Source organism: Erithacus rubecula, assembly GCF_903797595.1.
Source record: "Erithacus rubecula genome assembly, chromosome: 18".
In the NCBI taxonomy this organism is placed as follows: domain Eukaryota; kingdom Metazoa; phylum Chordata; class Aves; order Passeriformes; family Muscicapidae; genus Erithacus; species Erithacus rubecula.
Genome location: NC_136670.1, coordinates 14,190,122 through 14,260,306, shown reverse-complemented (window position 1 = coordinate 14,260,306; position 70,185 = coordinate 14,190,122). Strand labels below are relative to the sequence as shown.

General features: G+C 55.7%; 2 protein-coding genes across 2 annotated transcripts in view; both read right to left on the bottom strand.

The window, feature by feature from the left end:
• KCNB1 (potassium voltage-gated channel subfamily B member 1) overlaps nucleotides 1-14,274 on the bottom strand; it is an 82,670-nt gene extending 68,396 nt beyond the window's left edge. The window contains exons 1-2 of the mRNA XM_079321745.1: nucleotides 13,802-14,274; nucleotides 11,795-12,445 (exon numbers count right to left, since the gene is read on the bottom strand). Of these exons, the coding sequence (XP_079177871.1) occupies nucleotides 11,795-12,361 (567 nt within the window). The 5' untranslated portion in view covers nucleotides 12,362-12,445; nucleotides 13,802-14,274. The remainder of the gene's footprint in view (nucleotides 1-11,794; nucleotides 12,446-13,801) is intronic.
• Nucleotides 14,275-30,083: 15,809 nt separating this feature from the next.
• On the bottom strand, nucleotides 30,084-62,941 carry B4GALT5 (beta-1,4-galactosyltransferase 5). The gene is made up of 10 exons (XM_079321749.1): nucleotides 62,669-62,941; nucleotides 40,010-40,144; nucleotides 37,716-37,829; nucleotides 36,865-36,989; nucleotides 36,405-36,521; nucleotides 35,560-35,747; nucleotides 35,341-35,463; nucleotides 34,746-34,847; nucleotides 31,676-33,373; nucleotides 30,084-31,219 (listed from the first exon to the last, which is right to left on the bottom strand). The coding sequence occupies exons 1-9, from the start codon at nucleotides 62,793-62,795 to the stop codon at nucleotides 33,226-33,228; spliced, it is 1,179 nt and encodes a 392-aa protein (XP_079177875.1). The 5' UTR covers nucleotides 62,796-62,941; the 3' UTR covers nucleotides 30,084-31,219; nucleotides 31,676-33,225.
• Between the last annotated feature and the right edge of the window lie 7,244 nt (nucleotides 62,942-70,185).

Below are 70,185 nucleotides of genomic sequence, written 5' to 3'. Positions count from 1 at the left end.
GATGGTGGTCAGAGGTGCAAGAGACTAAAAGTCCCCTGTTGCAGGGAAGTGAGAGCAGAGCCATGGCCCAGGTGTGCTGACACCAGCCCTGGCACTGCCATGGGCACAGACTGTCCCCTCCTGCCCTGGGGCCAGAGCCAGAGCAGTGCCTGGGGCTGGGCTCCTCCACCAGCTCTGCAAGCAGGAGCAGCCTGGGGTGCTCTGGGACAGACAGCCTGTGTCACAGGGGCTCCAGGGCACTCCCTGCAAAAGATCATTTCTGGAGCAGGAAGGAGGAGCCTTCTGCCAGTGTATGGCTCATTCCACTGGCAAATGCTAAGGAAAACTATTCCAACAGGTGGGTGATAATATAGGGAACAAGGGATAAGAGCAAAGAGATGAACTGCTTAAGGACCTGGTGAAAAGGAAAAAAACAATAAATTTAGGAAGAGATGTAGTTTCCTCAGGATAATGAATCTCTAACAGAAAGGTTCTGATTTGCTGACCATTCCCACACACAGCTCCCACAATTTTCCTGCTTTTACACACAGATCAAGCCATTGCCTGGCAAGTGTCAGGACACATTGATGCATCCCAGGCTCCTGCTCTGCACGTGGGACCACAGCAGCTGTGGAACAGCCCTCCTTCCCTGGCACTGGCACTGCCATGCTCAGGTCACCTGGATCATGAAGCACATTTTCCAGAAGACAGTGCAAACTGTATTTCACAACCACTTCACAGAAACCCTTAAGAGCATCTTTAAGAATAACTATTAAGTCAAGTGGGTTTTGCTCATGGCCATTCATTCATAGCCTGAAACTTCAGCAAATGTGTTCATTAGCTTAATGAACATGCAAAAATAATGGAATTGCCCCTGCCCCAGTGTTCAGCAAGCAGGAAAGAGAGGCCAAAGCCCCTTCTGTGAGAGCTGGTGCACTTGCCTAGCATGATGAGAACCTGTTACCTGAGCAGGCATGTGCTGGAGCTGTGGCCAGGGCTGCAGATGGTAAATGAGACATTCCCTGGGATTGCAGGAGGTCTAGAGTTACACCTGCAGAACAGCACTGTGTGTAAACACAGGCACAGGCAGCACAGCGTGCCAATTAGCAAAATGCATTCTGACACCTGATGTGCTCCAAAATGAGCCCATCCTCTGTTAGGGGGCAATGTGTCCTGATCAGGACAGAGGTGTCCTGCTGTGCTGAGCCCCTGAAAGGAGCCTGGAGGGGCAGAGCAGCCACAGAGAGCTGGGTCTGAGAGCTGGGTCTGGCAGAGCTGGGTCTGGCAGAGCTGGGTCTGAGAGCTGGGTCTGAGAGCTGGGTCTGAGAACTGGGTCTGAGAGAGCTGGGTCTGAGAGCTGGGTCTGGCAGAGCTGGGTCTGAGAGCTGGGTCTGAGAGCTGGGTCTGGCAGAGCTGGGTCTGGCAGAGCTGGGTCTGAGAGCTGGGTCTGGCAGAGCTGGGTCTGAGAGCTGGGTCTGAGAGCTGGGTCTGAGAGCTGGGTCTGAGGGCTGGGTCTGGCAGAGCTGGGTCTGAGAGCTGGGTCTGAGAGCTGGGTCTGGCAGAGCTGGGTCTGAGAGCTGGGTCTGAGAGCTGGGTCTGAGAGCTGGGTCTGGCAGAGCTGGGCTGCCATGAGAAATGCACCAGGCTCCTGGTGCCCAAAATCTCCCTGGATAATCACTTGGGCCAAGGCAGGCTCTGAGCTGGAGCTCACTGTAATTGCCACACTGCTCCTCATCTGCTTCACATTTCCTTTCCAGGATCAAAGCAGCAGGAGCAGGATCCATGGGGGGACCTGAGAGGGTCCCTGGGTGTGAGCTGAGGGTCAGAGCCCTCTGTGGGACCTGCTGGCCCCTCCTGCCCAGGGAATGCCCTGAGTGTGTCCAGCCCCTGCCAGAGCCTGAGCTGGGAAATGCTGGGTCACACCAAGGCAGGACAGACCCTGCTCAGCCTGCCCTGCTTTCCTCTGCCTCAGTCTGGGAGATCTCCTCATTTCCTGCCACATTTCAGAGCAGATTGATTGCAGCAGTTATGCACCAGGCAGGCGTGAGGATTGCTTAATTAATGTTTGTGAAGCACTTTTAGATCCTCACATGAAAGCAGCTAAGAAACACAACGTATCATTATTATGTATTATTAATAAACTTCTGGCACATTGATAGGAGGGAAGACAACGCTTCTTATTTTTTTTTATCCTTTCATTTTCTAAAAAGATTCAACTTCTATGCTATGAAGGACAGATTTACCAAAAAATTCACGAGTAAGTAAACAAGCAGTGAAAGCTCCTTCTTCCAGCAGAAGGCAGACAGCAAACACTGTCTGAGCAAGAGAGCTCCACTGCTTGTCAATCCCACACTGGAGGGATCCAGTTTTTGAGTTTTTGAGAGCAGCAGATGTGGAGAAGCACGGGGATGATGCAGATGTTGCTAACGGTGGAAGGGTGAAATGCAGCAGTCCCAAGGAGTTTGTTGAATGTGTGGTCACTGTGGTTGGGGAGTGTGCAGGGAGGAGATGGACATTTCCAAACAAACTGGAGAATCACATCTGTGTGAAGCTGTGCCAGACACAAAGCCAGCTCCCAGGAACAGGAAGGAGCCCAGAGTCAGTGGATCCCTGGGCAGTTCCACAGAAGGACCAGCTCCCATCCCAGCTGCTGCTGGGCACAGGGTCCAGGGAGAGGCTGGGGGATCCCAGCCCTGCCCCTGCCCCATCACAGACCCCAGCAGCCCCTGCCCCCAGAAACCCAGGACAATGCCCTGCTCCAGCTGGAGGACAGGGATGGACAGAACCACAGCACTGCAGAGGCAGGGAGGGAGCAGACAGAGAGACACGAGGGTCCCCAGGGGTCCCAGCTGAGCCCCTGTGCCCCTGCACGTTTCCATCCAGTATATCCTATATATATACACATATAAATATGTATATACACATCTCCCACAGCCATTGGAGACTGCTCAGCCACCCAAGCAAAGCTCAGCTGCACATGGAGAAGGTCCCTTGCCATGGGAAGGGAGGTTCCTGCAGTTCCCACCCCTACAAAAGATTTAAAGTGATGATGCTGCAACAGACCTCTTTGCTCACACCTCCAATTTATTCTTTTAGCAAAATGAGGGGTTTTTAGGAGATATCCACAAGGAATCTTGAGGCTGAACGTTTGGTAAGCATGGTCTTGCTTTAGAAGCATTTTGCCTATCAGTACCAATGAGAGAGCATTTCTGGTGTTTATGCTGCTTATGTACTCCAAATGAGATTTACAGCTCCATTTTGCTCAAAAATTAACAAGAGCAAATGGACTTAAATAAAACAAAACTAATCTGTGCTTTTGGCCAGAGACTCTGCACAAATCCTAGTCCAAACAGAATTAAGTTCAACTCATAATAACAGGAACTGATTATGTACAGCAGAAAAAAAGAACTTTCAAATAAATTGTTCCTTCAATTTGCTTGGACTGTTCACCAGCTCTTGTCAGGGATGGAGGGTTTTTATCAGATTAGACAGACACCTGATGGATGGTGTCAATATTAGTTGAATTCCAACAAGAGCTTGGCTTTGGCTTTGCTGTTCAGAGCCAAGAGCCCGAGTGCTGAGCCAAGGCCACCCTCCCCCAGGGCAGTGCCAGCAGCTGAGGAGGGTCACAAACCACCCCAGCCCCTGCCCAGGAGCCACTGCCAGAACAATGCAGAGCTCAGCTCAGAGCCACAGAGCACAAGGGGACTGGGAGGCACCTGTGGATAGAGAAGGGAAACACAAGAATTGCAAACCCATCTCCAAGGGCAGGCTGGCAGCAGCTCCAGCTACCCCAGCCAGGGCTGAGCTCTGCAGCTGGGCTGAGGAGACTCTGCTGGGTCACTCTCATTCATTGCACTGGCTGTGCTTAGAGTGGAGCTGCTTGCACAGATCAGCTCTTAATTGAAAACAAATACCTTCCTTAGAGAGGGTAAGTGTGATAAAAAGGAATCCTGATGTGGATGGGCAAGTTTAATGTCTGTTCATACATATCCATGCATAGTGCAGCTATGTATTCTGATTTATTTGGGCATTTCACTGCACAGCTTTTTCTGTGTGTTAGTTTGACATCTGCACTCCCTTGCTGCTCAGAACACATCAGCAGCATCCCCTCCACAGCCCAGTACAGACCCTCTGCTTTTACACCCAGCAGAGATAAACCTGCACCTCTTCTGTAACCACTCATCCCTCAAACCTGCAAAGGCTTCCAGCACTTCACTGAGGCTCATTTCAGTAGGAATTTCAGCCCCAGAGGGCTGCCAGCCCCTTTCCCCTGTCATGTGGGCAGTGCCAGGGACCAAAGGAAGCTCTTACAGACCATGAAAATGCTCTGGAAACTTGGGAGAGAGGGAATCCAGGGTCCCAGCCCTGCCCAGTCCTCCTCACTGACCTTGGCAATGGTCACCTCCCCACTTTAAGATGGGGATAATACACATATCACAGGTTTGTCCTGGCCTTGACTAATCCATCTTTTCAAAGCACTTTGAGAGCTTTGCTTGATGAGCACAGACACTGTAATGCTCATCTGTTCCCAATACATTCAGGGGAGTTTCACCCTCCACAGAAGCAGGGCTGGGGCTGTTGGTGTTCTTGGGGACCTAAAAACAAATCTGCTGGAATTTAGTGCTTGGGGAGGGGCACAGCTAGGCACCAGGGCACAGTGCTTACCTCAGCCCTCCAGCCCTGCAATAAAGGGTGGAATTTCTCATCAGAAATCCCAATGGGAATGGCAGGGGGGAGCACCAGCTCTGGGCTGGGGCAGGGCAGCCTGAGGAGGGAGAGCCAAGGCAGAGCAGGCGGGTGGGCAGTGAGGGTGGGCAGGAGCCCTGGCTGTGCCAGCCCCACAGCCCCAGAGCCCCTGGCCCCAGAGCAGCCCCTGGGAGCTGGTCCAGAGCCAGCACACACCTCTCACCACATCTGATCCCCAAACCACTGCACAGATGTCCAGCTGCTGGAGAGGAGGCTCACTGAATGCCTTGCTCAAACACAGCGGCCCCATTGTGCTCCTGCTGCTGCCAGAACTCTCCACAGAGTAAATCTCAGTGACTGTGTTTACTGTAAGAACTAAGTGATCAGCTGTGAACTTTCTTTGACATAAATATTTTGCCATTAGCAGTGACAAATAGCAACGCTCGTGTGGTAAAAGTAACGTTGGGTTATTCCTCTCCACGGGGCATTGACATCATGAGAAACCAGAAGGAAATTGTGACTGGAGAAATGGGCAAAGGGAAGAATGTGACAGCAAGGATATTTATCCACTGTGTAGAAGAGTTAAGGGAAGAATGGATTTTTCCACAGAGCTCTGGAGTGTCTCTGCAGAGCCACTCTGGGCACGTGGTGGGGAGCACAGGGGGGCACACGAGCAGTGTGTGACACAGGTACCTCCAGAGCTGCACCTGGAGCACAGTGCACACCCAGCACAGCCTGACAGCTGGCTCCAGCACCTTACTCTGAACCCCATTATTCCTAAACCTCTGCAGTCACAGCTGGACAGAACAGGAATTTTCCATTGTTGCAAGATTTTCTGCTTTTTGACTGGTGATGTTGGCACCTCAAAGCCTGTCTGCTCTCAGGCTGAACAGGATGGGAGAACACCCAGCAGCAAGGGGAATTAATTTCTCAGAGATCTTTTCCAAAGGCACAAATGAGAGCTGGTGCTTTAAAAATAGCATGGACTCTCCTTCTACAGCACAGATCCTGCAAGGAATGCAGCCCAAGCATTGTCACTTCCCTCCAGAGGCAGGCAGGATGCTCAGGCAGCAGCACAAACTCACCCCAGGCTCTCCTAGCAGGAAGTCCCAGAGAAGTTCAAAGTCCAGGAGTGTGCCAACATGCACATGTCCATGCACTCTCCATGGGCTGGGTGTGATACAGCACGAGAAACACACGGCCCAACATTTCACTTTCCTTTTATAGAATTCTCCAGAGGCTGCAGAGCTGCAGGCTGGGATGGGAAAGGGCTGAACCCAAACCCTCCTCAGCAAGGGGGATGGGACACAGCTCTGGGGGGAGCATCACCCTTGGAAGGGGGGATCAGCAGCAGCTCAGTGCCAGCAGCTGCAGCAGGGATGCAGGATGCTCTGCCCTGGGCCAGGCTGGGTCACAGGGACACACCAGTCCCTGCAGAGCCAGGACAGAGCCACAGGACACAGCACCAAGCTGCAGGGTCACCAGGCTGTGGCTGGGCTTTCCCCCAGCTGGAAGTTTGTGGAGGCTGCAATGGTGAGTTCTGGGGGCTGGCAGCACAGAAATACCCTGTGGGATGGTCCACTAGTGAGGCAAGGACACTGCAAGGGACTAAATGTAGGAATCAGGGCTCCCCAGACAGAAGATTTAAGTCCACAAGCTCCAGAAAGCAGCTGCAGATGAAAAGAGACTGGTCCAGAACAGAAATCCTGTGTGTCCACAGGACAGGGCTGTGCTAGGAGCCCAGAGATAAGCCACAGACCAAAGTGGCAAATCCCTGAACCCAGGGGAGAGGCTTTGGAATCAGGCTCTGCTTTGGAGGCTCTCTGAAGATATGAGTTCATTTTGGATGAAGGGAAAAAGTCTCCTATATATAGCAAAAAAGCCAAGGCAGTAGCTCTAACCCACTAAAAAAAAGTTCCAGATGGAGGCAAAATATGGACAATCTGCCTTTAATAGTCAAAGCCAACATCTGGCCCTGATGGGACCCTTGGAGACAGACAGGACATGGCTGGGATGTGGCCCCTGAGATTCAGGAGAGGGGTTTCCTCTGCCAAATGCTAAATTCAGGCAGGTTTGGAGATGAATGAAAACTGCACACCATAAGGGAGGGCCAGGAATAGAAAGCCCATGTGGGGGAAGAATGCTCTAGATGTAGCAAACGCTTCTCCAAGAGGCTTTCATCGTTCTTATTTTGTCACTACTATCAACAATAATAAGAAAAGAGCTTACAGAGCATCCTCCCCAGTCCCTCAGCAATGCATCCAGAGATTAGCAGCAGAGAGCAGTGGGCAGCAGAGAAAAGCTGTTCAAGGAATGTAGAGGCATGCATAATGAGATTACTGAATTGGAGTTGCATGTTTTCAAGGATAAATGTGATATTATTGCAGTGCAAAGGCATAGCAGGAGCAGAGGAGAGGATGAGGAATGGCCTGTCAGAAGGGAGGGATCACTGCAGCTGAGCTCCAACAGGACAGGGACAAGTGGGAAGTGGAGGCAGCGAGGAGGAAGGAAGTGCACATCCTACTTGACATGCAGATATGCAGAGAAGCTTTTTGCAAAGTGGGTGATGTCATCGTGTTTTTCTCAGCCTTCAGGACAGCAAGAGAAAAATAGATGAAAGCAGCACATGCAGAGGAGTCTGTAAGACGAGCAGACTCCCCCCCACATCCCATGCAACACTAATTGCTCAAATATTGATCGGGGAAATCGTTCCTAAGGACTAAAGGAGCAAAATAAATACTTTCCTCTTGAGCAGCAGAAAGGGTAATGTTCCTGCAGAGCTGCTGGGAGGGTCCAGGTGATCAGAGAGCTTCCAGAACCACAGACATCAATCTGATGTTGAGTTGGTCCCACTGGTTATTTGTTTATACTGAGCAGTCCTTTATTTTTCAGGATTCCATGTGAAGCCCAGCTGGAATTACAGCTGGAATCCTCCCAAGGTGAGAATCAGGGATCCTCACCAGCCTTGGTCAGTGGAAAGCAGCAGCTTCAAGGGGACTTTGGCAAGCCAGGCCTGGTGGCTGGGCTGAGGGAGACAGGAACCAGCTGCCCAAGCTCAGCCTTGGCAAGGGAAGGAGCAATTAGGATTAACAGCCCAAATGCTGGAGCAGTGCTAACATTACTGCCCTGGCATGGACACCACAGCCCGAGGAAAAGCAGCAGCTCTGCCTGGCTTGGAGAGCTGCTGCTCTTCCCTGACTAGGGGAAAACTGCCATGCAACAAAGTGTGAGAGCTACTCCAGAAAATATCTGCACCTCGTCAGCTTCCAGAGTAAACCATGACAGAAGTGAGCACCAGAGTCCTCTGTGGTTAAAAATGGATGTTGTGAGTACACCAAAGTACATGGAGAATACTATTTAAAATACAAAACCAAGAATCAACCACCCAGCTATTAAGACAGACTGGAAGAATGATAAAAATAAGCATATACATGCAAAAGCAGTGATTGCAGGAAGAGGAGAAAGCATCCACAAAGCCTTCAGGGAATGTTTCTCAGGGATATGCAGGCAATGTCCACAGGGAATGGGAGAATCAGATCCTTTAAAATGCATCCTAGGGTTAGAGGGAGATGAGTTTTACTTAATAACTGCCTGGGTTTGGTTTTTATTTTCATTTGACAGAGGGGAAGTCCCTGCAGTGCTGCACTTTCACACAGAGGTTCCCCTCTGGGCAGGTGAGTGCACAGAGCACCCAGCCCTGGGGCTGAACTGGAACCAGTCTGGCACTGGGGCTGGACTGGCACCAGTCTGGGCACTGGGGCTGAATTGGAACCAGTCTGGGCACTGGGGCTGGACTGGAACCAGTCTGGCACTGGGGCTGAACTGGAACCAGTCTGGGCACTGGGGCTGAACTGGAACCAGTCTGGCACTGGGGCTGGACTGGAACCAGTCTGGGCACTGGGGCTAGACTGGAACCAGTCTGGCACTGGGGCTGAATTGGAACCACTCTGGGCACTGGGGCTGAATTGGAACCAGTCTGGCACTGGGGCTGAATTGGAACCAGTCTGGGCACTGGGGCTGAATTGGAACCACTCTGGGCACTGGGGCTGAATTGGAACCAGTCTGGCACTGGGGCTGAATTGGAACCAGTCTGGCACTGGGGCTGGACTGGAACCAGTCTGGCACTGGGGCTGAATTGGAACCAGTCTGGGCACTGGGGCTGGACTGGAACCAGTCTGGCACTGGGGCTGAATTGGAACCAGTCTGGGCACTGGGGCTGGACTGGAACCAGTCTGGCACTGGGGCTGGACTGGCACCAGTCTGGCACTGGGGCTGAACTGGAACCAGTCTGGGCACTGGGGCTGAACTGGAACCAGTCTGGGCACTGGGGCTGGACTGGCACCAGTCTGGGCACTGGGGCTGAACTGGAACCAGTCTGGCCCTGGGGCTGGAGCAGGGCTGTGGCTCTGACCCCTCCCAGGGGGACAGGGCTGGGGCAGCTGGGGCAGCAGCTCTGCCCCTCTGCTGCTGCAGCCCAGCACCTCCCTGCAGACCTGGGGCTCCCAGGGGCTGGGAACTGTAAAATCCTCCAGTGTTCTCTCCAGTCACATACAGGGCAAACTTAAACAAGAGCCTGCCTGCCATGGGGTGGTTGGGTTAAAGCCAGAGTAATCACAAGATACAGGTAGATCTCCAGTGGATAAGAAAGCAGCAAAAATGAAGGTCTGGGGGATTCTTCTTCTCTTTTCTGAATGCTATTTTACACCCTGGGGTATGCCACATATTGTACCATGTAAATAAACAATAAAAAATGAAATCCATAAAAAAACAACAAAAAACATCCAAGAATTAGAAAACAGGCAAACCCAAATCCCTGTAAACCAAACAGTAGAAAAGAACTCTCTCTGTTTAGTTGGTCCCAGTATGACTCTGGAGTGGGCTGGGATGGAGGGCTCAGGTGAGGGGCTGTGCAGAAAATGTTAAAATGCAGCCAGAGACCCTGGTTTGGCTTGGGGGGAGAGCCTGCACCTGTGGCCATTTCCTGGATTTCTTAAAGAGAACATGAAGGTATCTGGTATTTGTGGGATGGAAAACCCTTTGCACTGAGTAGAGCAAGTCTGAAGAGAAGAAATAAACAAGAGCAGTTGAGGTTTCCCCAAGAGCGTTTAGGACCTTGTGTGATACTAAAGCTCACAAGAGTTTACTTTGTTTCCTTGCACAGAACAGCCAGACCCGGCAGAGCAGAGCAGGAGAGGTGGCAGGGGCTCCAGGAGGGGTGGCAGGGGCTCCAGGATGGGTGGCAGGGGCTCCAGGATGGGTGGCAGGGGCTCCCGGGGGTCTGCAGGGGCTCCAGGAGGGGTGGTAGGGGCTTCAGGAGGGGTGGCAGGGGCTCCCTGGGGTCTGCAGGGGCTCCCTGGGGTCTGCAGGGTGGGACAGTGGCCAGGGCCCAGCTCAGCACAGCTGGGCACAGCTGCATGGGCAGAGGGGCTCTGCCAGCCCCTGTCCCCAGGTCCCTCCATCCCCAGCTGAGCAGCCCAGCCCGTTCAAGGGCTGGTCCTTGGGAAGGTGACCAAAGCAGAGGACAGCCCCTGCACGGGGGAAAGGCAGCAGCAGGGAGCAAATCGGATCAGAAGAGGCTTAGCAGGGCTCTGGCCCTGCCTGCTAAGCTAATTGTTCACCAGGCCTCTTTGCCCTGCTGACACATGAAATGAGTGGGAATCTGCACTTGGGAGCTGCTGGAATAGTTGAGATTTGAGAACACACAGCATCACTTCCATTGCAGTAATGAAGGCACAGAATGGCAGCTCTAAGTGCTGAGGGCAATGATGCATTACCATTCCCTCCCAATTAATCCAGAGCCTGCAATGCCGGCTGCACTTACTCCCAGAATTTTCTCAGAAAATGAAGCTAGAGTATTTCACTTATAAATCACAAAAGACACTTATTTGGCAAGAATGACCCTTGCTCATATACAATAAATCATGAACATCAACAGTCTCTAATGGATTTTGGGTCAGTGCCACAGACAGCAAAGCCTGGGGCCTGTGTTTCAGGATTCCAGGACTGTGCCAAAGGAGCCTTATAAATTATTAATGTGTTCATCACAGTGTCATCTGTGCCACTGGAGAGATAGAGGCACTCTGGGGCTCTGTTTGACATTAAAAAAGTGATGATGTGCTCAGCAGCAGACCATGGCTCCCCTTCCTGCACCGGGCTCAGCCAGTCCACACCTCACAAAATCCCTTCCCCAAAGTTTCATGCAAGCTCTTGGTTCACGATGTGCAGCATTTTGGGTATACAGAAAATTCAAGTTTTGGTCCCTACTGCTCAGTCTCTCATGCTTTTCAGTTATTCATCCCACAGTTTTCAACCTCTCCCCCTTCACTTTTGTCCCCATGGTTACTGAATCACTGTGTTCACAGAGATTTTCCTCACTAAAGAAAATGTGACTAACATGAGGCAGCTAAATTATCAGAGCCAACTCTGACATTGGCTTCTCCCAACATGGATCTTATCTTCAAAATGCCTTCAAGTAGATCTGTCCGCTGGAGCCAGCTACAAAGCAAGCAGCACTTCAGCAATTGACAGAGACAGAGCTGCACCACTTGCACAGGCAAGACTTTAAAAAGGCTGGAATCAGGTAAAGGATGAAATCCAAACACCAGCTTTAGCAACCATGCAGCCTAGAAGTGCATGATACAAATAACTAGGAGATACATTTCATCACAAAAAAAAAAAATTAAATTAAGCCCTGGAATGGAAGGCATAATTTCATCAATGCACCTGAGCCTAAGAGTTCAAGTAGCCAAGAAAAAGCCAGTTTGGTCAAGCAGCAGAAGGCTAATTCTAGGCCCAAAGAAATCTCTGTTACAAACTGCACCAACACAGGCCAGTGGGTACCAAGCCCAAAATGCCCAACCACGGCAGTCTGTGCACAGAGCCACTGCTCAGAGCAGCTTCTCCCACATCGAGCAGCCCTGGCGACCCTCAAACCAGATCCCTTCCAAACTACCAAAAACACCCAAAAACCACTGAAATTCAGATGTGTGTGAGAGGCCTTGCTCTCCTCCACTCACAGCATCCATCCAGCCACAGGTGCCCAGCCAGCAAAGCCAGGGCAGCAGGACAGCAGCTCAGGGAGCACCCCCAGCCCGAGCCAGCACGGAATGAGATGTGCAACTCTTACCTTGGCCGCTACGGAGGAGTTGGGCTTCTCCAGCAGGTCCCACAGCTTTTTCCTTTTTTCAGCACAGCAGGTGTTATCGAATTCCTCCCCTTCCCTTTCCCTCAGGGTCTCTGCCTCTCTTTTCAGCTCCTCATTCATCTGCTCTTTCTTCTGGTGGTAGCGGGCCTGGCAGCAGGACTCCAGGTAGATCTCGTCCACCCCCCAGTAGTCCAGCTCCTGGCTGAAGGACAAGGCGCACATCTCCTCCATCATGTGCAGCTTGCCGGTGCGGTAGAAGTTCAAGATCGAGGTGAATGCCCCCGGGTGCCTGTCGAAGAAGTACTCGTTCTCCTCCAGGTTGTAGTCGTCGCAGATCTCCATGAGGGAGTCGTGCGTGTTGCAGTCTCTGAGCTTACCCAGCCTGGTCCGCGGCAACCTGTCCAAGGTCCGCCAGAGAACCTCGTGGGCCAACCCCCCCACGTTGAGCTTGACCCTCCGGGAGCAGGCCTTGCTCCTGACGATCTCGGTGGGGTCCGGAGGCAGAGAGGTAGTAGAGCGAGATCCATGCTTATTCATCCCCAGAGGCATCGCTGGTCCCGCTCGGGCTGGACGCGGCAAGGTGCGGGGCAGGGCCGGCTCTGCTCACCTCTCCTTCCCCTCCATGCCCCGGAGCTGCAAGAGAGGCGCGCGTGGGTCCCCGCCCGGTGCGGGGGGAGGCGGTGCCGCCGTGTCCGCTGTCCGCCCGCCGGTGCTGAACTGAACCGGGGCTGAGCCGGGCCCGGCCCCGAGCGCCCCGAGCCCGGTGCTGAACTGAACCGGGGCTGAGCCGGGCCCGGCCCCGAGCGCCCCGAGCCCGGTGCTGAACCGCGCCCGGCACCGAGAGCACCGAGCCCGGTGCTGAACTGAACCGGGGCTGAGCCGCGCCCGGCCCCGAGCGCCCCGAGCCCGGTGCTGAACCGCGCCCGGCCCCGAGCGCCCCGAGCCCGGTGCTGAACTGAACCGGGGCTGAGCCGGGCCCGGCCCCGAGCGCCCCGAGCCCGGTGCTGAACCGCGCCCGGCACCGAGAGCACCGAGCCCGGTGCTGAACTGAACCGCGCCCGGCACCGAGCGCCCCGAGCCCGGTGCTGAACCGCGCCCGGCCCCGAGCGCACCGAGCCCGGTGCTGAACTGAACCGCGCCCGGCACCGAGAGCACCGAGCCCGGCGCTGAACCGAGCCCGGACCCGAGCCCGGCGCTGAACCGAGCCCGGCCTCGAGCGCACCGAACCCGACGCTGAACCGAGCCCGGCACTGAACCGAGCCCGGCCCCGAGCGCACCGAGCCCGGTGCTGAACCGAGCCCGGCCCGAGCCCGGCCCGCTCCACGTGCGCCCGCCCGGCCGCTGCCGCCGAGCTCCCCCGGGCGGCTGCCGGGGGTCCCCCCGCCCCGGCGGCCCCCGCCCCTGCCCGGCAGGGCTGCGGAGCTGGGCACGGTCCCCGGAGCCGCTCCGGTGCGGGGTCGGGCGCGGGGCTGTCCCCGGGATGCGCCCCGAGAGGCGCCGGCCGGGGATGCGCTGGCCCCGGGCTCCCATCCCGGACCCCGCGTGTCCCCAGCCCCAGCGACCCCCGGGGTGTCCCCCGCCATGCCCGGCCGTGCAGGCTGCAGGGACACCCGGAGGCTTTCAGTAACTCCAGCCTTCGAGATTTCCCGAGGAAAGAGCCGGGGCTGGGAAAAGCGAGGATTTACAGCCGCTCTAACGACGCGCTCTGCCTCTCTGGGCTGCCCAGGGACGCCCCCAAACCCCCCGCGCCGGCCTCTGCATAACGGGGAAAGCAGCGAGAACGGGAATAAGAAAAAGCCCCGAGCCTGCCGTGGGGAGCCCGGCGGCTCCTGAGAGCCCCGAGCCCTGTTGCTTACACAAGATGGCACGGAGAGAAACCCGCCAGAGGCAGGAGCGGCTCCGCGCGTCAGCTCCGGGCTCGGCCCGACCCGGCTCCCCCAGCCCCAAAATCGCAGCCCGAGAGGCTCCCGCGGCCCGGCCCTCGCCTACCTGCTGCTGCGGGCTCCCGTTGCGGCGGTGCGGGTGCGGGATGCGCGGGGTGTGCGGGGTGCGCGGGGCCGGGGGCGGCTACATCCTGCGGCGGGGCGGGCGGCGGGGGCGGCCCCGCTCGCATCCCCCCCGGCGGCTCACGGCGGAGGGATGGCGGCGGCGCTCCGGCTGTCCGCGGAGCCCAGGGGGAGGGGAAGGGAAACGAGGTAAATCGGATCCTTCGGCAGGAAGCTTTCCAAGGCCTTCCCTCGGCTGCGGCTCCTCGCTCCTACCCACCGCCAGCGCCGAGCCGCGTCTGCGCCCGCCCCCCGCGCTGTCTCGGGCAGGCACAAAGGAAAGCGCCGGTGCTGCCGGTGCTCCCGGTGCCCCCGGTGCTGCCCCGGCTCGGGGATCAACAAGTGCAGCCCGCGGCTCCGGCGGAGCCGTGCGCGGCTGTCCCGGCGCGGGGCGGAGGGGTCGGAACCGGAGCCGGGGCTGGGGCCGGGCAGCTCCACCGTGAGCTGGAGCTCAGCATTGCAGCGAGCCCGGCCCGGCCCTCTCCGAGCCCAGCCCGGCACGGCCCGGCACGGCCCGCTCCGAGCCCAGCCCGAGCCCAGCCTGCTCCGAGCCCAGCCCAGCCCGGCACGGCACGGCCCGGCCCGCTCCGAGCCCAGCCCGAGCCCAGCCTGCTCCGAGCCCAGCCCGGCACGGCACGACCCGCTCCGCTCCGCTCCCAGCCCAGCCCAGCCCAGCCCGGCCCCGCCGCCTCCGGGCGATGCCAGCCGGGCACAGCGAAGCTCCGCGAGTTTCTCATCGCCCCCTGTGAGGGCAGACCGAGCCCTCGCCCCCACCCCGGCTGCCCCTCGGAGAAGGAGCAGATTTGCAGAAACAGACGGGAGGAATAGCAGCGGATCTCTGCTGCCGATTAGGACTATAAATGTAACATAAAGCAACATTTACTAACCTGGAAACACAGCAGAAACAGAGAAAATGTCGACTTTCCAGGCAAGAGCACAGCAGTGGAAGGATTCCTCTGCCAGGCTGTCCCTGGTGTCTCTTTGCTTCGCTCCCAGCAGGGGAATGGCCCTCAGCAGCAGCCCGGGGCTCCCTTGGTGCCAGTCAGTGTCACCTGTTTGGGCTGCTGTACCCGGGGTACACTGCCGTGCCCTCTTCTCGCCTCGATTGCTCCTGGACTGGAGTGGCAGTTCCTGAAATTGGAGCCTGGTGTCTGATTTTATGTGATTAACGAGGAAAAATTACCCCAGTGCTGCTTTTCCCCATTTTCTATGGACTCTGGTTCGTGCCTGGCTCCTGATGCCCGGTGCTTTCAGTGTCACTGCCAGACTATTATACATATATATTTGGTGTTTGGGTGCCTACATCTTCCTGAGAGTTGCCTTCTGAAATCCTGAACAATGTTTTTGCCCAGTACTTCACACAACTGTATATCAGCTGTATATTTAGGATTTTTTTACAAGGAGTTGGTCACTACCTTCCTTTTGGAGGAAATTAAGATATAGAAAAGCAAGATCACCCAGCAACTGGTGGAAGGAAGAATTGGGAATAAAACTTGTTGACCAACTTAATCCCAGCCCAGTGCCCCTCCAGTGAAGCAGCTCCTCCTACCCCATGAATATTTCCCTTACAAGACAGACATTTCTGCAATATTCAGAGCACTTGAGCTCTCCTGTTGCTGTGTCATCATTCCACCTCCAGACCCTGCTGTACTCCCCGTACAAGAGAGGCAAAACCCCCGATCAGGGCTGGGAAGCTCCATCTGTTAATGATTACAAAATGCTGTGGCTCTTCCAGCTGGCAGGTGCCACGGGAGGGCCAGGGCTTGTCAGCGCTGTCCTGGGCACAGCCCTCGTGCTGCCAGCAGCGACAATGACAAGCTCCTAACGCAGGGAGATGCAGCAGATTCACCAGTTAAATCCCTGGGCAAGAGCACCTTGGCTTTATTAGCCCCAGTGCCCTTCCTTGTCAGCCAGGTGCCCTGTGGCTGGAGGGGCAGCCCTGGAGGGGCAGGAGCAGGGGCAGCACAGGCTCCCCCCGGCCGGGGGCTCCCTGCACACAGCCCCTCTGGCCACTGCTGGGAATGGCTGGGGGAGCTGGGAGAGGGAGCCCTGCCCAGGGCAGGCTCTGCCTGGGGGGATCCACGAGTCTGCGGAGAGGAGAGGATGTTTCCACCCCCAGGACATCTGTTCCCTGCAGCATCTCTTGTCCCACACGGGGAGTGTGTCAGCAAGGGGCAGTGCAGGCTGAAGATGCAGGAGTGTGCATCCTGCTCGCTCTCCTCCAAGGTTATTTCACCCACTCTTGGTTTGGATACACATTTCAGTTGATATTTTTGTACTCTGAGCTTTGCAATTTAATTTATGGTTTGTTATTTCCCCAGCCTATGGAGCCAGCCAAATGTTTGGATGCAGTTTGTGGAAACTTTGTTTCTCTCCAGGTATTACAGCGGTTATTGACAAGGAAACACCTTAAACCCAAGTACCAGAGGAAATATACAAGGCACAGCAAAGATACTTTCTTGCGTTCAGGGGGTGAACTATTCTGGATTTCAGCGAGGGGTGGGACAGGTCTGTGAGTGTTTGTTGAGCTACAACATGAGAGGGAAATAGACTGAGCCTGAATGTGGGAACAAACATCCCCGTGCTGATCTGCAGCGACTCCTCTGCCTGAGCGAGGAGGAGAACCACATCTCCCCCAACACCTGCGCTGTGCCTGGCGTCTCCTGTCCCCCTGGGAAAAGAGCAGGAAGGCTGGCTCCCATCATTTTACAGGAAAACAAGGGCTGTGGGGAGAGGAAAGCTCCTGGCCCGTCTGCAAGCCAGGGCTGAGCCCCATACAGGGGCATGGGGGGCTGAGGGGCTCCCAGAGAGGGAGCAGCAGCTCGGGTGGCTTGGGCTGGGTCCCCACTGCTGAGTTTCCCATTCTGAAATGGGCTCTGAGATGCAACAATAAACCTCATTGTTCTGCAGCCCCAGGGCCTGCTGCTTGTCCTGGGAGTGGGAAAGGCAATCGTACACAATAAACTGCCTCGGTGCAGAGTGTTTCCTATTATGTCCCTTGAAGACTTCCCTCAGTTTCCAAGGATTTTCTTTCCAGACTGGAAACACTTTAGGTACAATGGAGATTTTCTTTTATAGCCCAAAATTCTTTCCCTTAAATGGGAAAAAAAATTATCAGGTTCCTTGGCAGAGATCCATAACAAGTGTTGAGAAGTGCAAAAAGAACTGAGATAGACAGTGCTGGTGCTACTGAGAGCCCAGGAGCATGGAAAGACAGGAATACCAGGGGGAAACACTGGGAGCAGACAGCAAAACACCATCCAAAAATGAACCTCAAAGAAAGAGTTGAAGTTTTCAGCTTGTCTAAACTTTTTGGATGCATTTCAAAGTCCCAGGAGTGCCCCAAACCCCCTAATTCCAGTCTGGCTTCTCTCCCTGCTGCTGCCTGGAGGAGAGGCTGGCAGAGCTGTACCTGTGCTCACCTGGCAGAGCTGTACCTGTGTCCCCCGGCAGAGCTGTACCTGTGCTCACCTGGCAGAGCTGTAACCCTGGCAGAGCTGTACCTGTGCTTACCTGGCAGAGCTGTACCTGTGTCCCCTGGCAGAGCTGTACCTGTGCTCACCTGGCAGAGCTGTACCTGTGCTCACCTGGCAGAGCTGAAACCTCTCTCAGGACGTGCATCTCCTCTGCTCAGTCAGTGCTCACTGACCCTCTGAGCCCTGGCTCCCTCCTGCCCAGCTCCTCTCCAACAAGCACAGGCTGAGGGCTCAGCTGAGAGGCAAAGCAAGCACTGGGCTCAGCCACAGCCAGAACCTGCTTCGTGGTCTAACGCTGGAACAATGCCACCAATTGAGTGTCCTGGAGCAGAGTTTCCTGATAATGAGAACAAGAATTGCTCTGCTCTTGCATATGTGGATCCTAAAAGTGGATATGCAGTCAGAGAGCAATCCCACATGGCTCCTGGAAGAAAGTTCCATAACATTCCCCTTCAGACTGAGGGATGGGGATGAATGAGCAGCAAAATGTACTTTGAACTGAAGAGATGTGCATTAGTGACTCCTGCCAGGACTGTTTGCCTGACCCTGTTAGCACTGGCAGGCTGCTGCCTCCAGGAGCTGCACAGCCAGGTGAGAGTCCAGCTGATGGCAGTACCCAACAGGTCGAGCTTTTTATGGCTCAGCTCTATGAGAAACTGGTGGGAAATAGGCAGGCCTTGAAAAAAGTTCCACAAAAGCAGCTCTTGTCCTGCTTGCCCATCCCCATCCCCTGGCCCCTGGCAGGTTCCTCTCCCTTCCCCCAGCCTTTGGGTTCTGTCACTCCAGCAACTGGAGTAACACCAATACAAAGATTCCTCAGAATTGTCATAATAGAGATTTTTATTTTAAGAGAGTTGTCAGGTACCTAACAACAATACAAAGACTCCTCAGGATTGTCATAATAGAGATTTTTATTTCAGAAGAGTTATCAGCTACCTACCTATGTCTTTTTCCATTCATCAAATATTAACAACATAATTAACAACAGCCAACGTTATGCAGAATTTAAAAGGCCCTCAATTCAAGCTGCTGAACCAAATTAACTCAGGAAATCCCAGCAAACTCCCAAACCTGACAATAACCATCGTGTTTGAAAAGCAAGCAGCCATTTCAGAATTTCACAGCTGTTCTCCAAAACACTTTGATGGCCTTCCAGGTTCCAGTGTAGCCTGCCTTGTTAACTGGGAAGGGATGCCCAGGGGTGCCCCACACCCATCCCACACCTGAGCAGGGCCATCCCTGCCCTGGCAGCTCCCCCTGATGTGCTGGCCCTGCTCAGACCTCATCCCACCTGCTGGGAGGGCGAGTGCTGCCCCCCCAGACACACCTGTGGGAAGCACACGTGCAGGTGTTCTCCCAGGTTTCTTCAGCTCTGTTTTCTGGCACGTTCACAGAGGGCAGCCACACTCTTGCCCAAAAAAACCCAAAACCCCAAACCCAGAGGTGAAGAACCAGCCCAGGCCAGCACTCAGCTGGCATCCTCCTGGTGGCTGCTCCTCAGCCTTGCTCCCTGCACACCAGAGTGAAGGTGGGACAGGGGAGGAGAGCCCCTGTGCCAGCAGCACACCAGGGCTGCTCTGCCCACAGTGGGGGTGGGCTCTGCCCTGCCCAGACACCCCTTGGATTGGGAAGGGCTGTGCAGGGGGCAGAGGGGCCAGGCAGCAATCCAGCCCCTCTGACCAGCCCAAATTCCACCCCAGCAGATCCCAGCCTCCATAAAACAGCTGCAATTTCTTCCTAGCCTAAAGCTATTGGTCCTGCAGGGGTGTTTATCAGCTTTTTGCAGTCAAAGCCCTGATAAATGTGAATTGACTTTTGGGGTGCAGGATGTGGCTGCAGGAGCCCTTCCCCCTTCCCAGGGAGGTGGGAGGCTGATGGGGCTGGGTGGGTCTCAGAGCTGCAGCTCCGGGAATGAGCCACCTCTGGGATGAATGCCCAGGGTCCCACAGCTGCTTTCCCATTCAGAGCAGGTAACAGCCCCCAGAGCCCCTGCAGACAAGGGAATCCAATGAAGATGCACTGAGAAAACTCAGACTCAAGATGTGAACAACAGGTCTCAGACTATCTGTTATTAAAGCATCTGTCTTCGTGGATTTCAGTTCACTAAACTAAAAAAGAACAGTTCGATCTTGCAAAAAACATTGACCAAAACCAGAGTTTCCCTGTGGAAAAGTTTAATTAGGATAGGAGCAAGCACAAACAAGCAGCATTGTCAGGGGAACCACCCAGGAACTTCAGTGCTTTGCTTTACAAGACTTTGCAGTGCAATTTGAAACCAAACCTCCCAATCATTTGCTCAATCAGGGGAAATGTGATGCTCCAGCCCTAACACGGACCAAAGTACATTTTTGGGGGTGACTTTGTAGGTACAAACAAATCCTTCAGAGTTTCCAGGTTTGAATTCAGCGTTCCTGGAGGCTGAAGGAGCAGCCCTGAGAGAGCAGGAGGGTCTCAGCACTGAGTTGGGAATTACACCTGGGAGCAGCTGGAGCTGCCAGAGCCCTGCAGGAGGCACCTGGGAGCACCAGAGCCACCCCAGCCACCCCCAGAGCCTTGGGCAGAGCTAATTGCAGGCTGCACCCTTTAGATTCTGACCTTTGCTGTCCCTTGAAACACAGCTGCAGGGTGAGCTGTGCAGTGCTCAGGGGCTGGGAATGGCTTCAGAGCACACCCAGCCCCCAGACAGCCCCAGTCTGCAACCCACAGGGACACTGATATAAACAGGGCTGGGCTGGAGTGCAGCTTTTCCTGCCAATCCATCATCCCAATCCATTCATTGGTTGGGTTAAAAATGACAATTGTCAGGAAGCAGAGAGGTGGAAGGTGATGGCAGGTGATGGAAAGCAGGTCCTGTTTCACTGAACCCTGATGTTCTCCCCAGAGCAGGGTCTGTCCTTGTTAAACCCCAAGATTTGTGAGCTGATGTCTTTCAGAAGAGGTGAACAGAAGGAAGATGCACCTGGAAGGGCACAGGATTTGCAGAGGAGCTGCCTCCCCCTGCTGCACTGGGGGTACCTGCCTGACCTGCCTGGTCCATATTCAGTTACCTGTGACTTTGCCAAAGTTAAAAAACTCAGGTTGGAATTTTCCACCCTTTGGTCTCTAGAAGGAATGAAAGGCCATCTCAGGAAAGTTAGCTGCTTTCAATGACTCAACCAGGGGAAAATGACACAATATTAGAAGGGATAAGATGTTACTGGAGATGGTCAAGGATAAGGGATTCATCTGGCATTTGCAGGTTGCACTTCTCTGTAGATTAACATGGGAGAAGAATTAGGATTTTATGAGGAAACCTTGATTTTAGGATTTCATACCAATCAGCAGTTTTGTTTTGCCATCCAAGTATCCTTCTTACAAACTAACAGAATGAAATTACTTCAGCTGCACCATCATAATGAAACCAACACAGCAGAGACAGAATTCTGGGAGATCTCCCACTATATTGCACCAATAAATAATTCCTGCAGTTCAGGGTTCTTCCTCGTCCATGCCACAAAACCCAATTTTTAATTAAATAGATAAACAAGAACTTCTAAAAGCATCTACACAATTCACTGGGCATTAAATGTAACAGATGGTTCTGCAGTGTAACCATACACTGGAGACACCAAAGGCACACGGGAAATTTTCCACATGATGACCTTTCTCTCAGGCCAAGGGACTTCAGTTGGATTTGGGACCATCCCTGGGCTGGATTTGGGACCATCCCTGGGCTGGATTTGGGGCCATCCCTGAGCTGGATTTGGGGCCACTCTGGGCTGGATTTGGGACCACACTGGGCTGGATTTGGGGCCATCCCTGTGTTGGATTTGGGGCCATCCCTGTGTTGGATTTGGGGCCATCCCTGGGCTTGATTTGGGGCCATCCCTGTGTTGGATTTGGGGCCATCCCTGGGCTGGATTTGGGGCCATCCCTGGGCTGGATTTGGGACCATCCCTGTGTTGGATTTGGGGCCATCCCTGAGCTGGATTTGGGGCCATCCCTGAGCTGGATTTGGGATCACTCTGGGCTGGATTTGGGGCCACTCTGGGCTGGATTTGGGACCACACTGGGCTGGATTTGGGGCCACTCTGGGCTGGATTTGGGGCCATCCCTGAGCTGGATTTGGGATCACTCTGGGCTGGATTTGGGGCCACTCTGGGCTGGATTTGGGGCCATCCCTGCCAGCAGAGCTGCCCTGTGCTCCATTCTGGACCCTCCCACCCCACAGGCTGTTAAATGTTTTCCACTGCTGCAGGGGATCTCTCCTCTCAGTGCAGCCTCCCGAGGGTTTTCCTGGGCCAAAGCAGAGTGTGGTCCCCCCGCCCCACAGCTGGGATGGCACAGAAGCCACAGCATTGACCCCCAGCAGAGGTGGCTGTGGGGTGTGGGGTGCCCCGTTCTGACCCGGGGTTCCAGGTGGCAGCGAGGAGGCAGCAAGGCCAGCGTGCTGTGTCACAGGAGGAGGGACAGCGGGGCTGGGGCTCAACCCGGGTCTATATTTGAGGCTGCTCTGGTTGCCGTAGCAACAGGAATTCCAGCTCCTGCATCCTCTGCAGAGCCCAGCTTTGCATCACTGCAGCCTTCCTGGGCTGCAGGGGAGGGAGTGTGCAGCTCATCCTGTCACACACAGCCCTTCCCTCCAGGACTGGAAAGCAAACGAGAGCAGCTTTGCCAGCTGCCTGTGGATCAGCAGCAAAGCCAGCTCCAGCTGCAGCTGACAGCAAACCCAGCTGCTGCCCCCACCCTGGGCTCTGGTGTGGCCTGGGGGCTGCAGGGACCCTGGCCCAGCTGGCAGGACAGAGCTGGGCTCTCGATGCCCCAGCCCCCGGGGCTGCTCCCAGCTCTGCTTCTCTGGTGTGGCTGCTCAAAGTCTGCATCTCATCCACACACCCTGCTATGTACTTATATGGTCCTCATCTCCACCATGGCCAAATCTCACCGGCTACCAGCACATTGTTTGCTTTTTTTTTGCAGCTATCATGTTGGAATTCATAAACAGAAAAGCTGTGTGTGAGACACAGGCCCTGCTACTGCAGCCTGGGCTGGAGCCCTGCAGCCAAGTTTGGGCACTGCTCATGACAAAGCCAGGCCTGGGCTGGCAGAGCCCAGAGGGCAGCAGGAGCAGTGACCAGAGCACAGAGAGCAGCCTGAGGAGGGGGGAACGGATCAGCTCCTGGGGATGGAGGGCAGAGCAGAGAGGGGCAGCAGCTCCATTCATGGAGCACTTCTCTGCAGCACAGCAATGGTTTGTGCTCCTTGTCTGCTGGGAATTGCACTAAACAGAGCAGGACGGGAGAATTAGGATGGCTGTTGGGAATAAAAGTGCAAAATGCTGGGGTAGTAAGGAGAATAGGGAGTGGAGACATCATTAAGGCTTCTAGAAAAGGATCCTTAAGCACCTGTCAGGAAGGTCTAGACATATTGATTGTGGCTGGGTACAGGAGGATGGATCAGGGCACATCTCCATCCCCTCCTGCCACACTCTGCCTGTTCTGGGAGAGCCTCACCTGTGCATTGCAGTTCCACACCCAGCAGCCACCTGGAGCACCTTGGTTGCAGGTTTAGGGCTGGTATTTCAGAAGTATCCAAGGTTTTCTGTGTCCCCCGGGCCACCTCCTGTCACACACTCAGCAGTTCTCAGCCTGCCAGGGAGCTCAGTGCCCAGCAGCAGCACTCCAGGGGTCTCTGCTCTGCTTCTCCTTTACCTCTAACTAGCAAATCCTGTTATTCATCTATTGTCCTCCCTCTTAGAAATGGCTGTAATGCAGCAACACCTTCCTGCAGCCCATCAGTTCCTACTTTACAAAGCTGCTCCTGCCAAAGAGAAGCATGTTCTGGAATTACCAGCATATTAACACCAACATGGCAGCCCCAATGGCGTGGCTGCTGAGCAGCAGGGCAGCTTGAATCCCAACTGATTTGAATGGAAAACATTTAAATATATATATATAATTGATAAAGAGAGAAAATGAAGAGTAACCAAAGCAGGCAGAAGAGGAGCAGCAGCCCAGAGCCGCTGCCTCACCCAACACATCACTCTGCAGAGTGTCCTCTGCTCTGTCACTCCTTCCAACTCACCTTGAACTGCTGCCATGGCTGAAGGAAACTTTAGGAGAAATAGGAGAAGCCAGAAAAACACAGGGCCTACATTACCCTAAAAATAAACAGCAAAAGGACTCAGAGTTATTCAGAGGTGAGTGGCTGGAGCCAGCAGAGCCCCCAGGAAGCAGCACAGGGGTGATGGCAACAGGGGGGTGACAGCAGCCCCATCCTGGTTCACACGTGGCACCAGGTCCTTCAGGGGGCTGTGGGACAGCAAAACCACAGCTACTGCAATGTAAGACTGGAGGGAAACAGCCCATCAGCGGTGCAGCAAAGTATCAGATGGACCAGCCTGGGTATTTTTGTTCTTGGTAATAAATAAATAAATAAAATTGTGATGATTAAGTGGAAGCAAAATAGCCCTGTTATTGATACAAGTGCCTTTGCAGTACATTAAACCCAAGTAATTTAAAGACCAGAGCATTTTTTATAAATAATTAATTATTTTTTGGTTAGCACAATGCCACTATAGCTGCCTAAATTATCAAAGAGGGGGTTGCTTTTTAATTAGGATATGGTCATTACAAATGCACGTGGGTCTTCAATCATTCATGTTGGAAACAAGCTGACTTGGTCATGCATCAGAAGGAATAAAGCAGCTCTTCTCTCTCTCCAGATCACACCAGCAAACCTCAGGGCTGGGAATGAGCGAGGAACTCTGCCCTGTGCTGAGAGTGTGTTTGCACCCCCTGTGCAGCACAGGGCTGGGCAGATGCCGAGGTCAAACTGGGAAGAGAGGGAAGTGCTGGAGAGCCAGTGTGGTGCAGAAGGAGCCTGCCCAGCTCAGCCTCAGGCAGGCTCTGCCCAGCAGCCAGGGGTGGTGTGAGGAGCACAGCCAGAGGGCAGGGATCCCAAAGGGTTTGATCGTTCTCCTGCTAACAGACTGCAGGGAACCTCCTTTCCTGCATCTCTGGCTCAGTGGAGAGCCCCAGCTGGTTTGTGGGGTCTGGGGCCGGTGCAGGCAGGGACAGAGCAGGGGAACAGCTCTGAGAAGGAGATATCCATAGCAGACATCCATAGCTGATATCCATAGCTGATATCCACAGCTGTTACCCATAGCTGATATCCATAGCTGATATCCACAGCTGATATCCACAGCTGACACCGTGGGCATCTCCCGGCTGCTTTGCTGCTCTGTCTCTTCAGACGGAACTTTCCAGAGATGTTTCCTCCTCCCCAGCACGGAAGCAGAAACCAGAATTCGGGTGCTGACAGGCACTGAAATCTTGCTGCAGGCACTTTGTGGCAGGTTTGCCCGAATTCTGAGTGCCCGGCTCGGACACGGAGCGCTGCCCCCGCTCGGACACACTGAGCCCGGCTCGGACACACAGCCCGGCTCGGACACACAGCCCGGCTCGGACACACTGAGCCCGGCTCGGACACACAGCCCGGCTCGGACACACTGAGCCCGGCTCGGACACACTGAGCCCGGCTCGGACACACAGCCCGGCTCGGACACACGGCCCGGCTCGGACACACTGAGCCCGGCTCGGACACACAGCCCGGCTCGGACACACAGCCCGGCTCGGACACACTGAGCCCGGCTCGGACACACAGCCCGGCTCGGACACACTGAGCCCGGCTCGGACACACTGAGCCCGGCTCGGACACACAGCCCGGCTCGGACACACGGCCCGGCTCGGACACACTGAGCCCGGCTCGGACACACAGCCCGGCTCGGACACACGGCCCGGCTCGGACACACAGCCCGGCTCGGACACACTGAGCCCGGCTCGGACACACGGCCCGGCTCGGACACGCAGCGCTGCCCCGGCTCCAGCCCGTGCCAGCAGTGCCATCTATTGCCACTCCCGGCTCCACCGGGGACCAGCTCCGGGCAGGAGAGGAGCAGAGGGAAACGGCGAATTCCCGTCTGGAGCAGGGGAGGCCTCCCTGTTACCCCACTTCTCTGAAAAAGCAGAGAATGTTTAAAACATCTGTGTGTGCTGGACCACGCTAACCTCAAACCCGCGGTGTCTGAGAGCTGAGCTCCCCACCAGAGCCTCGGGTCCACAGGCATCACCTCCATCCAGTCCATCTCCATGTCCAGCTCTCTCAGGCCCCAGAGGGACAAACCAGTATCCTTGAGCTGGGGGAAGCAGCCAGGAAAGCGGGGTTCAGTGGGTGCTCACAGCTGCATTGTGGAGGGGTGGGAAGGGGCTGGGGCAGCCTCACACTGAGGCTCTGCAGTTCTAGATACCTTGAGAATGGATGTTTCACTCGAGGTGTATCTGAAAGAAAAAGAAAACAAAAGCCCCCGAACCCAGGGACAAAGCAGCAGCCGAGTTTCACAGCCCCGGCCAGGCTGGCAGTGCTGGTCTCCCTCCTCCCCAGGCACCGCCAGGAGCTGGCACAGCAGCGGGGCTGTGCAGCCTCCACCCCTGCCCCAGCAGCCCTGGGGACGCCACTGAACAAAGAAAAACATTCCACTTCTTCACTTCACTCCAGCCAAACATTGCAGCAGCTTGTCTCTTCCCTCACACATCTTGCAATACTTTGTCATCATAAATTGACTCTGGTTTATATTAACTAAAACCCTGTCTTGTTCAGTATCTGGTTTGAAAAATGTTGGCAGTAGGCATGAGTTCAGAGCAGATTTATACCCACAGGCCGTGTGGAGCACTGGGATGAGTTTCCCAGAACATGAACCCAAGTTTACCAAATAAGAACATGAAAAACCCAGAGAACTAATTCACATCATGCAGCTCACACACAGCAGGTCCACGAGGGCAGCGGGAACCCAACAACACAAACCACAAACAGACACTGCAGTGCTGGTGGAAATGCAAGAAAAACACAAACTGCAGTGTCTCAACAGGGGAGAGAACTTGAAAGGACCAAGTTTAAAAATTCACCACATCTTAAACTGCCCCCTATGGGACACAGGAGGTGCTTCCAGGGGTTCAGCTGCTGCCATTGGCTGGCACAGGGTTTGGGAGCAGGGATGAGTGAGTTAAGCCTTGAAGACACCTTGATTTTCCCAGAGACACATTGTTCCCAGCAGACTTCCCACCGGGAAGGAAACCTCTAAAGATAGAGTCGTGGGATGTGCAGAAACACCTGTCTCCTTTTCCAAATGCCTTCCCAGATTGTCCCAGCTTGCATCCCACCCTCCTCCTGTGCAGCCCAACACCTGGCTTTTGGGCCAAAACAGGCAGGGAAGGAAAATAGGAGGAGCTCAAAAATGGTCATGCTTTAAAACAAAACCAAACCAAAAAACTATCCAAAACAACGACAACAAAAAAACCACTACCTTTCCTTTTTCTTTAAAGCAAAGCTTTGACATTGTTTAAAAGAAGAAAAATGTGTTGATAAATAATAATAGAGAAAAGGACTAAACAGAAGGGTAGATAAAATAGCACGAACAAAAAAACCCATAATTTTTTAGTTTCGGGACAGATGTTTCTTTTCAGCTCAGAACTTTCCCTGATGTTGGTCAGGGGACAAGAAAATCCCCAGCAGACCCAGAGTTGCCCTGTGAAGGGGCAGTGAGCAGGGGAATCTTTACTGGGCAGGCGAATAAAACAGCTGGAAACCAGTTACAATGGCTTGTTCTTGGTAGAAGGGGACAGCTGCAGGAGCAGGGGTAACTCACCCAGGGAGAAATTCCCTGTTCTCCAGGAGAGGGCCGGGGGACCGTGTGGGGACACAGCGGGACAGCCCCGCAGGTGGGGACAGGGGGACAGAGGGACACGGAGACACAGAGACACGGGGACACAGGGACACGGGGACAGAAGGACATGGGGACACGGGGACACAGGGACACGGGGACAGAAGGACATGGGGACACGGGGACACGGGGACACGGGGACACAGGGACAGAGGGACACGGGGACAGAGGGACACGGGGAAACGGGGACAGAGTGACACACGGGGACACGGACGGACCCGCAGCCGGGCCGGGGCCGCTCCTCCCGGCGCCGCCAGAGATCGCTGTGGGAGCGCGATCCGCCGCCGGCACGGCACGGCACGGCACGGCACGGCAATGCACGGCACGGCACGGCACGGCACGGCACGGCACGGCACGGCACGGCACGGCACGGCACGGCACGGCAATGCACGGCACGGCACGGCAATGCACGGCACGGCACGGCAATGCACGGCACGGCACGGCACGGCACGGCAATGCACGGCACGGCACGGCACGGCACGGCACGGCACGGCAATGCACGGCACGGCACGGCACGGCACGGCACGGCACAGCACGGCAATGCACGGCACGGCACGGCACGGCACGGCACGGCACGGCACGGCACGGCACGGCACGGCAATGCACGGCACGGCACGGCACGGCAATGCACGGCAATGCACGGCACGGCACGGCACGGCACGGCACGGCACGGCACGGCTGTTGAACTGGCTGTTGTACTCCATGACTGGCTGTTTTACCCCTCTGTGCCCCAGGACCGGCTGTTGTACCCCAGGACAGGCTGTTGTGTCCCCCTGTGCCCCAGGACCGGCTGTTTTACCCCAGGACTGGCTGTTTTACCCCTCTGTGCCCCAGGACTGGCTGCTGAGCCCGGCGTTTCAGGTCCGGCTCAGTCACCTGTGAAAGGTTTCCACTGCAGCAGCGGCTGTGAATTATGAATGAACGCGCTTTGTCAAGCTCAGGGATCAGCTCCCAGCTCTGGATAACAAAGCCCCTGCCATGGACCGGGGTAGATCCGGGGCCAGCACCCCAATAATGCGATTAGCGGCTCTAAGGCGCTCGGAGGGAAGCGGTGCCGGGATGGGGGCGGAGGGGCAGCCTGCATTCCCGGGGGGACTTCCCGAGCATCCCGCCCAGGCCGGGGCTGCAGCCCAGCCCGGCGGGGAATGCGAACTGCAGCGAGGCCGGGGTGATTCCCCAGCCTCGGGTCCGGGCATTCTGCGGGGCCCGGCCGAGCCCTCGGCCCCTTCGGCTCAGCCTCCGTGAGCACCGCAGCACCGGGGGGAGCATCCCTGGCTGGGGTGGCATCCGTGGATGGGGTGACATCCGTGGATGGGGTGACATCCGTGGAGACATCCGTGGATGGGGTGACATCCCTGGCTGGGGTGGCATCCCTGGCTGGGGTGGCATCCGTGGATGGGGTGACATCCGTGGATGGGGTGACATCCGTGTCAGCGGGGTCAGGGACCAGCCGAGCGCCCACAGGGGAGTGAGCGCTGCTCCTCTTACCCAGCTGATTCCAGATGAGCCGCTGGCTTCCCCCTTTTTGCTGCTGACCGTATGGATGGAGAACAGCAAGGAAAAGGGAGAAACGCCCAGCTCTGGTGGTTGGTTTTTGGTTAGGTTGGGGTTTTTCAGTCTCTGCAGAGCCGGGGGATGTTGCAGCACAGGAGGCTGAGCTGTTCTCAGCCCGCGCAACGGGGGCTGCACTGAGGGGAGCCGCGGCTGGGCGCTGCCGGGGGACAGCGGCGACAGAGCCCCGGCAGAGCCCTGGAGAGCCCTGGCTGTGTCCTGGCAGAGCCCTGGCAGAGCCCTGGAGAGTCCTGGCTGTGTCCTGGCAGAGCCCTGGCAGAGCCCTGGAGAGCCCTGACAGAGCCCTGGAGAGCCCTGGCTGTGTCCTGACAGAGCCCTGGCAGAGCCCTGGCAGAGCCCTGGAGAGCCCTGACAGAGCCCTGGAGAGCCCTGGCAGAGCCCCGGCAGAGCCCTGGCTGTGTCCTGGCAGAGCCCTGGCAGAGCCCTGGCTGTGCCCTGGCTGTGTCCTGGCAGAGCCCTGGCTGTGTCCTGGCTGTGTCCTGGTGCCAGGTGCCCTGGCTGTGTCCTGGCAGAGCCCTGGCTGTGTCCTGGCTGTGCCCTGGCTGTGTCCTGGTGCCAGGTGCCCTGGCTGTGTCCTGGCAGAGCCCTGGCTGTGCCCTGGCTGTGTTCTGGTGCCAGGTGCCCTGGCCGGGCTCCTCTCCTCGGCACAGCCACCCAGAAGGGTTTTGCTCCCCGCTCTCGTGTTTGTTGCCCCAGCAAGGGGGTCCCACTCAGCCCCTGGACTCGGGCAGGAGCAATCCCAGCCCTCTCCGTGTGCATCCATCTCCTGCAGCCCCTGCCCAGTGGAACCCCCAGAGCAGGGTACCCCCGGGGAAGCACAGGGATCCCCAGACAGCTCAGGAGCCCCCAGCGCTGCGGGACCCGGGGCTCCCTCCCTCCCTCCAGGGCACCCCGCGGGCTCCAGCCCAGCACTGTGGGTAGGAGGAAGCTTCCCAGAAGACACAGAGCTAAAAAAAGGCAAGGCTTGGAGCAACCCAGGGCTGCCAGCTATTTATTCTAGCATGCCTGCATGCTGCAGAGCAGCAGAAAGATATTTTAAAGCTGCTGCAAGGAAGCTCGTCTGTCTGCCTGGGTGTGTTGTTCAAAAATTCAATTACCACCAGTCCCAAACCCTGCACCAAGTGCAGCCAAGTGTCTTTCTAACACCCACAGGCAGCTGACCCCTCCATCACTGAAGCACGTGCCTGGAAAAAGGCTGAGGCACCAACACATCAGGAGGAGTCTGAGGAGCATCCAGACCTCACACTCAATTTATTTCTGGGCAGTCCTAATGAGAAATTTCTAACCAGCTTTTGGCATCCAGGGCTCACCCTCGCTGACTCAAACTCTCATAGGCACTTACCCCTCTGGGCTTACAAATCTCACCTCCTACTAAAAAAAGCACAAGCCAGCCTCCTGTTCAAAAAATAAGCAAAGCACTGCAATCTCTGTTCTTGGATATGTATTTTTTACTGAAAAAATCATTCATAAATTAACAAATACAAAAATGTACAAACACATGGGTAAATAAATGTAATGACACAAAGGATTGCTTTACTGAGAAGTGTGTGTGTGTTGTAAAACACGAATCTTCAGTGCAAAAATGTCCCCCTGGCACCTCTTAAAAACATAACAGTAAGCTCAAAAGCCATGATGATGGAAAGCTGAGTTTAAAGCCACTTCTGATGGTGAGGGGCCTGTAGTGCTCGGCCGCTGCTCAGACGGAACCTCCCTTAGAGAAGCAGAGCTTTACAGAGAATTGACTGTCAATAAATAGTTTTGCAAATAAAACCCACGTGGCTCATTTAAAAAAAATAAATCAGCATCACACAGGACCTGCCCTCCAGCAGGGCTGACGTGGAAAGGGGCAAATGAGTGGCCTTGTTGAACTTCAGCTGCCAGAATATGTACAAGTTCTCCTTAATACAAGAATTTTTACACCATTACAGCACATGCGCTTGACAGTATGTTTTTAACAGTTACATTTACTATACAGTATTTGACAGAGCTGATAAGATTAACAGTGCACATTTTCAGATAATCCACATTTTAAAAAGGGAAAATCAATTGGCCGTGGTGGAAGGAAGGGGGTGCTGGGGGATGGAGCCTCGCAGTTGTGAGCGGGGGAAAGGCTCTGCCCCACACCAGGGCCACAGGGCAGGGACCTGGGAGGCTGAGGATCCCAGCTAAGGTAGTTCAACACCTACTCACACACACATGCATGATTCTGGGGTAGTGAACTCGGACTAGGTGAAATACATTCCTTGTTTGAAGCACCATTGAACAAAGACAGGTTCCTAGCAAGGTCTCAGGGTGAAAGAAAAGAGGGGCAGGGATCAGCACCCGGAAAGGGCCCACGTGAATTACAGATCAAGACTCTGAAGCAAAAGTCTTTATTGCTGTATGCGCCAGAAAAAGCAAATCCTCACCTCTGCCTACAAATCACCAGGCTGAATCCCCTTGGAAGAGAGTTTAAAGCACATGTAAGTTCAGAGGTTTAAAACTTAGTTACAAACTCATCAGCGCTTCTCAAGGGCACGCTGGCTGCCCTCTCATGCCGCTGATGAGATCCACACAGAACCTGTGCATGGGATCCACACAGAACCTGTGCATGGGATCCACACAGAACCTGTGCATGGGATCCACACAGAACCTGTGCATGGGATCCACACAGAACCTGTACATGGGATCCACACAGAACCTGTGCATGGGATCCACACAGAACCTGTGCATGAGATCCACACAGAACCTGTGTATGAGATCCACACAGAACCTGTGCATGAGATCCACACAGAACCTGTGCATGGGATCCACACAGAACCTGTGCATGAGATCCACACAGAACCTGTGCATGGGATCCACACAGAACCTGTGCATGGGATCCACACAGAACCTGTGCATGAGATCCACACAGAACCTGTGCATGGGATCCACACAGAACCTGTGCATGGGATCCACACAGAACCTGTGCATGGGATCCACACAGAACCTGTGCATGGGATCCACACAGAACCTGTGCATGGGATCCACACAGAACCTGTGTTTCCTAAGCTAAGGTGTTGTGGTACAGGTCAGGAATGCCCTGGGCAGTCACACCCACCACAGATGCGCATGGGGATCATTCGTCCACGGAACTGAGAACAATGTAAACCACAAAGTGAAGGAAACCGAAGGCAAACAATGCAATGAAAAGAGCTGAAGTCCTTCGGAGGTCAAGTACCTGCCCTTGTTGAGTGGAAATACAAACTAAAACCAACACCCAATGTCTTTACTTTTAAGTCAGAGGGGTGCAGTGACAGTGGTGGTGTCAGTGCTGTGTAAGGGCTGGGCCGTGTCCCTGGGGACGGGCCCGAAGTCCAGCCTGCCCTTGGTGGCTGTGAACAGAGAGGGATGACACTGGATGGGCTGTCAGACCAAGCTCTGGCTCCCAGTCCTCATATTTCCACGTCCTTCATGTCTCTGACTGAGCTGTGACCCCATCCCACCGGCTGTGCCCATGCCAGTGCTGCCAGGACCCGGGGGGACAGTGCAGGGCACTGCCCGGCTCCGAGAGCACCTCTGCTGCAGATTTGCATGACAAACAAACTCAACCGACCTCCAGAACCGTCCCAGCACCTTCCAGAGGGAGGGCAAGCACTGCTGTGCAGGGAGGGCTCGTGGGGAGCAGTGGCTCCATCCCAGCCCTCAGCAGGATACAGAGCAACAGCCACAGGACTGTGCTCCATATGGCTTTTGGCTTCATTTGCACACCATGTTGCAAAAGTGACAGAAAAGGGAGGTTTTTAAATAAATATTCCCATTTCCTCACCCTCCCTGGAACAAGCCAGCCCTGCAGTTTCTGGAATGAGTGATGACCTGGCTGGATTTCTCACCCACTGCACTGGAAGGTTCTGGGCCCTGGCCCACCAACATTTCTGCATATGCCCAGCTGGAATCACACGAGCAGCCTCACTGGCTTAAAAGGAACACCTTGCACAAGTACAGCGATGCTCACACAAGTGTTTACAGAACTCAGGACTAAAATGAGTGACTGCATGGAAACCTCTTGCTTGGACTTGAGCCATAGGAGAAAAATAAAAAGGGGCAATTTACACAGCATATTTACACTTACACTTCTTTAAGAAGCGATTCTGTTGTATATACTTCAAGCAGGTCATTTAAAAAACCGCACGGACAGAGAAGAACGGCGTCGAAAGTCGTTTGATCTCCCACCAGGGCAGTGCCAACCAAACTGCTGCCAGGAAGCCAGAGTCCCCCAGCTGAGCCTCCAGAGGAGAGAGTGCATCCCTGGAGAGCCCCAGTGCCAGAGACTGCTGAGGAGGAATGTGGAGAGCAGCAGGTCCAACTGTTGTCCTGAAACCCAGAAAGCGAGTGGCAGAAAAATGCAGAGACTGCTGAGCTGGCTGCCCGGCTGTCGGGCTGGATTGGAACAGCAAGGGCAATTTGTGCGTGCACTTTCAGCCTCCTTCTCCAAAATACTGTGATCCTTCATTAGACAAAGTGTTGCTTGTCCTCAATAACCCTTGGAAAAGAAAGTCTAGCGTGGTGCTTTCTTGGTGAAGGGCAGAGCAAAGTTATTTTCTCCTCTTAATATTCGGTCACCAGAGCCAGCTCTGGTGTCAGGTTAACAGTGATGTTCTTATACAAGGCGTCATATGTGACGTTGGGAAAGTAGTTCAAGTTATTGAGGCCGTCCAGGGCTTGCCTTTCTTTTGACTTCCTCAGCAAGGCGTACCTGTGCAGGAGAACCAGAGGCCAGAGTCACTTCCACACATCCCCCAGCACCTGCAAACTCCTCCCAGGGCTACCAGAACAGCCCTCAAAGAGCCAGGCCCAGGAGCAGCTACAAAACAACCACTTCTGAGTCCTTAATGAAGGCTGCCATCACATTTAAATGCTGTGTTAGTAACCACCAGAAAATTCCAGAGAAGTCCATCACTAGATAAAGAGCAAACATTCAGCTGGCAAAACAACCCTTGGCACCTGCAGGTCCCATTCCCAGGAGGGGGCTGAGCCTGGGGGTCCTGCCAAGCCCACCACCCACACCATCCCAGAGAGCTGAGGGGTGATGTGGTCCTTGCCACGTTCATGAAACCAGAGATGAGCAAGAACAGAACTAAATGGTTTTAGTCTGAGGGATGGGGGCGAGGAAGTAAAACCAGCAGAGTGGTGGTATGGGGAAGGAAACTGCAGCTGGAGCACAAAAACAGCCTCAAGCACATTGAGAGATAGTGTGAGGAGACAGGAGGAGGAGGGTTGGGAGGGGAAAAGAGGCAGAAACATCTCAGCAGGACAGAGAATCCCTTCAGCACAGTGCTGGGGCCTGGAGGCACCAGGGCTCAACCTGGGGACAGGGAAGGGACAGGGAAGGGACAGGGAAGGGACAGGGAAGGGACAGGGAAGGGACAGGGAAAGGACAGGGAAGGGACAGGGAAGGGCTGTGCCCTGAGGCAGGGCAAGGTGCTGGCTGAGAACAGAGGGAGGTACCAGGAGCCAGAGCTCAGTCCCATGGCACTGTCAGCCTGCCATGCTTCAAGGGTTTGGCTAAATATGGTTTTCTAAACCAAAAGTAACTTCTCCTTTTCCAGAGTGAAGTAAGAGAAGCACCTCTGACTGGCTGCATTCTGTCCAACAGAGAAATGAAAAGTGGGGCCAAAGATGGAAACTCAAACGGAAACACCCCCAAAAATGAGTCTTCTGCAAAAACCACCAACAGACAGCTCAAATCTCTGCAGCAGCAGCCTAAAGCCCCTCTGCAGAACAGAGCTTGCACTGCTTGTCCAGCAGCTGCTCAGCTGCAAGTGTTAATTCCTGAAGCTGTTTGTGGAAGATGTGCTTCTCTGGTTCTCTGTTGCACAGTTTGCAGAAGACTCAAATTCCAGCCCCTCTTCTGGATGGCACCCAAGCAGCCACAAAGAATCCCTGGCTGCAGGGATGTGGGACACACAATGCAGGGATGGAGGGACCCTGGCAATGCTCTGCCTCATCTCCCTGCACTTAGTTTCCTTCAAGAGTTCAGGCTGTCCCTGCCCTCAAACAGCTGAAGGAACCTCCTATATGGTACAGACTCTTTGTGAAAGGCTTTAGGATTCTTAAAAATTACTTGCCTTCCTAGGAACTGCACTTCTCCCCGATGATGGTGGGGAATTGATTTGTATTTCCCTGTGTCTCCTTCTGGTCGAGTCACCGAGTAGCCTGCATACTGTACTCTGCATTAAAAAGGGGAGAAATGAAATCAAATAAACAAAAAATAATCCCCTGTTGTGCCTGCTGTGCTGGCAGTGCTTCCAGGGCTGCAGTCAGAGCTCCTGGGGCTCTGGCCATGGCTCAGCCTCCCCACCCACAGGAACCCCCTGCTGCAGCCTGGGCTGGGGGCTCGTCACACAGCACTCAGCACCTCAGAGCCCTGCTCAGCCCCCAGGATGGGACACTGTGCACAGCCAGCAGCTCCCAGCCAGCATTTCTGTGCTGCCCAGGCACTGCTGGGGCAGCTGGAGCAGCCCCTGCCCCACGGGGCAGCACAGCACAGCCAGGGCAGGCACAGCACAGCACAGCCAGGGCAGGGCAGGGCAGGGCAGGGCATGCCAGGCACAGCACAGCACAGCACAACCAGCCCAGTGCCCCTGCCCAGGGTGACAACTGTGCCCTCAGAGCACGTGCCAGGCTCAGCTGGCAGAACCAGCAGGGCCCAGGGAGCTGTACCTGTTCCAGAGGTCGTCATCCTCACCTCCCCAGCCCCAGAAGGCGTTGGGGAACCCGTTGATCTTCTGGAACTGCTCGACAGTCAGGCCACTCACCCCCCCGAAGAACTCGTTGTACGGGAGCCTGACAGGAGAGAGGGGTCAGGGCAGAGCCCCCAGCCTGCCCCCCATGGCAATCCCAGCCCTGAAGCAAAGCAGGCAGAGATGGGGCAGTGCTCACAGGTACATGTACTTGTCCAGCTTGGCTGCAAAGTGCCGGGGCATCTGCCCGCAGCCGTAGTAGTTGCGGTCGCTCTCTGGAATGTGATCCACGTCATGGAAGATGAGGCAGTCCCAGGCCAGGTCCTTCATGGCCTCTCTGAAGCCCACGTTGAAGAGCATGGCACGGTTGAAGGGTTGGTTTCCAGCCTGGCAGGGAGAAAGTTCCCTCTCAAGAGCAGTCCCTGCAGTTCTTGCTCTCTGTGTGTGTTTCCAGCCCTGTCTAGAAAACTGCAGAGGGCAACAGCTCCCATTCTGGCACCATGAAAGGAGTGAGGTACTGCAGCAGGTCAACACTGAAATATTCAATTTACAGTACAGGAGCAAAAATAAAGATGCTGAAGCATTGTTACTCAGACACTGGAAAAAAACCCCAATGTTGACCAATCTTTTTAAGCTAGAGCTAAATATGGAGGCACATCTACTGGCTGGATGAAGCCTAAGTGAGAGGTCCAGGTACACATCAAATGAAATCCATGTTCCACATGAAAAGCCCAACTCTGGTCAGGCCATTCCTGTGCCTAGGGGATGCTGCCTGGAACTACTGCAGGGAGATACCAAAAAAACTGCAGCATTGTCTGAACTGCAAATACCTCATCCAAAGCCTTATTTAAAAAATTCCTACAAAACAGAATTTTAAAAAATAACACCAATCCCCAGATGTCTATTTTTCACATAAAACCAGTAATTTCTGGGCACATCTCTTATCTGTGCCACTTTCAGACAGAACAGGACAATCCCACGTGGCACAGGAGCCCTGGGGCTGGCACAGAGGGTGGCCCTGGCAGGCAGGGCTGTGCCACTCACCTGCTCCACCACGTAGAAGGCGAACTGTAAACGTTGTCTCTGCAGCATGGGGATGAGGTGCCTGAGCAGCACGGGCAGGTGCTCGTAGCGGTTGCGGAATGGGATCAGGATGGCCACCTGCAACACAACAGCTCTCACTGCCCTCCTGGGCTGGCAGCAGGCACCACTAGCAGAGGGGGCTCAGCCCCTGCAGAGCAGCCTGGCACCCTCCAGCTCCCAAGGCATGGAGCTGCTATTCACCTTTTGAGGAATGGCTGCTTTGCAAAAATCCATCGTCACCCTGTGAAGGGAGACTCGCAGCTCCTCATCATCCAGCACTGGGGCACCAGAGCAGCCCTTGGGATCATTATTTGCTCCCTGGGCACTGCAGGGCTCCTGACACCACTGCTCTGGAGCTGCAGCACAGCAGAGACCCCCCATTGCCCTGCCCCCATTCCCCTGCCCTGCCCAGACCCAGCACCTTCCAGCGAGGCAGGCAGTCACTCGGCTTCCAGTGCCCTCCCAGCTTGATGGAAGGGTCTCTAGAGAAGAACTGGTGGATATCCTCCATGGTGATCTCGCTCATATTTACATCAATGGGGCCCTCTGCAGAGTGGGAGAAGCAGGGGGGTGAGGAACTGCTGTGCTCCTGGGCAGACTCTGCTGCATCCCTGCTCTCCATCCAGCACTCAGCCCCTTTCCTCCAGCACCAGCAAATCAGGAAATGCTGCTGAGGTAACACCTGAGCTTCTGTGGCTGCTCTGGGTGCAGCTGTCAATGAGAGCCCCACACCAGCCAGGCACCCCTCTACTCCTCCCTGCATGTTTCCAGCAGATTAAACCCCCACCTCAGCAAAGAGCACTCCCCCTCTGTGGAAGCATTCACCCTCAAAAGCCCAATTGTTCACCTGATTATAGCCTTGGTGGGAGCATTTCTCCCAGGCCATCTCCCAGAGCAGCCCTGGCACAGCTCAGGGCTGGGGCTGGCAGCACTGCTGAGGCACAGGGGAGCCACCCTGCTGTCCCTGCCCCTGGAAAAGGGCTGGCAGAGCCTTTTCACCAGCTCCCTGCACACAATCCCTCTTTTGTTTGTGTCTGCCAAGCAATGGGCTCCTACTTCAGCAGGGAGACATGGCTCTGACACAGCAGGGATTAATTCCTGAGGGTGGGTAAACAATGATTTCCCAGGAGGGAGCTGGGCTCTAGACAGGCTCCCATTCATCCCTGTGCCTGGCAGGGAAAGGTGCAGTGGTGGTGAGGCTGGGAATGCCACTGAGAGCCCTGAAAGCCAAGGGGAGCAGGAGAGGGGCTCAGGCAGCAGGATGCTACTCACTCATAGAAGGGAGCCTCTCAGGACAGGTATTGTTGGGGAAGTAGGTAAAGTCTTCAGGAAGAAACGTTGTGGCTTGCAGAAAGGTGTCGTTGTGGCTCAGATCAAGAGGATAATCTGGGGGGAAAAGAAAATAAAAAGAGAAGTTTTCACCTGAGCTGTAAGGTCTGTCATTTCCAGCCACCTCCCCACGGCACTGTGAGCAGACTCGAACATCAGTCACAGCTGAGGATGTCCCCAGCAGCACAGCTGTGTTCCCACTGGAACACCTGCCCAGCTGTCCTTCCCCAACAGGGGACAGGGAAGTCTCAGGCAGGTCTCAGTGCCAGCCAGCACTGCCAGGGCAGTGTCTACACAGGGCAACCCTGCCTGGGATCCTCCTCAAAGGATCAATAAAAACTCTCACATTGCACACTGCCTCCCCTCTGCTCCCTGTCCCACAGGAGCCCCAAGCTCCAGCAGCTCCCTGCAGATCCCAGCCCTACACCTGAAGGTGTTCTAAGGAGCTTTTCCACTGAACAGTCACTTGCTGTGCTGTGCTAGTACCTAACATCATGTCAGCAACATTGTTTATTTGCTCAATAAACAGTATCCAAAATATCTCAAAACTCAAGATGGGCTGTACACAGAACCTAAGGGCTTTTCAAGTAGGAGAGATGTCATTTTGGATGCTTGATACTGTTCCAAATTTCCATAGGGAATTTTCCCTGTAAACTCCCATTAGCAGAGCACTCAGCCCAGGTCACAGCCCACGGTGAAGCCCTGGCTTGCCCAAGGGCTGCCCTTTTGTGCTGGGTTTCCTCTGGCAGCTGTCACACAGCAGCATGGGGACAGTGCTCTCAGCAGGCAGTGACACCCACCCAGGCACCCAAAATCAGTCAGGGAGGGCAGGTTCTGCCCCCAGTGTCACTGCAGTCCTTGTGCCACAGCACTGAGTGTCCCCAGATGCCACCAGCACTGTCCTGTGCCTGCTCCTGCCAGGGAAGGTCACCCCAGCACAGTGCTCAGGGCTTGGATGTGCCAAAACTGCCCCCAGGGCTGGGGCTCTTGGGCAGGGACTGTCCTCGTGTGCCTGCCCAGCTGGCACTGTGTCACTGGCACTTGGCAGCACACAGGTTTTGGATCACCTGAAGCCCCCCAGGCAGAGCCCAGCAGGATAAGGCTCTCACCACTGCAAGCAGCAGCAGAGCAGCACCTAACCCTCCTCCCCTGGGGATCAGCCACTTCCTCACCCTGCCTCTGCTTTACTTGATGTTTCCAGTCTTAAAAATAGCCCAGGGTGGCAGAGCCCTGGCTGTGGTGCAGCACAGGAGCTGACTGGGGCGTTCATCCCCTGCCTAAGGTGATAATTCCCCTCCCGTGCCCAGGCAGGGCTCAGCTCAGCAGGCTGGGCAGCAAGGACAGCCCCTGCTTCTGCTAATGAGGAAATGATCTTACCCTGGGAAACTCCACCAGCCCCTGCTGCTGCAACCTGCAGGAGCTGAGCTGAGCTCCCACTGCCCAGCAGGGAGGGGACAGGCTGGGGGACAGGCTGGGGGACAGGCTGGGTGCCACCAGCCCAGCAGGGAGGGGACAGGCTGGGGGACAGGCTGGGGGACAGGCTGGGTGCCACCAGCCCAGCAGGGAGGGGACAGGCTGGGTGCCCCCAGCCCAGCAGCACCTCACACAGGCAGGGCAGCTCTGCCCCTGCACTCACTGACACCACAGCCCCCAGCCCCACAGGCTCAGATGTGTGTGCATGACAGAGGCTGGAGGGGCAGCCTGTGCTGCAGCCCCACATCCTGCCCTAAATGCAACGTGTTATTCATGGCACACCTCCAGCCAAGGCACCTGAGCTCAGCCTGGCAGGGGAAGAGTGGAGCTTGCAGCACAGGCTCCTCCACGTGCCCAGAGCCAGGGCTCTGCGCAGGCGCCGCCTGCAAAGGGATTTTTCAAACATGAAACCTGATCCTTGCACTGAATTTGAAAGTGTTTACCCTCAGACTGCTTGAAGCTACAAGTTGAATTCCTGGAAAGCAAAGAGGTTTTCAGCTCAAATCCTATCATTTCAGACCTTTCAAGATTTTGGCCCTTTGTACAAGTTAGAAGCTTTTGTACTTTTTACATATATCAATAAATAAGATTTTTATATTTGATCAGTATTTCTATATATTATGTCACATATATATTTTTATCCATAAAAACAAAAGCGGCAGGCAATTAACCAAAGCTTCCACCCTGCGTTTACCAGTATAAATCAACTTTCTGTGGATTTGCCATGAGAGCAGAAGGCTGATCCCACGGGTGGCAGGGTATACCTGAGTCGTTGAGGCTGCTGTTCCTCCTGGCGTAGGCGCCGCGCACCACCTGCTCGTACACCTGGGCGCCGATGGTGCGCATGTTCTCCCGGATCAGGATGCCCTGCGCCTGCATCATGAACAGGTAGGTGTTCACTGCAAGGGAGGCAGAAAGGAGCATTGCCATCAGCTTTTGTAGGATAAAGAAACGAGGGGTTTTTGGAGGCACTGGCAGCCTCCTGCTGGATCTGAGCTCGCTCCCTGCAGAGGGATCCCCGGGCTGCAGGACGGGGCAGTGGAGGTGTGGGCACGTCTGGAAAGCTGCAAGGGATGCACCCAGCCAAACCTGACTGCCAGGCTGCAGGACAGCACTGCAGCTCAACCAACAGCACATCTCGCTGCTTAATTAGGGAGGCTTAATTAGGAAATATCATTATAACAGGAAAGCCAGCTGTGTGCCTGGAGAAGGGCAGCTGCTGCACCCAGGGCTGGCACAGGCAGCACAAAGAGCAGCCCCACAGCAGCTCTGAGCCCCTGCTCAGCACAGCCCAGCCCTGCAGCAGCAGCCCTGGCTCCCCAGGGCAGCCCAGACACGCTCCCCCTCTCCTCTCCTGCTGACCCCGTGCCCTGGCACAGCTCAGGCTCAGCCTGATCAGGTTTCAGGTTCAGCTGACACCCAATGGCAGGACCTGGCTCCGAGCAAACTGCTCAAGCACAGCCCTGTGCCACCAGCAGCTGCCATGGCACAGCAGGACAGACACCCAGAGGGGCAGGACAGACACCCACGGGGGCAGGACAGACACCCATGGGGGCAGGACAGACACCCAGAGGGGACAGGACAGACACCCAGAGGGGACATGGCAGGACAGACACACAGAGGGGCAGGACAGACACCGAGCACAAACCCCTCACCAGCATCAGTGCCAGCCACAGCCCTCTTGGTGTAATTTTATGCTTAAGAAAGAAGTGGAAAATAAATAAAATCTTGACATGAAGATACCAAGAACGGACAACCTAGAAGGCCTATTTTGTACTAGTAATTGAAAAAGCAGGTCAGAAGACACTCCAGGAGAGATAAAGAGGGCACCAGGCCAAGGAAACAGCAGAGACCCTGCTCAGAGGAGGGCAGTGGCTGATGCAATGCCACCAGGAAACATCCACAGCAGACAGGGCATTTCTACAGGAGCACATCACAGCCTGGAACCAGCAGCTGGCAGTGCCAGGAGGGCATGTTGTGGCTGGAGTACCAGGGCACAGGCTGGGTACAGCACCAGAGTGGGATCCTCAGCCCAGGGCACACCCTGCACCCCACGGGCTGCCCTCCAGCCCCCTCCTGCCCCCTCACACTGAGGCAGCTCCAGAGGGGCTGCCAGGCACATTTCCCAATCCCAACTGCATTTTGTTTTCACACAGCAAAGTAAATATTTGAAAGGGGGATGGAGCCCCACGTCATGCCCAGCCTGTCTCTGAACCTTGGGGATTTTCAGAAAGAACAGGGTCAACTGCACTAAGCCCTTGGCAACCAAGTGTCTTGAAATGCAATTGCAAATGTCCATTTCCAGCCCCTCTGACACACGTACCCCTTCAGTGATGGTCCCTTAAGCAGCAATGAGCAGGAGCTGGCTCAGACAGAGCTGCCCCCAAACCCTCCTGGCTCACCCCCTGCTCTGGGGCAGCTCTGCAGCAGTGACCACCAGCTCAGCTGGTGACAGCTACAGCTAGAATGTGAGCCCTGGGGCAGTTTCTCAGCAATGACACAGAGAGGTACCAACTGCTGCCCCTCCTCAGAAAAAGAGGGAATTTGCTCTAATAGCTCAAGCAAAAGCTGGCATTCTGATACAGCACCACAGGCCAGAAACAGAAGGACCCAAAATTCCCCATGCAAGCCTTACACCCAAAACCATCAGAAGTTTGCAATCATCAGCTCAGAGCTCAGCACGAAGTGGCATCACCTCCCAGCACTGCAGCACAGCCCCAGCTCTGCCAGGCAGCTCCCAGCAGGTTTCAGGAAGATGGGAGTCCCTGCAGGAGCTGTCAGAACGGGCTGTTTGGGGCTGGCAGTGAGCAGTGAGTGATGCTGTCAGGCTGCTGGAGCCTCGGGGTGTAGGGCAGGATGCTCAGGGCAGCCCCAGCCCCTGCAGGTCTCCCAGATGACCAGGAGCTTTTCCTTCAGCTTCCCAGCCCAGCCACAGCCCTGCCTTGGGTATGACACACCAAGGGCTGGTGCTTGGGGCACCCAGGCCACGTCCTGCCCCAGTGGCAGCATCCACCTGCTGCTGGCACACAGCTCTGCCAGGAGGCAGCACATCAGCACAGGAACAGCATCCTGCAGAGCTGAGCACAGGCAGCACACCAGCACAGGAACAGCATCCTCCAGAGCTGGGCACAGGCAGCACACCAGCCATGGGCACAGCATCCTCCAGAGCTGGGCACAGGCAGCACACCAGCACAGGAACAGCATCCTCCAGAGCTGGGCACAGGCAGCACACCAGCACAGGAACAGCATCCTCCAGAGCTGGGCACAGGCAGCACACCAACACAGGAACAGCATCCTCCAGAGCTGAGCACAGGCAGCACACCAGCCATGGGCACAGCATCCTCCAGAGCTGGGCACAGGCAGCACACCAGCACAGGAACAGCATCCTCCAGAGCTGGGCACAGGCAGCACACCAGCCATGGGCACAGCATCCTCCAGAGCTGGGCACAGGCAGCACACCAGCACAGGAACAGCATCCTCCAGAGCTGGGCACAGGCAGCACATCAGCACAGGAACAGCATCCTCCAGAGCTGGGCACAGGCAGCACACCAGCACAGGCACAGCATCCTCCAGAGCTGGGCACAGGCAGCACACCAGCACAGGAACAGCATCCTCCAGAGCTGAGCACAGGCAGCACACCAGCACAGGAACAGCATCCTCCAGAGCTGGGCACAGGCAGCACACCAGCACAGGAACAGCATCCTCCAGAGCTGGGCACAGGCAGCACACCAGCCATGGGCACAGCATCCTCCAGAGCTGGCATTGCATGGCAGGGCAGGAACTGAGCCTCAGCACAAAAACACAGCCCCCAGCAGCCTCCCAAAACACACAGCCTCCTCCAGAGGCAAGCACAGCCTCTCTGCCCTGCACAGAGCACTGGCAGCAATGCAATCTGCCCCTTCCAGCACAGAGCTGGGCCAGTGCTCAGAAACAGCTCCCTGATGCTGATGGAGTAATTTCACTTTCTACTTCATTGTGCTTCGACTTGCTGGGTAAAGCAGATCCAGGTTTGGTGAAGCATGAAAGGACAGTAGAGACAGCAGAGAGCAGCCCTGGTCAGTGAGAGCAGAGGGGCTGTGAGAGCAGAGGGGCTGTGAGAACCCGGGGCTGTGAGAGCAGAGGGGCTGTGAGAGCAGAGGGACTGTGAGAGCCCCGGTCAGTGAGAGCAGAGGGGCTGTGAGAGCCCCGGTCAGTGAGAGCAGAGGGGCTGTGAGAGCAGAGGGACTGTGAGAGCAGAGGGGCTGTGAGAGCCCCGGTCAGTGAGAGCAGAGGGGCTGTGAGAGCAGAGGGACTGTGAGAGCAGAGGGGCTGTGAGAGCCCCGGTGAGTGAGAGCAGAGGAGGCTGAAAGCGCCGTTTGTTCCCGTGCAGACGGAGCAGGGCTCGGCACAGCACATGACAGCCCGGCCGGGCTGCCCCAGCCGGGGCTGTGTCACTGCAGCACCAGCCCAGGGGAGCCGGGCACCAACAGCACCGCCTTTGTGCCCGCAGCACCGCCTTCTCACACGTTAACCCCTTTAAGGAGATGAATGAGGAGATACCTGGCCAAGGATGATGTGCCATTAACACTCCTCACACCCAACAGCCCCCAGAGACCACAGCCCCTTCTCCTACCCCCGAAACAAACTGCTCATGAGATAAGCTTCACAAACACTGTTTATCCAGAGCACGCAACGCATTCAGGTCAGAAAATCGGATTTAAAACACGTTATTGCAGACATTTCACTCCCTGTGCACACAGTGCTTGGATCAGCTCCGGGGGCTGTGGCTGCACCAACATTTGGGAATCACTGGGTACCACCGAGCTCAAATCTCACTCCTCCTGCATTTGCTGCCCTTTTGATGAGCAAATTAGCATCCTGTAAATTTATGAAGCCTGACCTGGCTGGCCCTGCAGAGCCCAGGGCCCCTGTGGCCAGAGGCGTTTCCCGATCACCCCGAGCACTGCACACACAGGCTCGGTGGGCTTGGCCTGAGCCGTGGGTCAGGCAGAAAACAATTCTCCCTGTTGTGATATATTGCTAATCTCATCACACAGGATGATCTTGAAAATTACATCGGCCTTCTGCCTTTCTTCCCTCTGAGCATGCGGCACTCGAGAGCACAGCACGGAGCGACAACAGCCTGGCTGCTGCACAAGGACAGAGAGGGGAGGCAGAGCTGCCCCTTCTTCTATTAATCTCCAGCAAAACCCTCACTCTCCACTCGGGAAACAGGCAGAATTTAAGAACCCATTCGCCCAAATAACTGCCTGAAGATTATTCGTGTTGGTTCATTAAAGGACAAGTCATCCCTGCTGATTTAAACACACGGAAAACATGACAGCTTGTCACCAGCTGGGACAGAGGGACGAGGCTGCTCCCCAGGGCATGGCACCCCAACCTCTGCTCAGCAAACTGGGAGAGCAAGGGCTCACTCCAGCCAGCAGTGGATGCAACAGCTTTAGCCAGGGAAGTAAAGACCAATTACATAAATGAGCACTGAAGTCTTCCTGTAATCATTCCTCTGTTAGTATTTTCAGAGCACTTCTAATCAAGAAACAGCTGACTCTCTCATGGAAAATTAGTTCCAGCGTGATGATACGCACTAGAAGAGGCAACAGGGTAATTTGCAGCTTGGAAGCTGATTCAGAAGAGGCCTGGCTGTGATCTCTGCCAGTCACTGACACCGGACAGACCTGACCTGTCTCACTGCTGACCCTGCCATGCTCTCACTGTCCGGAAAGGACCTTCCTGAGCATCCCCTGCTGGGCACAGCAGCTGCCCCAGCTGGGACAGAGCCCCTGGGACTGGGGCAGGAAGAGGGGCCAAGTGGCTCACAGCAGCCCTGCACGCCTGCAGCAGTATCAGCACCCAGCACAGCAGCCAGGCTTTCCTGAGGAAGGAGCCACTCTTCCTCTGCTTTGAGATTTAGGGCTTTCTGCCACATTCAGCATTTTTCCCATTCATTAGTTCACTCGTGCTGCAGAGGGGCTGTTTGAGTTCATCATGGTCTCACTGATACGTGCAGCCTTCTCCTGCCAGCCCCTGGAACCCCAAAGCAGCAGGACAATCCCTGCCAGCCCCTGGAGCCCCAAAGCAGCAGGACAATCCCTGCCAGCCCCTGGAGCCCCAAAGCAGCAGGACAATCCCTGCCAGCCCCTGGAGCCCCAAAGCAGCAGGACAATCCCTGCCAGCCCCTGGAACCCCAAAGCAGCAGGACAATCCCTGCCAGCCCCTGGAGCCCCAAAGCAGCAGGACAATCCCTGCCAGCCCCTGGAACCCCAAAGCAGCAGGACAATCCCTGCCAGCCCCTGAAACCCCAAAGGCAATCCCTGCCAGCCCCTGAAACCCCAAAGGCAGCAGGACAATCCCTGCCAGCCCCTGGAGCCCCCATTTCAACCACAAACCAATGCAGCACCAGAGAAACTCGTGCTGAACGTGCCCAGCAGTGGGACAGCTCACAGGGGAGATGCAGCAGGGGGGTCAGGGACCCTTCAGAGGGTCCTGCAGGCAGCAGGGCAGTGCTCAGGTCACCCTGCCAGGCCCTGCCTGCTGCAGACACCTCCACAGGGCCCAGGACAGTGAAACCAGCAGAGTCATGTCTAGTTAAGCCTTTTGCTAAGCTCTCCCTGCAGATCCCCAGCATCAATCCAGCTCCATTAGCATTAGCAATACAAAGGGCTTTAATCAAACTAAGCCTCTAAGGCACTGATAGACAGTTATGATGGTCTTAACTCATAAATAACCCAAATAGGAAAAGTAGCAGCATCCCAGCATTAATACACCATGAGACCTCTGTCTCTATTAGCCTTCCAGTGGCACTGTAACCCCCAGACATGCTGAGTGCCACAACAACTAAATAAGAGGTTCCTATTAGTTTTAGAGAATTTAATATTAATGCCATCACTGTTACTTAGCCCTTTGCCTCTAAATAGCGCAGGAAGGAATAATTTGATACATTAAATGGTCTAAGAATTAACAGTGCAGCAGCAGCACTGAGCTGGTAATTACAAACTACTTGTCCTCAAAATTGGCAAGTTGGCAGCTTGCACGTGCACACAGCACACAGGAAGATGGGAGGATGAAGTGACACTCAGCCAAAACCTGAATACAGGAAATTTGTATCTGAACTGTCTCAAAAATGACCCTGGGGAAGCCTCAGCAAGGGGTGGAAAATCCATGTTATTTCAAGAGACCCTGATTTTTTCATGTACACATTTAAGGTGGCAATTTCTATGGGGTGGCAACTTCTTGAGGTGTTTGTGCCACTCGCCCTGGAAATCACTGCACTGGCTTCAGGATCCCCAGCAAGAGGAGCACACATGGGAAAGCTCAGGAGGCCAAGGGAAGCCATAGAACACCTGCAGCACCACAGCAGCTGTGGAAGGAGCTGTGCCCCCACCAGCAGGCAGGGACTGAGCCCCAGGCCAGCAGGAGCAGCTGGAACAGCAGGGGCACAGCTCAGCCCTCCACCAGATGCCAGGGGGGCTGAACCACACTGGGCTCTGCAGCCCCCAAGAGCAATCCAGGTCCCTGAGAAGGGCACAGTGACACGTGCAGGCTGGAGCACAGAGCACAGCCAGCCTTGGCCCAAGTTAAACATTACCCTTCCTCGAGAGATCCCAGCTCTCCTGCTTTAATTGCCACTCAGGAGATGTGACTGCACATGACTGTGTGTCCTGTTTGTTCTCCACCCCCCGTGCCCATCTCCAGGCAGCCTGCTCTCCCAGGAGCAGCAGGGCATCAGGGCAGGAGAGCACACAGAATGAGAAATCAAAGGCTCTGGGGCAGGAGAGCACACAGAATGAGAAATCAAAGGCTCTGGGGCAGGGGCAGGCAGAGCCCAAATACCCCAAACAATCAAAGGAGCAATCAAAGGCTCTGGGGCAGGCAGAGCCCGAACACCCCGAACAATCCAAGGCTCTGGGGCAGGCAGAGCACACCCAAAGAACAATCCAAGGCTCTGGGGCAGGCAGAGCACACCCAAAGAACAATCCAAGGCTCTGCACAGGCGCTGACACCGACGCCGGGCTGGCAGCACTGACACTTCCAAACGCTCCCAGCCCAGCGTCTGCTCCTGCGCTCATTAGCAGACAAAGGGACGGCAATTCCGGCATCCTGGACCCCCTCTGAAGGCACCAGGAATCCCAGAGCCTCAGCCCAGTGCTCATGTAGGATGAGCAAACACAGGGAGAGCTTTCGCTAGGAAAAATGATAAATAAGAATTAAATGAAAGCTTGGGAAAGCGGGGGAGAGGAAAACCAGGCAGATCCTCCCCAGCGCTGTCCTTGAAGCAGGAGGGCAGTGAAGGACATGGGCAGCTCGAGACAACTCCTCATCCCCTGGGCCATGGGAACTGGAACAGCTGCACCAGACAAAGGAAATCCTCCACTGCAGGCGAGCCCTGCACCAGCCTGGGCATCCTGCTCAAACAGGCAGCCACAGACCCGCAGGAAAATGGGACGTGGAGAGCTGCTGCCTAGGAAATGCAGTCAGCAGGGAGCTACAGCAGAGTGTCCTGCACTGGAGGCAATCCAGAATACAATCAGACCACAGCAGAGAACAGGAGACAGGTGCGATTTGGATTTTAAATTTCCATATACATCAAACACCAGCTAAATAGATTTTGAAACCATTGATTTGTTAAGTCTTTCAAATTAGGAGATTATACCCATAGGAGAGAAATTGTTAAAAAACAGCTTAAGAGTAATGGATCTACTGACTCAGTTCACACACCACAAGCTGCACTGCCTGGAGTTTTAACATCCCGCCTTTGATGGAGAAAAACAGAACAGGTTCTGTTGTTTTGACTATTCCCCTCAAAAAAAACCAAAGACCTGATTTTTCAAGCATGTTTTCCAAGTTCAGCGTGGCTGAACAAAAAGGTTTATCACATGTGCAGCCTCATGCCTGCTCCAAGGGGGCTCCAGAGGCTCTTCCAGGTCAGTGCTCTGCCTGCCACACCGGGCTGCCCCTGGGGCAGGGCTGGCAGGAGCCACATCCAGCCACGGGCCAGCACCTCCTGCTTCCACACATTTCCTTCTTCTCCAAAAGAAAGAGCACAGGGAAAGCCCTGCTCCTAGCCCAGCTCAGCCACGAGGTGCCAGGGAGGCAAACAGGGATGAAGGGCAGAGCCAGGGCAGGATTCTCACCTCTGCCTGTCCCTGTCCCCAAACATCTGCCTGTCCCTGTCCCCAGAGCTCTGCTGGGCAGGATTCTCACCTCTGCCTGTCCCTGTCCCCAGAGCTCTGCTGGGCAGGTGGGGACACTCCAGCAGCCCCCAGGCAGGGCACAGCAGGGGCACCAGGCTCACCTGAACCTGCTCACTGGGGTTAAAATGCCCAGGGACAGCCCCATCTCTGCAAGGCCACGTGGGAATAAAGCAGCTGAGCTGCCTCAGCCCCCAGAGTGCAAGGGCTGCCCTGCAGCAGGCAGGATCTGCATGGAGACCCAGGAGAGATCCCTCTGCTGCAGTACAGAATTGTCCCTGCTGTGGTTCCTCTGTGCACTGCCAGCTCCTGGGACAGCAGCCATCCCAGGGAGGGACACAGCCACACCAGCATCTGCCTGCCTTCCCAGCCCTTTCAACTCCTAAAAAATGCCCCAAGCTGGAATTCTTCCATCACGTGGGGTGACTGTTGTCCGAGATTTTCAAAGGCAGCAGCTCAGAGTTCCCTGCCAAGGGTACTCTCACCATGCAATGCCATTTAAGAGCCACAGCAGCTTGGCCTGCACAGCCAGATTACAGAGTTGTTCTTGTCTGCAATAATTAAAGGCAACACTGTGAATGGCCTCTCCAGCTGCTGTGTTTTATTGGAAGCAAAAAAGTTATCAGAGAGGATGCAACTTTGAACTTCCAAAACACAGACCATCACCTATGGATTTTGCAATAACTCTGATGTCCTAAGACATTTATGACCTTTGTCATGAGCTATGTAACCTTGGAATACACAGCATTTTTATATCATTTTTTTTCTGACAAGCAAAATGGTAATACAGCTGCTGTAAATAAATTGACTGATTCCATTATCAGTGTAGGGAATGACTTCACTAGAAAAAAATCATCCTTCTATCTCTGAACTCGTTTAACACCCAAGAGACTGTCCCTCAAACCCAGCCTGTGTGACACCTCCCTGGGTGTCAGCAATGGCATCAGTCTGCTTGGGATGCCATGAACAGAGAGAACCCTGCAGCCACTACCCCACAGAGCTGTGCTGGCACACAGCCTGTGCAGGGCAGGGACAATCCCTGTGCCTCGCCCCCAGCTCTGCCCTTCTCTCCTCTGCTGGCTTGTCCCCCCTTCCCAACCCTTGCCAGCAGTGTGGCCACGCTGGCGCCAGGCTGAGGAGAACCCCAGCCCTTATCGTGGGGGACAGAACACCCTGGTGCCAGATTGGCACCACCCTGGGCACAGCACCACCTCTGAGCTGTGCCTGAGCCTGCCAGCAAGTTACACATTAATCCAGATAAGCAGCCACGAGGCCATTGAGCCCTCAGCTGAGCCAGGGACCAGCAGTGCCACAGCCCCAGTGCCACAGCCCCAGTGCCACCCCTCCATCTGAGCTGGGTTTGTACACACAGGGAACAACAGGAGGCAAGCCCAGCAGAGCTGGCTGTGATCTGGCTGTGGAGATGGGCACAAAACACCCTGGCTGTGATCTGGCTGTGGAGATGGGGCACAAAACACCCTGGCTGTGCCTCTGTGGGCAGGAGCAGCCACAGCTGCCTCCCCCTGCCCCAAACACCAGCACTGATCTGGCTCTGCAGTGGCCTGGGGAGGGGTGAGCACACACAGGGGCACACGAGGGAACAGCAAACATCCTTCTCCTCCTTCCCTCTCTCCCACTGAAACACCTTTCAGCTCCTTGCACACAGCAGCAACTCAAGTTTGCTGAAGAGCCTTGAGTGCCTGCCAAGGGCTCTGACCACTCTCTCAGTGAAATGTGCAACAGGACAGAGGGGGAAAAATAACAAACTAATCAATCCCAGCCTGTCTGGAGCTCTGCAAGCACGAGTCAACCATACAGCTACCTGGAAAAACTGAGCACAGGGGGAATGGGAGGCCAGTGCTCCCAGGGGAGCAGAGCAGGCAGCGAGGAGGGCAGGGCTCCTCTGGGCAGGGCAGCCCCAGGGGCCCCAGGAGCAGCTGGCTGGGGCTGGTACCCCACACAGCCTGCCCACACCTGCACCTGCAGCTCACAGGGCAGAGCCCACAGCAATGCAGCCACCCCTCCACCCTGGGCAATGGGATTTTAGCTCACACCAATTTACCCACTCGAGTCACCCAGTTTGTGCAGGCTGTTTGCTTCCCCAAGCCATTACAGCTACAGGCCATCCTCCCTCGCTGTGCTGAGCCCTATAAATGCCACATTGCTCCCTGGCAGCATCCCCAGCTGGATGGGGACTTGTGACCCCTCCCCAGGCAGGGGTGACAGCCCAGGTGTGAAGGGGAGGGAGAGGGTCAGTGTCAGCCTGAGCCTGCCCTGCCACCAGCTCTGAGCACAGCAGAGCCACTCAATCACTGTGTGATTTTCCTCTTTTGATCAGGTGGAAGCAGGGTTAACCTGGAGCACCCCGAGGCTGGGCAGCCCCTGCCCCCTCCTGCCCAGCTCCCTCCATCTGCTGCCCTGCAGCCCTTCCCAGCCCCATGCACAGAACAGGCAGCCCTGGAGCTGCCCCACAGGCCAGGGACCAGCAGGGACCCTGCTGCTGAGCTGGCAACAGAACATTTACACAGCCCAAAGTCAGGCTGATGGGGAGAGTGCACACCAACAAACCTGCCCAGGCCTTGGAAACACTAAGGGATGCTGGACCAGAACCTTGCCCATAACTCCACACAGGAGTTAGGCTGATGCAAAATGGGTCTGGGCAGGAAGAGAACTGAGGCAGCACCTCATCTGCAGGTTGGGTTAGCAATAAATTAAACATGAACATTTTACACCTGGCTGTCACACAAGATGCTCTGCCAGCCCAGGGCTCAGGACACAGCCAGCAGAGATGGGCAGGCAGGACAAGGGGCCCACAGGATGGGACAGAGCACAGCTCTGCATTTCCTCCAGGGTTATTCCCACTGCAAAAACCAGGCAAAAACGAGATCTGAGAGGCAGAGGGGAGAGATGTTTGCAAAGAGCCAGGGCTGCTTCATGCAAAGGGAGGAGCAGGGATGCTGTGGGGAGCACCTGCTGCTGCCTGGACAGCCTGACTCACCTCAAAGCAGAAGCTGCCCCTACTCATCTCCCCCAGCCAAGCCTTTGGGTGGGCTGCTTTCAGTTCCACAGGCAGTGCCCACAGACACATTCACAGAGGGACAGCTGTGACTGTGTGTGCCATCCCTGCAGCAAATGGCAGCAAGACAGAAACAGGTTCCTGGAATAAACTTCTCCTTTTAAGAAAAAGAGATGGTAATTTGAATAACCAGTGTATTTTTGACAGCTTGCTGAACTACACCACCTCATTGCACACAGGAGAAGCAGAGCAGAACATCCTCACAGCCCACAGACACAGCCAGGGCACCCCAGAGCCCCAACACAGCTCTTGTGGCAAAAACCCCAATTCTGCAGGGGAGGGACACCACACACCTTGCAAAATGCACTCTGCAGGCACTGACCAGCACAACAGTTCACTGGCAAGTAATTCCACACTCTAATACCTGCCTGTAGGACAGTTCCTAACCGTGGGCTCCCTCTGCACAGGCAGGAGTGCCTGGGGCTGGCACAGCAAGAACAGCCCCTGCATCACTGCCCTGCTGCCAAAGCCCTGCCAGGCAAGGGCAGAAGAGGCCCTGGTGAGCCCCAGTGCTGCTGGCAGCCACTGCAGGGACAGCAACAGAGAGGCTGGTCCTGCTGCAGAGCCACACAGGGGTCAGAGCTGCTTTTCCAGAAGGTGGAACCTGGCTGCCAAATGCCAGAGCATCTCACTTAGTGCCTGCATCAAACTCCATGTTTCTGGGAATATAGAAAAGGAAGCCTTTTCCCCCAAATCCTCCATGATGGTCAATGACTAACAACACCCTCACACTCCTGCCTCCACACAGCCTCAGACATCCCCAGTCTGGTTTTGCATTTGGTCGCTGTGCAGTGAAAGCTGCCTGCTGAACCTCCAGCTTCTTCGAAAGCACAGCCTGCCACAGGCTGAGCAATATTCCTACTCAATGGCAGGTCCCCAGGCTGGCATTTCCAGGGGCTTTGATCCATTCCAAGTAAGGCAATCAGCTTAGCCCTTGATTAAATACAGAGCATAATCCACCTCAATCTCGTTAGCCGTGCAGCGAGCTGCTCGCCGCGCCACTTGTGGGTGGCACTTGTGTCACCGTGGGGCTGTGGCACTGGAACGTGTCCCCTGGGCATGGCCTGGGCAGGCAGCAGCACTGGGGCAGCATCCTGGGGGCTCAGGATGCAGCAGCTCACAGAATCCTTCTGCAAGGAGCACCCACGGGAGGCTCCTGCCCCCTCCCAGCTGGCAGGCACAGGGAGGGTGCCCAGGGCACTGGGGGCCCAACAGCCAGCAAAACCCTTAAAAAAACCAAAAAAACAGGAAAAGAGAAATCCCTGACCCTGAGCAGGGAGCCAGGCTGCAGCACAGCAGGAGGATGCTGCAGCTTTGGGGGAATTTCACACCACAGCAGTTTTCCCTTCCTGGGAAGGAATTAATCAGCAGCCCAGCACTGTGGAGCCTCTCAGAGCAGGAGGGTGCTGAGGGGGAAGCACACCAAGGGCAGCCTCTCCCCTGCCAGCCAGGAGCCTGGCCAGGTGAGCTGCAGGTGTACAGCTGAGGGTGCTCTGGCCAGTTCCTGCAGCTGAGAGAGCAGGGAAAAGAGCCCCTTCCCTGCTGGCCCAGAGCAGGCACCCTGTGGGGAACCAGGCACCTGGGCAGCCTGGCAAAGGGAAACCCCCCTTGCCCAGGTGAGCCCCATCCCCTCTTGCAGGGCTCTGGGATCCTGTGCACAGGTGAGTCTTGCCCAGGCAGAGCTCTGAGCTCTGCCCATGAGGATGCACTGGGAGCACCCCAGCAGCTGCTCCCCTCCCACCAGAGTTATCCTGGGACAGACAGGAGAGATCTGCTCTTGAGATCACAGTGGAGGTGACCCTTAAATCTTTACAAGGCAAACTCCCTGACAAGGGCAATTGCTGCCTATTTCCCTCCAGGTTTCAGACCCAGCAGGTGAGCACTGGCTCTGCATGCAGGTGACCCACTGGGGGCTGGTCTCAGCCCGAGGCAGGAGCCTGCAGATCTCTGTTCCACGCTGCATTAGCAACTCCAGCACTTCCTGCAGCAGCCAGGCACGTTTCATCAGCCACTGGAAGGATTTTAAGTTAATTTAACCCCATTAACACATTATGTGACTTCTGTTATCCCAATTACCCTCAAAAGCCCAGGTATAGATCTTGAGGAGAGTGTAGGGAGCAGGAAAAAAAAATATTTAAAAATTAGTAAGGAGGGGAAAAAAAAAAAAAAAGAAAAAAAGAGTCTTGGGCACAATCTGAAAACACAGTTTCAGGCAGATTAGGAAAAAAACTTCACAGGACTTCAAACAACGAAAAAAAAAGCAGCCAGCAGAGGCAATATCTGCTTCCACCCAAGACCTGCCAGGAAGGCTGAGCAGGGCTCAGCAGCCACCAGCTGCTGTAACAGGAATGGGGATCTTGGCATGGGGACCCTCCCCCAGGCCAGGGCAGGACAGGCTGCCCGCAGAGCAGCTGGATGATAAATGACAGCAGTTGAGCACTGCAGGGGCATTTCACTGCTTCAGAGGCTGCTGCTATAACAATCTTCTCTGACTCAGCAGCTGAAAGGGACGCCGGGAAGGAAGCACCATAAAAAAAAAGTCATGCATTATTAATATGGACTCTGGCAGCAAGACATGAGTTGGAAAAACACTGAGGGGGGGGAAAAAATGACTGCAGAATAAGAGTGAGCTGCATGTGAGGAAGCATTTCCCATTCCTGCAGGAGTGGGGGCCACCCTGTGCCCTCCAGGGTCCCCAGCTCCGAGGGAGCCCCGTGTTTGCTGGCAGAACTCAATACCCACGGGCTCTGCCTCAGCTCAGGCTGTGCAGAAACCACCCTGAGCCCTGGGCACGGCCCCCACTCCTTCCCAGCACTCTGGGCTCTCCTGCCCTGGCACACGGCTGCTCCAGCAGTTTATTTTGATTTACCTGTGCTCTGAGCATCGCCTGCTGGCTCCCCACAGCTGCCCTGCACCCCAGCCCTGCTGCCACACAGGGCACCCAGCAGGCACTGATACCTTCCCTTTCCTGCCAGCTACACAGGGGGAAATATCTGTTTGCACTTGACTACCTGGTGCACTGCAGTGTTTGCTTTCCTCCTCTATTCCAACTGCTTTGTACAGGTTTTTTTGGAGGCAATTTATAAACATGAACGTTCATACAGCCATCTTCTCCTCTTCCCACCCAAAATCCCAGCCTGCTGCTGTGGGGTGACACCATCAATCCAGGTGTGTCACAGGCACCCCAGGGCTCTGCCAGCCAGAGCAGGCAGTGCAGGGAGCCCCAGCCCCACTCAGCAGGGAGAGAGCACAGCCCAAAATCCCAGCCCTGCTCCCAGCCCAAAATCCCAGCCCAGCCCCCAGCCCAGCCCCCAGCCCAGCTCTCCAAAGCAAGGGAGGTGCCAACACAGCACCAGGTTTCAGAGTCTGCTTTGATAATTTGTATGGCAATAGCATTCAATAAAACCAATTATTTTGCCATAAAACTCTGCAGACATGCAAACAAGCCCTGGCCAAGCTGCTCACACCACAGCCCAGCCCACAGCAGTCTTCTGCCTGAATTTGCCTTTTGCCATCATGTGTGCAGTGGCATCCTCCATGCAGAATTAGTTCCCAGCCTTCCCCTTTCAGGTTGGAAAGGCAGAGGGAGGGAGCAGCTTCACAGGGGCTGTCTCACACAGCCCAACCATCACAAAGGCACGTGCCTGCTCACTGGAGCAGGAGAACTGCAGGAGACAGCACAGGCTGCACCAGCAGGGGAGACAGGCACAAACCACAGGGAAAAAACACGGTCCTGTTTGACCTCACATCCCCTGGCAGCAGCTCTTCCCTGCCTCAGGGGCTGGGGACAGGCATGGACACCCCAGCCTGGTCGCCTGTGCTGCAGGGGGGCTGCCAGACCCCAACAGCATCTGCAGAGGGGCCCAGGATGAGCACCCAGCTGAGGGCACGGCTCCAGAGAGGTTTGTGCCAGCCCATGGATGTCACACACACCTGCAGGCTGACAAAGGGCAGGACAGTGACCTTTGGGAGTGACACACGGTGACACACAGCTCCCAGCTCCCCCCACAGCCAGCAGAGAGGCAGGAGCCCAAACCCAGCCTCTCACACCCTGCACAGACACTCAGGGCCTCGAGAAAGCAAAGTGTCACACGAGGCACACTGAGCCTTGGGGCTTTACCAGAAACACCAGAGTCACTCCAAGCACGGTGGATCCCCCAAACACATCCCCTAGCCCAGGTCCCCCCTTCAGCTCAGCAAGTGAGCCCCAGGAAATCCCTTTTACACTGAAAGGAGGAGCCCGTGGCCCTGCCCATGGTACCCCACAGCACTGCAGCACCCACGGGGACACCTCCCACCAGGACAGGGGACATGAGGGGACATGAGGGGACATGTGCCACCCGCTGCCACCCCGGGACCCCTCCAAGCAGCAGATGAGGATGGCCCAGGGCTCTTCTGCCGGGCACTGACATCACCCTCAGCTCTCCAATCCACCTTTCCTTTCAAAATAAGAGCAGCTCCAGAGTAATGCTGAAAGCCCTGGTGGTTTTCATGTTATCTATTTCACATTTCCCAAAAAAACCACACCCGCCACCGTCTCTCAAAAATTTCTGATTTGGGCTTATCTTGCATTTCAACAGCACAGTCCACTATACATTTTCCCCTCTGTCTCTCCAAAGAGAACTAATCCCCAAGGTATTTAGGGCTAGTGCTAGAAAAGCTTCAAACACACATTAACCACCCTAAAGCATCCGTGTTCAAGATGCTGCCAGCCAAAACCACAGCCAGAACACTGAATGCAATGCAGAAGAAAAGCCTGTATGGAAATAAACTTTACTAAAATAACCCAGCAAAGGTTTTGTCAAAGTAAATACACACATTGTATTGTGACAATGATGTTTTAAAAATAAAGCTGCTCAGGGAGGGCTGTTCTTGCTCTGTACAGCTTCTCCTCCAGCCCCTCACCCTCAGTGCTGCCACAGGTGAGCACAGGGCTCTGCAGAGCCAAAGGACACTGGCCACACCACCACCACTCTGCCACCCTTCACATTTCAGTCAAGATGAAGAATTTAAAGACTCCACGTGCTTGGATATTTAAATCCACCAATTGTAGCAGCATTCAAATGGGATCAAGTGCAAACACACAGCTCCCCAACTGCTCATCTCCATCCCCTGCACTGCTCCCCAGGGGGTTCATCATACCCTGCAGAGCAGATGCTGCCTGAGTTAATGCAATTAATGAGTCCACCTGGAAGGGAGGCAGAGGAGCAGCTCAGGAAATGCAGAGCAGTGTCAGAGCCCTGATCTCCACCAGAGCCAGCAGCCACCAGGGCTGGGCTGCTGAGCCCTGGCCTCCCAAACCCTCAAAGACCATGGGCTGGCAGCATGGGTGGGTTTGCTCCAAGGTCTGCTCTGCTACAGACCACTGAAGTTTTGAAGCACTCAATGTGCAGGATTGAACCAGTACCTGGAACCTTTTGTGTCTGCCAGGACCTTCCAGAACCAGGCTCCCAGAGACACAGGGATGGAACAGGAACTCCTCACACAATCTGCAGTTGCAACACCCAGAGAGCCACCAGCAAAATAACCCAAACCAGACGTGCCTGACAAACAGCACAGGTGCTCACAGGCAAAGAAAACCCAGTAATTCATCTGCCCTCACAGAAACCCTGTAATGTGTTAGCCCTGAGCACGGGGTGGTCTCCATCCACTGGGATGCACTGGCCCAGGAGCAGCTGGGTGGGACAGGGCTGGTCCCCAGCCCTGCCTCCTGGGACCCCCTTTGCTGGAAGAACCTGGTGCTGCCAAAGGAATTCCACAGGATTTCCCACAGCTGCCACCAGGCTCCTTCTGCTTGTGGCACAGGAATTCCCGAGTTCTTGAGGATTTCCCACTACCCCAGTCACTGCTGGATCCAAGGACTGCAATATCCTCATGGGCACACTGTGGAGCCAGGCTGCTCCTGAGCAAGGAAATGCTGCTTGGCAGATCCTTTGGGCAGAGAGAGTGAGGGAGGGCAGTGCTGCTGTGCTCCACAGACACCACACTGCTCGTGCTGCCAGGGCTAGGACAGCACAAACCTCATCTCATCACTCCAGGCTGCACCTCCACCCTCTGCCCCTGCTCAGACAGCAGCCAGGCACCCAGCAAACTCTGGGCAACTCAACCCTTCCCACATCCCCAGCTGGGACAAGCTGCCAGCAGCAAAACCTTTTGCCATTTTCCCCCAGAACACCTCTGTGCTAAGATCTGCCAGGCTGATGCATTAAATGACCAAACTGGATCAGGCACCTTTGGTGATAAAATACTGTTCCAAAAGTGACAAACCAGCAGCTGTTGGTTTGTTGCTCTGCTGCTCACACAGCCTGACAGAATAATGCTTCAAAGCCCTCCTGCCTAGCAAAATCAAGTTCTTGTTCCACAAATATAATTCAGGGCTGGTGGTGCTGCCTTCATGCCCTGTATGACTGGTTGGGAGCAATTCCTGATAAGTTTGGAGGAAGTAAAGCCAAACTGAATTACAGCTCTCTCTCAAAGGTAACAATCTTTCACCCAATAATTTAAATTCTTTACATCATTTTCCTGCATCAGATCCAAACAAGTACGACTCCTGTGGAAATCTAAGTTTAAAAAATAAAATTAAATAAAGAGGCTCCAGCATCCATGGAGATGGCAAAGGAAAAGCCAAGAGCTGCTACCTGAGCACCAGGAAGAGCCCCTGTGAGCCCCCTGAGGCACACAGCAGCCACCCTCCACAGCAGGACCTAGTCCAAGCTCTGAGAAGTTCCCACTGCTGCAGTCAGAGGTACCAAGATGAAATAACTTGCAGCTTGAAAAAGCATTACTGCTTTCAGCTGCAGGAGGAAATTCCCTTGATTTCCTAGGCCCTGTTCAAGGAGAATAAAAGCAGACACTGGTAGGAAAGCTGTATGAGCTGCCACCATGTGAAAACTGGACACAAGGGATGACCCCACATCCCATGGAGGAATTCAGAGGCAAAGGAGGAAACAGGAACAGCTTCCCAAGGTGCTCCATCTCCATGCCAGCACCCTCTTTGTGCCCACATTGCTCCAACAGCAGGGTCTGGGCACAGAGTGACTCTGGCAAGGCCATTTCTCCACTCCCAGCTGGGGAAGGCAAGAGGCACAAAGAGCAACTGTGCCAGGAGGGCAAGAGCCCCAGTGCCAAGAACAGCCCCTGCAAAATAACCTGTCCAGGTGCCCCCTGACCTCCACAACAGGACAAAACTGTCTGCCCAGTGCCAAGCTCTGTTTTTTCCAAGATGAGGGCAGTGTGAGTTCTTGAGTGAAAGCCCAGCCTGCCCTGCAGCCCTGCTGGTCCCTGAGCTCTGGGCACAGCAGTGAGCACAAGGGCACAGCAGCACCCCCAGCCCCTGCTGCTGCAGGGCCCCTCTGGGCACCAGGGCAGCTCCTGGAGCCTGCAGCCCCTGCAGCCCCTGCAGCCCCCACAGCCCCTGCAGCCCCCACAGCCCCTGCAGCCCCCACAGCCCCTGCAGCCACCACAGCCCCTGCAGCCCCCACAGCCCCTGCAGCCCCTGCAGCCACCACAGCCCCCACAGCCCCTGCAGCCCCTGCAGCCACCACAGCCCCCACAGCCCCCACAGCCCCTGCAGCCCCTGCAGCCCCTGCAGCCACCACAGCCCCCACAGCCCCTGCAGCCCCTGCAGCCACCACAGCCCCCACAGCCCCCGCAGCCCCTGCAGCCCCTGCAGCCACCACAGCCCCCACAGCCCCTGCAGCCCCCACAGCCCCCGCAGCCCCTGCAGCCCCTGCAGCCCCTGCAGCCCCTGCTGATGGCTGCAGAACAATTGGCCACCTCATCCCACACACAATGGCCACGATGAGACAGACACACACTGACCGGGCACACAGTGCCAGGGGAGAGGAGAGGCTGTGTGCCTGTGCCAGGCTGGACCCTGCACTCACCTGCCAAGGTGGCCACTGCAGCCCAGCAGGGCAATTGCCAGGGGGCTGTGTGGGGAGGGCAGGCAGCTATTGGACGTGAGAGCTGGGATGGAGGCAGCACTGGCTGTTTACATTGGATTGCCCTGCACAAACCTGAGGCCACAAGGACATTTCAGTTCTGTAGGAGGAAGCCTTGGTGAAGAACAGGAATGAGAGCACCACCTAAACCCAGGCACAACACAAAAGTAAGGCCCAAAAGCCTGGACTCCCTGCAGGAGCCAAGCATGGCTATTTGCTGACAGTAAACATGAATTTCTTCTGCATTTCCGTCTGGAGCAGACTGCTGGGTTACCTGGGCTGCGAGGACCAAACACCAGGTCAATCAGCACTGGGCAGGCAACTCAGAACCAGGCTGGGCTCCCCTTCCCATCTCCAAAGGGCACCAGGAGCAGCTCTCCAGCTTTTCCAGCTGACAAACATGCCAGCTCCACACCAATGCGCTGAGACAGCACCCAGAAGTGCAACTGTCCCAGTTTCCTCCTGGCACTGGCGCACAACTGCCTGAGCACAGCAAGCCTGGGCAGCCAGCGAGATTCCCCCACAGCCAGGGGGCCTGGGGACAGCACCCCCTGCACGGGGAGAGCACCCCCTGCCACGGGGAGAGCACCCCCTGCCACGGGGAGAGCACCCCCTGCCACGGGGAGAGCACCCCCTGCCCCTGGGGACGGGCTCCAGCCCTGGGGACAGCACCCCCTGCCCCGGGAGCACTGCCAGCCCAGAGGGGCTGGTGCTGCCCAGGCTGCCCCAGCTGCTGACCCCAGGGCAGGGCTGGCTCTCCAGACCCTTCCCAGCAGCCGTGGCACCAGGCAGACAAAAGCCCTTCCAGGCTTCAGCTGGTTCAAGCTCACTTGCAGCTTCAGGTCTCATTTATTTGGATTTTTTTCTTTTCAACTGAGGTACAATCAAGGAATGGATTCATCACTTTCCTGCCTGTGGTTCAGCCAATGAACTGCAAGTCTTTCTCCAGCCACTTCCCCAGCATGCCCTACCAGGGATGGGCTCAGCACAGACAGAGGTTTTTCCAGGCCCTCAGTGGCCATGGAGGAGCAGCCCAGCCCCACTCCACACACTGAGGCAGCAGCAGGCAGGACAAATGCCCCAGAACTCTCTGCTGACATTATCTTTCCATCACCCACATGTGGTTGATTCATGCAAATCCCCAGCTCTGCTCATGTCCTATCTCAGTCTCCCTTCTCCCAAGCTTCCTCTCATCACTGCAGCCTGGAAACAAACTCCCTCCAAGTGCTGAGAGGATTAGCCCAGCCATCCCAGGAATACCGGGCTGGGCTTTCATGATGAAACATTTTTGGCTGGAAGAGGAAGAAAATGAAAAAAAAGCAAGGAAGCAGATCTTCTGTCACCTGATGAGAAGATGACTCAGAACATCACTGACATCCATGGGCGGGTGGGGACAGGGACCACTAACACCTCCCTGCCTCCTCTCTGGGCATCACAGGTAGCAAGAACACGGGGTGGGACGTGACCACGTTATCTGAGCTCCACACAGGGAAAGGCCTCTTGGCACAGAACCTGTCTCAAACATATTTATACCCTACACCATCTCTAAGACTGGTGACCATGCAGAAATAACATGGAATTAACGAGAATATTCTTTAAAATGGAACAAAGCCATCCTTATGAGAGAGATTTCCTTCTAGAAGCGCACTTCCACCTGGGCCCCAGGACGCTCATCCTCAGCCACCATTCCCTGTGCCTGCCCCACGAAGGGCTGCAGGAGGCACTGGAGGCAGAGCACTGGCCCCAGCAGCACGGGCCAGGCTGTGCCCACGGAGGAGCAGGCAGGTCCTGTGACCACCCGTGTGAAACCAGAGGCCAACAGAGGCAAGAGAGGGGCTCAGCACCCCCAGCCAGCCCGTGGGACAGTGCCCAGCAGCTTGGGGACCTGCCCATGGGGACAGCAGAGCCCTGGGCCACCATGGCGAGGCTCAGCACGCACTGCCTCACTTGGGATGTGCCCAGGACACGAGCAGGGCTTCCCATGCCAGCCAACCCCTGCTCAGCCCTGGGAAAGGCTCCCAAAGCCCAGAGGCAGCCACGGGACATCGTCTGTAAATAAAAACCCACAGAAGTCACCTTGAAAGCACACAGAGATCTCCTTGGGATGTCCAAGATAGGAATGGCACGAGCAATACCAATGACATTTCAAGGAGAAACTCCGCATTTCTTTGGAAAGGGCTGTTTCTATAGAAATAAATTGTTGCCGAAGTTTGGTTGAAGGCCAAACCACGAGCCTTGGCTCCTCGCAGAAACGAGATACACCGTATGAAGAGAACAGATGCTTTCCGGGCACAAGCCTTGCCGTAGCTCAGCGGAGATGGACAGGCAGCCCCAGCAGCACCGGGTGCTGCCCATGCTGACACACGGCTTCTCCAGCTCCCCGCGAAGCTATGACAGGGAACACGGCAACGAGAGCGCTCTCCTTCTAAAATACACACTCCTCATCTTCCCACTTGACAATCGGAGTAGGATTTCCGCCAGGGAGCACGTTCAGATCACAAGCACTTGGACAACACTCCACTACTTCCAAACAAACTCCGGGGCGGGCAGCAGGCAGGAGCGGCCCCGGCAGCGCGGGGAGGAACCGGGGACCCGCACCGGGGGCAGCGCCCCGGGACCCGCACCGAGAGTGCCCCGGGACCCGCACCGGGGGCAGCGCCCCGGGACCCGCACCGAGAGTGCCCCGGGACCCGCACCGAGAGTGCCCCGGGACCCGCACCGGGGGCAGCGCCCCGGGACCCGCACCGAGAGTGCCCCGGGACCCGCACCGAGAGTGCCCCGGGACCCGCACCGGGGGCAGCGCCCCGGGACCCGCACCGAGAATGCCCCGGGACCCGCACCGGGGCAGCGCCCCGGGACCCGCACCGAGGATGCCCCGGGACCCGCACCGAGAGTGCCCCGGGACCCGCACCGAGAGTGCCCCGGGACCCGCACCGGGGGCAGCGCCCCGGGACCCGCACCGGGGGCAGCGCCCCGGGACCCGCACCGGGGGCAGCGCCCCGGGACCCGCACCGGGGGCAGCGCCGCCTCCCGCGGCCGCGCCGGCGATGCGGACGCGCTGCCCGGCCCCGGGCACGGCGGAGCCGCACCGGGAGCGCCGGGCCCGGCCGCCCCTCGCCGGGGATGCGGCGGCCCCCGGGCCGGCCGGGCGCGGATTACTCAGCGTTTCCAGCGGAGCACGGCCCCCCCGCCCCGAGCCCCGGCCCCGCCGCTTACCGATGCCCGGCGCCACATAGACGAAGTAGAGGAAGGAGGAGGAGAGCGAGAAGAGGAAGAGCGCGGCCAGCAGCGAGCGCCGGGGCAGCAGCCGCCAGGCGCCGCGGGGGCCGCGGGGCCACCGCATGGCCGATGCGGCGCCGCCGCCGCCCTGCAGCCGCTCGGCCGCCTCACATGCGCCGAGGCCCGGCGGGAGGCGCCGCGCCGGGGCCGCTCCGAGCCGCCGCCCGCGCCCAGCGCCGCCGCATGAATGTGCCGCGGCGGGGCGGGCCGGCCGGGGCGGGGCGGCGAGCGGGGCGGCGAGCGGGGCGGGCCCGCGGCGAGCCTGCACCGAGCGCCGCTGCACCGAGCCCCCGCCGAGCCCCCGCCGAGCCCCCTGACCCCGAGCCCCCTGACCCCGAGCCTGCACCGAGCCTCCGCACCGAACCCGCTGACCCCGAGCCTGCACCGAGCCCCGCACCGAGCCTCCGCACCGAGCCCCCTGACCCCGAGCCCCCTGACCCCGAGCCCCCGCCGAGCCCCCTGACCCCGAGCCCCCTGACCCCGAGCCTGCACCGAGCCTCCGCACCGAGCCCCCGCCGAGCCCCCTGACCCCGAGCCCCCTGACCCCGAGCCTGCACCGAGCTCCCGCACCGAGACCCCGCCGAGCCCCCTGACCCCGAGCCTGCACCGAGCCCCGCACCGAGCCTGTACCGAGCCCCCTGACCCCGAGCCTGTACCGAGCCCCTGTACCGAACCCCGCACCGAGCCAGTACCGGGTCCCGGGGCATTCTCGGTGCAGGTCTCGGGGCGCTGCCCCCGGTGCGGGTCCCGGGGCACTCTCGGTGCGGGTCCCAGTACCCCCAGTACCCCGGCCCCCGACAATGGCCCCAAGACTGGCTGCAATGGGCCGGGACACCGGCAGCGGTCAAGGGACACTCAGCAGTGGCTGAAGGCGGCCGGCCGTGGTCCCAGGGAACTGTCCTTGGGCACAGGACACCCGGCCATGGCCCTGGGACACCCATCAATGGCTCAGGACACCCGGCCGTGCCCCGGGGACACTCAGCCATGGCTCAGGGCACCCAGCCCCAGGACAGGGCTCCCCCCTGCCCAGCCCACCCACAGCAGGGGCTGTTGGAGCAAGCACCGGGTGCCCCCGGGTGTTGCGCAGGGTGGATGGAGCCAGGGGAAGGTGATGGTACCTGTGCAGGTGTTGTGCAGGGTTGTGGAGCCAGGGGAAGGTGATGGTGCCTGTGCAGGTGTTGTGCAGGGTGGATGGAGCCAGGGGAAGGTGATGGTACCTGTGCAGGTGTTGTGCAGGGTGGATGGAGCCAGGGGAAGGTGATGGTGCCTGTGCAGGTGTTGTGCAGGGTTGTGGAGCCAGGGGAAGGTGATGGTGCCTGTGCAGGTGTTGTGCAGGGTGGATGGAGCCAGGGTAAGGTGATGGTGCCTGTGCAGGTGTTGTGCAGGGTGGATGGAGCCAGGGTAAGGTGATGGTGCCTGTGCAGGTGTTGTGCAGGGTGGATGGAGCCAGGGGAAGGTGATGGTGCCTGTGCAGGTGTTGTGCAGGGTTGTGGAGCCAGGGGAAGGTGATGGTGCCTGTGCAGGTGTTGTGCAGGGTGGATGGAGCCAGGGGGGTGAAGGTGTCACGATCAGTGCAATAATCAGCATGACCAACAGCCCAGCTGGTTACAGAGCAATTAGGTAGTTTTGCACACATTTGTGGGCAGCTCCCCTGGTGTGTGTAGGAGGAGTTGGAAGGAGATATGGAGATGCCTGAAAATGAAAATATGGGAGACCAGAAACACCATGCTTATTGAGGGAGCCAGAAGTAGCTGCAGAGCAGATGGGGCCCAGCCCAGAGAGGACTGGTTTTTGCCTTGTTTATGATTGCAGACTTTGCTCGGGGGAGGCTGGAAGGAGAGATAATTCCTAATTCACCAACAGATAGTGCTGAGAAAACCAAGCCCAGGCTCTTGGCAGGAAGCAAGGCTGTGGGCCAGACATGGTGGGCAGCAGAGGCAGAGCAGTCCCAGCATTAATGGGCTGTGGGGCAGGAGATGGGGACAGGCCATCTGCCAGGACATGCCCTGTGTGTCCCTCCAGACACACATCCCAGGGATGAGTCTCTCCCAGGCAGGGAGTGAAGCATTGCTCAACCCAAACTTCTGATCCCAAACACAGGGACTGCTGGGCACCAGCCCTGTGCCAGCCTGGTACCAGACCCTGGGATAAAGGATGCTCCAGGTATGGCTGTGTGTCACAGTGACCCCTGGAAGGCCTGGCCCCCCTTCCAGCCTGCATGCAGTAAGACCAAATAAAGAAAACAGTTCCCAACGTTCAACAAATGGGACACAAGCAAGCTCCTCTTAGATACAGAGTGAGGAAATAACAATAAAGTTTAAAAGAGGGGAGTTTAGCAGAAAAACAGAAACCTCTCATTAAAAGGTAAGGCATTCATTTTCCTCATGTGCCAAGGCATGGAAGGATGCTGAGGAAGAAAACAGGGATTTCCCTTGAGAGGCTGAATGAGCTGCATTAACTTCAGGAATGAGGAAACTGGTACTTGTTCTTGTTTCCCAGGATTGCCACTCCATCAACCACCTTCACTGAAATAAATTCAATCCTGAGCCCCATTAACTTCTGGTACCCACAGTACTGCAGCAGAACTGCATGGCCAAGTGCAGGTGGATTTGCTGTTCACAAAATAGCATTTAGCCAACTCCTAAAAGGATGCCTTGGGCAAGGAAATGCAAGAAGATTTCTTGCTTGGTTTATGATTTGTTTGATGCAGACATGGTCAAAGGTGAGACATCGTCGCAACCAATAATCTAACCTTTAGAACATATTTAATTAGCAATGACATTGCTGCAGGAGCCACCCAGAAACTGGCTCCCAGGCTGGGCTGCCACAGTGGGGACTGTCACAGGCAAACGAAGCAGGGAAGCCTTGGAGCCACACTGGGACATGCCCGCCCTGTCTGAGTCACCTCCCATGTCCCTCTGTCCCCAGGGCTCCAGTCAACCCCCTTCACTTGGACCCTTTCCTATTGCTCACTCTTCCCCTGCCTCTCCACTGCATCCCAGTAAGGGATTAGGAGCATCAGCCCCAGCCATCCTCCCACTCACCCTTTTCCAATAACAGAAATGACCCTGAAGAGGAGGAGAGGTGCCAGAGTCTGGGATGACTGCTCAGGCCGGGTGAGGCTCGGGCAGGAGCTCTGCCAAGTGGGGCAGGGGCAGGCAGTGCCCCGGAGCCCTGGCTCTGCCCAGCTCCAGCCTGCACGGCCCCGCAGCCTCCATCTGTGCAGCAGCACCCAAATCCTGCACTTGCTGCAGAGCTCAGCCGCCCCACGGTGCTGAGACACCCCGGAGGGTTTGGGCTGTGTGACAGCCCCAAGGGGAGGGCAAGGCGTGTTAGTGATGGCCGTGAGCAGGATGGAGGGACAGGACCTGCCAGAGCACCGGCACCCCAGAGGGGATGTAGCTGCACCCTCGAACATATCCCCACACAAAAAACATTTTGTATCTGGAGGGAGAGCGGCTTTGGTGGCTCGGGATGCTGGGAGGGAGGGGACAGACACTGAGGGAGGGGACAGACACTGTTACAGCACTGTGGTCTGGGGGTGTGGAGCACAACGCTGAGCTTTGGGGTTTGAAACTGTCATTAGAGGGATGCTCCACTTGGGCTGCCCTTCTACTGTCACTTTCCGTGGATGTGGACCCGTTAATCTGGCTGGATAATCTTTGATCTGCCACTGCAGGGGAGGACAGGTCATGGCAGGGCGGTCACTGCCCTGGCCAGCATTTACAGCCTTTTTCACGGACTCTGGGGCTTCTGGCACCTTCAGCCCCAGTGGCAGAGACTTCCCAGAATAGACTTCATGCTATGATTAGGAAAATGCCTCCATTTAGAAGGATGAGGACATCAGCAGCACACTGTGTCAGCCCTCCAGCGTGCCCTAGCCCTTCCCTGGAGTTTCTGTGGCAGATGGTTTGTGAGGGAAGTGGGAACCTGAGCTGTGTCCCTCAGAGACAGACAGAAACTGGGGGTGGCCTGGTGCTGACCAGCTCTCAGCCGTGCAGGAGCAATGTGCTCCCTCTGTGCTCCACTAAAAGTCTCTTCAGAGCACGGGGCTTGCTCCAGACCCATTTAAAGAAAACAGAGTGTCATCCTGGGCTCTGAGCAGGAGCAGGACACAGAGAATGCATGCACAGTAGGAATGTAAATATTTTTGACATGTACACCCACAGCCCCAGTGTATGCAATAAATACTCAGCACAGGCTGTGTGCCAGAGCAGAGACATAATTATTGATGCAGCAGGTTTTCAGAAAGACACAACAGGGCGTGTACCCAATTTGGCAATAAGAGCACACCTAAGTGGCCCTGGCGTTTTCATCTGGCTATCAGACCACTGCCACCCACGGATGCAGCAATTTCATCCCACTTGGACGTGCCAGCAGCCACTGAGAGGAAACCAAAAGCAGACATTGGTTTATTAAGATGGACAAACTCCACTGAGCGCTGCAAGGTGCTCCTTGCACACGGGAGTGCTGCAGACCATCTCTCAGATTATGCCACCCACTGCACTTTCTAACAAGGCTATTAGGGCTCTGGTATTAGCAGCACCTGTACACATGCCTAACCGTAGGGATGACTCATTCTGCCAGAGTCAACAGATGTGTCATAGCTCCCAAAAGGAGGCAGCATCCACAGGAACGATTTTGCAAAGCTCCATGTTCACTTGGAAGGCAGCTCTCATCAGAGAAATAGGCTGAAATGTTGTCCTCTCATTGCAGAGATTCAAATGGTGTTGTTGCATCAGCCCACCTCTGAAGGATGCTCATCTGACCCAGTCAAAATGGACTTGTGCAAAACTCATAAAATGCCTTTGAGATCTAAATATTCAGTCAAGGGAATACAGCAAGCAGTATTTCCCAAAACTTCCCAAGGAAGGACATTTCAGCTCATGAGATAAAATTGTTGTGTGATTCAGTGCAAGTAATTTATCCAGATTTTAAAACACTGTTTTAAAAACTCCCTCTCAAAAGGCTGTGACAATGGCTGGGATAAACTACTGCCAAACAGCCCAAACTGTCTGAGAGGCAGAAAATGAACAGGTTATTTCCAGCACACCTGGAGGTCAAGGGCAGAATGCCAGAAATCTCTGCACTGGGACCAGCCCTGTTTGTGGATCAGATGGAAGAATGCTGCTCTTGCCTGGTCTGTGAAGGATTGCAAGGACAGCAGGCAAAACCAGAGGAAAAGGCAACGCAGGCAGAGGTGGAACTTGCCTAACTCCTGCCAGGTGACAGGGATGGAAAACATCTGCATTATTCAGGCACACAGCTGGATTTCAAAACTAGCAGCTGAGCCAAGGAAGGATGAAATCCTGCCTCTCCTGAAGCCACCTGACTTCACACCATGGAGCAATGCAACTGCCTTCCAAAATCCGGGGACAAGGACAACCAGGAACTAAAGAACATTTCAGAGGAAATTGCTTTCTATTAACTTGGAATTACATAATGCAAAATTAACTCACAAAGGCCAATAGCTTAATTGGATTCCCAAGAGAGGAAAACAGTTGTGTGGTGAGTAAGAACCTTCCATGGTCACATTAAGTATGATGGTTCAAATGCAGATTATAAATACTTCTGCTGTGAAGCAGAAAAAACCAGCCCATTTTGTTCAATGGCTGCTACAGAGGGGGTTTTGAACCATTTCCACTCAATTGCTGACCAGGGCCAAGCTGCTCAGGTCACCACATGAAATGACTCCATTCTGGGTCCCCTCTTGCACTTTCAGCCACACACCAAATCATAATTAATCCTGTGAATGTATTTGGATATGTTGCTGGAATAAATTATGAAGCCTTCCAGCCACCTTAATCTTCTTCCCAACTCGGATTTTGATTAATTGGAATAAATATTTAATTAGAAAGGCAAAGAGATGAACCTCTTGACCACCCAGGCGCTGCCTCTGTAGTCACTGCCCTTTGATGTACAAGGGAAGGGCTTGTAGGACTTCTTTAAAACATGTGCAGCCTTTCATTCCTCTTAGAATTGCAGCAAGGTCAGGCTCTGTTTTGGATTTATCACTCGGACGCCGTGCAGTGAACAGTCACAGAGTGATTCCTGCTCGTCTTGGCCAGCTGAGGGAGGGAGGTTTGCCTTGTGTTTGTTTTGCCTGTGCCAAGCAGGGGCTGGGGAGCAGGGCAGGGCAGGGCAGGGGGAGCTGGCTGCAGCCTGAGGGGCTCCTGGCCATGGCCAAGGGTGTTTGCTGCTGTCACAGCAGGGACGTGGAGCTGACACACGGCAGGCTGGGCTCAGCCTTGGGCTCAGCTCATCCCTGTGCCCTCTGCTCCCTGCAGCCTGACAGAGAGCTCAGGCACCTGCTGCAAAGTCCCCCAGCCCTGCAGGGCCAGGCAGCTGCTGCAGCAAGGCTTGGGAAGCAGCTCAGCCTGTGGGAGAGGTGCTGGAACCAGCACAGCTGCCCTGCTGGATTCCCTCTCCTCTGGGCTTAATTAGTGCCTGCTCCTGGCACTAGCACTGCTGTGACCTGTGCTCTCACTTCTCCCCGAAGGAGCATCTGCACCTTTACTGTATTTATTTTATTCTGAGGAAATCCTAATGATTTCCTGTCGTGCTTGATTGTGATCCTGTTTGCTGTGGGACTCCTGCTGTCCTCTATAAATACCTAACTCCCCAATCTTTGCAGAAGCAAGCATGACTGTGAGCAGGGAAGGTGAAGCCAAGCTAAGGAAACCTTCACCAGCTCCAAAAACAGCTGCTGCTCTTGTGCTGCAGCTCATTTATTCCTCATCTGGAGAACAACAGTTCAGAGCTCAGAATCATTGCCTTCAATTATTTATTTGGCTGTGCTGGAGACTGGTGAGGTGCTGTATAATGTTTATTGCATGGAAGTGTCGCTCTGAGGGAGGTTTAATTGCTTTAAACGTGGATGGTGATGAGAATGCCTTGGAAAAGCTATTTGCATACATTTTCTCAAATGCCAAATGTGTAACTTCCTCCACGCTCAGGCAGTCTCAGGCTGCTTCCCTGCATTACTCAGCTTTGCTGGGTGCCTCTGCAAAATTAACAACCAGAAATCCCCCAGCATGGAGCAGAAAGGGAAGCTCAGGGTTTGATGTGGGATTATCTGTAACAGCCAAACCAGCAGGGCTCTGAATCCAGGGCTGCAGACTCCACACACACAGACTGCCCTGGCCCTGGGGCTCCACACTGACACACTGAGCACTGCCTGCCCCAAACATTGCCTTGGCTTGCTGACCAAGACAAAGCAAATCAGTGATTTCAGCAGCACGAGGCCAGGGAGCTGCCACCACGGGCAGGGCACACACCTGTGCCATGCTGCACCCACACCCTGCTCACACCCTGCCTTCTCAGCACTCATTCCAGCCAATGCTCACCACAAACATCTCTCCAGTGATCTTCACACAAGACCACACACAAATCTCTCTTCTTTCTGCAGGATTCAAGGGCAAAGTGTGTCCCCAGTGCCCTCACAGGTTATCCAG

Bases quoted from the DNA above. Each gene is read 5' to 3' on its own strand.
- B4GALT5 (XM_079321749.1), bottom strand. From the start codon at position 62,795: ATGCGGTGGCCCCGCGGCCCCCGCGGCGCCTGGCGGCTGCTGCCCCGG. The intron at 37,830-40,009 runs GTATACCCTGCC...TTTTCCCCCCAG, and splicing joins CAGCAGCCTCAACGACTCAG to ATTATCCTCTTGATCTGAGC. The intron at 35,748-36,404 runs GTGAGTGGCACA...TCTCCCTGCCAG, and splicing joins CCTTCTACGTGGTGGAGCAG to GCTGGAAACCAACCCTTCAA.